This window comes from Rana temporaria, chromosome 4, assembly GCF_905171775.1.
Source record: "Rana temporaria chromosome 4, aRanTem1.1, whole genome shotgun sequence".
In the NCBI taxonomy this organism is placed as follows: Eukaryota; Metazoa; Chordata; class Amphibia; order Anura; family Ranidae; genus Rana; species Rana temporaria.
Window position 1 is genome coordinate 60,855,710 of NC_053492.1, and position 72,089 is coordinate 60,927,798.

The following is a 72,089-nucleotide window of genomic DNA, read 5'->3' on the forward strand; positions in this document are numbered from 1 at the left end:
GGGAGGGGGGTAAATGTCTTGCACTGGTCATAGTAACTCATGTATGAATGTCCTGCACTGGTCACGATCACTGATGAATGAATTTACTGGTCACAGATGAATTAATTTACTTTTTATTCTCATGCGTGATTATGTAGACAAGGCCGGGGGCCCCAGTGCACTGTATTGCCCAGGGGCCTATAATGCTCTTAAGATGGCACTGACTTGACTTGCCCCCTGTGTTGCAATGCCTGCCTGTGTAAATGTATGTTGCTATGCCTATGCCGATGCCGATTCAGCCGGCGTGGCGACGGCTCCTCCCACAGGTGCGTGGCGTGCAGTGGCTGAGACGAGAGAGAGTACGCTGCCAGTGCCTGCCCTGGCCCTATTGCTGAAGAACCACAGGTAACAGCAGTGCCACATAAACTGTTAATTTTTACTGATGCCATGTGGGTTAATTTTTACTTATGCCATATGGGTTCATTTTTACTGATGCCATGTGGGTTCATTTTTACTGATGCCATGTGGGTTGGTTTTTACTAATGTCTAGTGTTGCTCACGAATATTCGCATTGCGAATATTCGACTCGAATATAGCATATTCGAGAAATCGCGCTATATTTCGAATTTCGCAGTGAATATTCGCAATTCCGAATATTCGCATTTTTTCAATTTGATTTTTAAAACAGATCACATCCTATCGACGTCTAAAAGCATTGCTGGTATGATTAGAGACCCTGGGCCGAGTAGCTAAGCTGAGGCGATCCTTTTATGTTGCCAAATTGAAAAAAAAAATGCGAAAAATGCGAATGCGAAAATGATTGCGAATTTTCGATAACTGTGGTAGGAGAACTCTGATTGTCTCTGATGCAAAAGGGGGGGGGGCTTTGTGTATGTGTATGTTATGAATATTTGTATGTTTGATATTATTATTTTTTGTAAGAAGGAAAAAATTGCGCATACCTTAAAAAAGGGGAGAATACAGCAGCAACTCAAAAATGTTATACAACATAAATTAATACAAGACAGAAAATGGAGTCGCTCTACAAGAATAAAAAATATGTCAAGTGACAAGACATGTGGGCAAATTATAAAATAAGCAAGCGCAAATAACTTGTGAAATACACAGTGAAACAAATATATAAAAAAATATAGTCCCAATAATAGAAAAATAATCTTTCATAAAAATGTCTTTGATATGTGAAGTGAAAAAAAGTCCAAAGCATGCAGCATGAATGTGTTCAATCTTCAAGGTGTTTGATTGACAAATGGCTGTGACAGATGGATAGAGTAAAGAATCACCACCAATGCAAAACACTTTTTATTTTCTATTGCAAAATATCAAGAATATTCTGAGCCAATCAGAGTGCTCCTTCCGCATTTGCCGAATATTCGCAATTATTTTGTATTGTAAAATATCAAGAATATTCTGAGCCAATCAGAGTGCTCCTTCTGCATTTGCCGAATATTCGCAATTATTTTGTATTGTAAAATATCAAGAATATTCTGAGCCAATCAGAGTGCTCCTTCCGCATTTGCCGAATATTCGCAATTATTTTGTATTGTAAAATATCACGAATATTCTGAGCCAATCAGAGTGCTCCTACAGCATTTCTCGAAATTGCGCAATAAATATCGCATTCGCATGTTGCGATATTTCGATAAAATATCACGAATATTCTGAGCCAATCAGAGCGCTCCTCCAGCATTTCTCGAAATTGCGCAATAAATATCGCATTCGCATGTTGCGATATTTCGATAAAATATCACGAATATTCTGAGCCAATCAGAGTGCTCCTACCGCAGTTATCAAAAAATCGCAATTATTTTCGCATTCGCAATAGCGAAAAATCGCAATCATTTACTTTCGATAAAATATCATTGGTTTTTACTAATGCTATATGTCGGTTTATTTTTACTAATGCTATATGTCGGTTTATTTTTACTAATGCTATGATGGTTTATTTTTTTATTGCTGGATATTTCTCTTCGCATTACCCTCTCTGGATTGCTTTAATAGTTTGATTTATTGGCTTGAGATACGAATATACCTGGCGAGTAAAAATGCTGTCCCCCCCAGATTTTTAAGGGTTCCTACACCCATGATTCACATACAATGAATCCGGCCCTGAAGTGGAAAAATGTAGCTGACCCCTGCCTTAATGCATACTATGCATTAAGGTGAAAAACCTTCTGTGCTGCAGAATCACCCCAGCCCCTTTTATTCTTACCTGAGCCTGATCCAATCCAGTAAATGTGCACAAGAGCAGCGTCTCTCGCCGCTGTCTCCCTTCTCCATGGGCAGATGGATAGCAGCTCTCGGTGCTGTCAATCAAATGCTGTGCAGAGCGAGTGGGGCTGAGCCACCTGCTCTGTATCAATAGAGACAGACAGGGCATCTCAGGAGCGAGCATGCATTAAGAGCGTTTTTTCAGGGAGGGACTTGCCAAAGAGGAGGAGCCTGGAGCACAGGTGGGGGGACCCCAAAAAAAAAGGATTGGGGGTTACTCTGTACAAAACCATTGCACAGAGCAGGTAAATATAACATATTTTATATTCTAAAGTGGTAGTAAAGCCTGCTTTGTAATTTTTACCTACAGGTAAGCCTATAATAAGGATTACCTGTAGGTAAAATGAATATCTTCTAAACATGCACCGTTTAGAAGATTTTCACACTGGATGCAGCCAATGACATCAACAGAGCATGTCATTTGAAGGTCCTGCATACTGTGCCGACATGCATGCGAGGGAGTGATGTCATTGTGGCTCCGGCCACTCACACAGCAGGAGTCAGTGAACCCAGAAAGGGAAGCTGGGGGAAGATGGAAGCCCTGTCAGTGGTGACAGCGTACCACTGGAGGACTTTGTTCTGAAGTAAATATTTTATCATGTACTTATATGCGAAGCATACTAAGCACATTCTGCAATTGTGTTACAGGGGAAAGCTTTTTTTTTTTATTACTGCAGCAGATTACAACTGATTTAATTTAAAGAAATATGAAGTTTTATTGTCACTTTACTTCTATTTAGCTTTTCTTTGAGAGTTCAGCTTATCATTTTGTACCTTTTAATTGTATCGCATTCCAGGCAAATATTGGGTGAAGCTACTTAAATTTTTCTTGCTATTGTGTATCACTGTACATTGGTGCAATATGAGAAATTGTATTCAGGGTATTATTTAGGGTAACAGAAATTAAACAGAAATTAAACTTTATGTATGAAATATCCCAAAATATATGTTTGGAGAATTTTTTTTTTTTTTTAACCAGAAAAAGTCAAGTTTATTGAGATGTGCTTAAGGTGTACAGGTTATACATTACAGAAGTTACATTTCCTCCTGTTTTACAACTTATGCATTCAAAATTCAAGGCCATCCGCATTGGCATTACGTTCCGGGTAAGTACACATAACTTTATTACAGTCTGCATATCCGTATCTTACATGAGGTATTCCATATCACATTTACATACATTCAGAAGTCATTCTCTTTCCCTCCGCCCGCTGACTTCCCCTTATCCCTCATGGATTATACGGTACATGTTTCCCCATCTTCCAGCCATCGGTCCCAAACATTAGAACATTTTTGTGGGCGGCCCCTATGTTTATATATCATTTTCCTATAAGGCAGTACAGCATTTATTTATTTCTTCCAGTCCCGTAAGGATGGGGCCGTCGCTCGTAGCCATGCCTTGGCTACCACTTTTCTTGCAACAAACAGTGACTCTTGTATAAATATGGTCTGGTATTTGTCAACCTCAACATCTGGTATTAGACCCAGTAGGCACAGTCTTGGGTCCATTCCCACTGGTGATCCCATATTGTCATGCAGGAATTGCGTCACTTGTAACCAATAAGCCTGTATGTCGGAGCACTGCCATAGCAAATGGTAGAAGGTGCCTTCCATCAATAGACACATGGGGCATAGTGGGCTTCTTGTGGGTTGGAACTTTGTCAATCTCAGTGGTGTCAGGTATGCTCGGTGGATTATATATAATTGTGTCAATCTGTCGGAAAGCTTGGGGGATGCGGTCTTCACGCCCTCCGGAATTTCCCCCCAATCCTCTGTCTCAATAGGGCCCACGTCCTGCTCCCACTGTATTCTCGCTGTCTGGACTATCTTGTTTACCCTACGTTGTCTAATAGTATAGTATAAGTTGGATATGAGTTTGGTCGAGTCGGCTCCGAATATGACATCCAGCACCGGCGGAACGCTCAGGTCCACCGCCACTGATGCCATTTGTTTTCTGAGTGCGTGTCTGAGCTGTAGATATCTGAATAGAAATTGTTGTGGGAGGGAGAATTCCCTTCTCATCACCGAGAAGGGCTTGACTCCACTTTCTGTTAGGATCTGAGAGAGGTACAGTACCCCGTACGAGGCCCAGATCTGTGAGTCTGGTACTGAAGTCAGTTCGGGCATGCCTCCATTAACCCATAGAGGCGTGTGCGAGTGAATATGTGACCTTTCTTGCTTTTTAAGGGCTATGTCCCATATCTTTTGATGATGTATTAGCATGCCTGCTCCAAACTGCGGTGTCTTACACCCTCCCTGTCCCCTCCTGAATACCGCCTGGCAGGGAGTGTGAAACACACTTCCCGGCCTGTTGCAGACCATCGATCCATATTTCCTCGACTCAGTTTTATTATAATGATATAGATGGGACAGTTGTGCCGCTATATAGTAATCCTGAATATCTGGTAGGGAGCATCCCCCCTCCAGCGTGGGATTCTTAAGTACAGACCATGCCAGCTTGTGCCTGCCCGATCCCCATACAAAGGAATTTAGTATTGCCTCCATCTGTTTGAATATCTTCAGAGGGATATATAAGGGAGCATGCCATATCATGTATAAGATTTTGGGTAGTAGAATCATCTTAACTAGATTGATTCTTCCCATGACCCCCAGAGGTAGTCTCGCCCAGGCCTGGGTTCTAGATTTAATAATTGCAAATAGAGGGTCTATATTAAGGGGCACATAGTCTTGTAAATTCTTAGTGACCATAACTCCAAGATATTTAACCTCCGCTACCCTTTGCAGCGGCAATTCCGATTGAGTCCTCGATGGAGGGAACTGATCTAGTGGGAGGATCTTAGATTTATCCCAGTTTATTTTGAGCCCCGAGAATCTTCCTATTTCCTCTATGATATTTAGTGCCGCCGCTAGTGATGGGCCCTGGTCAGCTAAATAAAGAACCGTATCATCTGCATACAGTCCTATCTTTTCCCATGTGTCGCCTTTTCTAAATCCAATCACCTCCGGGCTCATCCGTATGGCAATAGCCAGGGGTTCCGCTGCCAGGGCATATAACAGTGGAGACAGGGGTCAGCCCTGCCTCGTGCCGCTTTCCAGGGAAATCTGTTCCGATAGCCAACCATTGACATAAATTCTAGCCTTGGGGGTCTGGTATAAAAGCTGCACCCATTTGATAGTCACGGGGGATCCGTGACTATCGAGCCGTCCGGCTCCGTCAGAGATACCACCACCGGAGGCCTGTCCTCCATATGCGCCAGATATGCCAGCATCTTCCCAGCTTTTTCTCCATGTTCATAAACTCTAGTCTTGCCAAAAAACACCCGCTGTTTAGCTTTTTCCATAAGTAATTGTGATACCACCCTGGATTGCATCTTGACCTTAGTGAGGTTTTCTAGAGATGGCTGTACATTGTAGGCCCCCTCCATTTCCCACAGCACATTCTCAGACATGGTAACCACTGCCCTCGAGGAGGTTTTAAGCCTATTTATTCTATTGTCTAGAATCCCACGTGCGTGAATTTTGAATGTGTCCCAGTGCCCGTTAATCCAGGTTGCGTCTCGCCCTTCCGAGAAAAAGAATGTCATCTCCCTAGTCACACTGTCGTGGTCTGTTAGGGCCGTCAGCCAGTAAGGATTCAGTCTCCATATCCTCTCGGGCGCCACCCCCAGCAGGGACATCTGTACCCAGCACGGGGAGTGGTCCGAGAGGGCACGAGGGGCAAAGCCTGCTCCCACCACTCTCGGCATCAGCGGTTTCGACATAAGGACATAGTCTATACGTGACATGGTAGCCTAACTCGCCGAATGACATGAATACGCCCTGATCTCCGGGTTTCTCTGTCTCCAAACGTCTACCAAGGCAAATTCCTGGAAAAGTCTGCTTAGCCTGGTCTGTCTAGCAGCTCCCACCCCTCCATCCACACCAACCGGACGATCCATATATGGATCCATGGTCATATTGAAATCCCCCATCCACACAGCCGGAACATTCTGGTGCCTATGTTTGGAGAATTTAAACGAAAACGAGAATGTTAAATGTTAAATCCTACAAAAAATTTTTTTCACACTTTGGCCTGCTTTTTCCCTCCCACCCAGAACACACTTAAATACACTCACTTTCACAATTATAAAAAAGTCACATTATATATCAGTGTACCACATAACATTGCAATATGGAGAGCCTATGGGGGGTCTTGTATTATTTTCACCAAAGATTTACACATTTTTCCAATTGAATCTTGGGGGAAAATGTGTGAAAGATGGAGGACTCTTGTGTGATTACATTGATAAATAGTCTTTTGCTTATTTTTACTCATTAGTACAATGATCCACACTCCAAGTTCATTAGACTATCAAGTCATCGTCTTTTATGTGAGTATAAACTTCCAGATGCTTCAGTTGAATCTTGAGTCGAGTAGAGATGTTAGACGGCTGAAACAAAACAAATGTTCAAGCTGAAAACATGTAATCAAAGAGGGCCTATCATATGACAAAATAACTGTGTGAGAAGTTGCTCTTCTAAGGCCGCGTACACACGATAGGATCGCCAGAGGACAACGGTCTGAAGGACCGTTTTCATCAGTCCAAACCGATCGTGTGTAGGCACCATAGGTTATTTAACCTTCGGTCAAAAAAATGAGAACTTGCTTTAAAATTTAACCGATGGACGCCTAACCGATAGGTCAAAACCGATCGTTAGTATGCAAAAGCATCGGTTAAAAACCCGCGCATGCTCTGAATCAAGTCGACGCATGCTTGGAAGCATTGAACTTCGTTTTTTTCAGCACGTCGTTGTGTTTTACGTCACCGTGTTCTGACACGATCGGTTATTTAACCGATGGTGTGTAGGCGCGCCGGACCATCAGTCAGCTTCATAGGTTAACTGATGACAACGATCCTTCGGACCGTTCTCATCGGATGGACTGATCGAGTGTACGAGGCTTTAGTGTCCTCAGACACATTTTGGTTCTGGAGTGGATAAGCCTTCAGTACAAGGGGCTTCACTTTTCTGGATAGTTGGCCTAGGAACCATCTGAGACTTCACACTAATGCCGCGTAAACAGGATCAGAATTTCGGACATTTTCTGGCGCAATTTTCGACAGCAAAAATTTGAGAGCTGGTTCTCGAATTTTCCGACAACAATATCCGTTCTTGTAAATTTTGAGCGTGTGTGGACAATTCCACGCATGCTCTGAATCAAGTACGAGACGGAAGCGCTCTGTCTGGTAAAACTAGTTGAGATGGCACATTTGTCACGCTGTAATGGACTGAAAAGCACAAGGCTGAAAAGCGTGAATCGTCTCTCACCAAACTTCTACTAACTCCCCTTTTAATAGTGCCGTCGTACGTGTTGTACGTGACCGCGTTCTTGGCGAACAAAATTTCCGACAACATTTGTGCGACTGTGTGTAAGCAAGACAAGTTTAAGTCAACATCCATCGGAAAAAAAAATCCACGGTTTTGTTGTCGGAATATCCGATCGTGTGTACGCGGCATAAGGATGAACAAAATGTACCTGGATTTGATTGGAGGTGGGTGCGGTGAACAATACTGAAGTTCTGGTGCCAAATTCAAAGTCAATTGAAGTTAAAGGGACAGGGGGTGGACATGACTATATTTGGTCACTATGATTGATGTAGACCTGCTGGATAACATAATTGACAATGCATTTGATTATTTATTTTTGGGATGTACCTGGGGGAGCCTCCGTATTATTAAATAAGAACTTTCAGATTCCGATAAGCACCCTACCTGCAGACCACCACAATCACTGTGCCAGGGTTGTGGGGAAGAGGCCCTTGTCCTCATCAACATGGGCATATGGCCTAGGAATCCCCAGCTGACAAGTGAATAGGGATGAGTCATCAGGTGGCTGCCAGCCTATTAACAGCTAGCCTGAGGAGAAGCTGTCACATTTAGCAATGTTGCACTTTCTGCTGCCGCTGAAGCTTTGCCAAACCTCCAGACAGGAAAAATTTGATCTAAACCAAATTTTCTTTAACTACTTGCCGACCAGCCGTTGCAGTTCTACGGCGGCAGGTCGGCTCCCCTGCGTGAGAGCCCGTAGCTCTACGTTGGCTCTCGAAGCGGCCACTAGGGGCGCGTGCGCGCGCCCCCCGCTCGTCCCTGACTCCCGTGCGCGTGCTCCCGGTCCTGTCAGGGGAGAAATGCCTGACCGTCTGTTCATACAATGTATGAACAGCGATCAGTCATTTCCCCTAGTGAGGCCACCCCCCCTACAGTTAGAACACACCCAGGGAACATACTTAACCCCTTCCCCGCCCCCTAGTGTTAACCCCTTCCCTGCCAGTGGCATTTTTATAGTAATCCAATGCATTTTTATAGCACTGATCGCTATAAAAATGCCAATGGTCCCAAAAATGTGTCCAAAGTGTCCGAAGTGTCCGCCATAATGTCGCAGTACCGAAAACAAATCGCTGATCGCCGCCATTACTAGTAAAAAAAAATATTAATAAAAATGCCATAAAACTACCCCCTGTTTTGTAAACGCTATAACTTTTGCGCAAACCAATCAATAAACGTTTATTGCGATTTTTTACGAAAAATATGTAGAAGAATACGTATCGGCCTAAACTGAGGATAAAAAATGTTTTTTTATATATTTTTGGGGGATATTTATTATAGCAAAAAGAAAAAAATATTCAATTTTGTTTGGGAGCCATGTCGCACGACCGCGCAATTGTCAGTTAAAGCAACGCAGTGCCAAATCTCAAAAAGTGCTATGGTCTTTGACCAGCAATATGGTCCGGGGGTTAAGTGGGTAAAGGATAACCCAAGAACAGAAATATACTGTATTTATTGCCGTATAACACTCACTTTTTTACCCTGAAAATAGAGGCTACACTGTGCCTGTGTGTTATACGCAGGGGGCTGTGGAAAATTCCCTCTTAAAGTTAGGGTGCGTGTTATACGCCTGTGCGTGTTATACGCCGATAAATACGGTAATTCATTGCAGCCTACCAGTCCTTTGATGTGGTGGGAATATTCGTTTCCTTTTTGCAGGCTGAGAGCATTTTTTAGAATGTACAGAAACCTATTGATCTTGCCAGAAATGCATTTTTTTGTCACTTCTTGTGAACTGTACAGGAAGCAAAACAATCTTGGCTTTCTTTTGTAAACTGCTAATCCTGTCATTCTCTATGTAATGTAGATGAACAAATGCAGACATGTTTGAAGTTCAACCTGGGTGACAACCATGGCTCCCTTCATAGATAAAATGAGGAGTGAGCGTAGCCACACTAGGACAGGAAGTGAGTTATTCTCAGCATTACCAGGTGAAAATACAGAAAAGAAAAGACTGCAAAAAAAAAAAAGAAAAGAAAACAAACGCAGGCACCAAACCTAAGGACTGGAAAGTTGCAATATATTATATTTTAGTTTTTTGAGTTTAGGTATGATTTGAAGATAGTGGCCCGGATTCACAAAGACTTACGCCGTCGTAAGTCCAAATGAGCGCCGCCGTTTCTATGCGCTGATTCTTTAAATGAGATACGCCTGAATTTTGCCAAGATACGACCGACGTAAGTCTCCTACGCCGTCGTATCTTGGGTACATATTTACGCTGGCCGCTAGGGGCGCTTCCATTGATTTACGCGTTGAATATGCAAATGAGCTAGATACGCTGATTCACAAACGTACTTGCGCCTGTCGCAGTAAGCTACGCCGTTTACGTAAGGCGTACGTCCGGCATAAAGATAAACCACCAAATAGCTGGTCTAAGTCGTGTAGGGTATGGACGTCGGAACTGCCGTCGGAATTTACGTTGTTTACATAAGTTGTACGTGAATGGGGCTGGGCGTAGGTTACGTTCATGTCGAAAGCATTGAGCCGACGTATCTTAGGGAGTATTTGCGACGTGATTCTGAGAATGCGTGCGCATGTGCCGTTCGTTCGGCCATGCATTCACATGGGGTCACGCTTTATTATATTACACGCCCACTGCCTTGCTACTTTGAATTAGGCGGGCTTACGCCGGCCCATTTACGCTACGCCGACGTAACTTAGGGAGCAAGTGCTTTGTGAATACTGTACTTGCCTTTCTATTTTACGTCGGCGTAGTGAATATGAGCTGCGCTACGCCCGCTTAAACATACGCCGCTCTACCTGAATCTGGCCCAGTGTTCCCATCTGAGAACTTTTACCCCAAAATGTCATGTGAACAAAAATATTAAAAACCAAAAAAAAAAAAAACGAATCTGCCAGCTCACTATTGATGTTTTCACCCTTTTCCTCCAAGGTCTCATGGAATCTTGGGAAGACATTTTTTTGGGGAGGGGTCCACTTTAAGTCCAAAGGACACAGAGGCTGATTTACTAAAATGGGAGAGTGGTGCAAAATCTGGTACAGTTGTGCATGGTAACCAATCAGCTTCTAGCTTTGGCTTGTTCAATTAAGCTTTGACAAAAAACCTGGAAGCTGATTGGTTTCTATGCAGAGCTTCACCAGATATTGCACTCTCCAGTTTTAGTATATCTACCCCACAGAGACAAAGCTAAGTATTAAAATAATATGTGAAAAAAGGTGAAATTCGGCTGTAAATTTTCCCATACACACCTATTTTGCCATAATAATTTTTCTTGACGGGGTATTTCCTTTTCTTCGGCTTTGATGTTCCTGATGAATATGTAGATGATGTCTGTGAAGGTAAAGTAGCTTAGCAGAAATCTAAATGCAATTCTGAAGACTTAAATTTGAACTACGGGATACATACAAGAATCATGTGTATCCTTAAAGCGGGAGTTCACCCTAAAAAAAATGTTTAACCTAATGCCGGGTACAGACGAGCAAACATGTACGATGAAACCGGTCCGTCGGACCGTTTTCACCGTACATGTCTGCCCGGGGATTTCTGTATGGTGGCTGTACTCACCATCATACAGAAATCCGCGCGTAAACAATACGCGGGGCGTGTCCGCGCCGTCGCGGCGACGATGACGCGGCGACGTGGGCGGGCCTGCCAGTTAAATGCTTCCATGCATGCATCAAAGTCATTCGACGCATGCGAGGGATGGCGGGCGCTCGAACATGTACGGTAGGTCTGTACAGACGACCGAACATGTCCGAGGGGACAGGATTCCAGCGGGCTGTTTTAAAACAAATACAAAAAGTGGGGGTAGTGGCGCTGTCTGTGTGTTCCCTGTGTGACCAGGGTGTGATCTGGCTAATGAGCCTATGAATAGTCCTACCGCTAAATGGCGGGGATCATAAAGTGAAAATGAAGTGGATAAACGAAAAAAATATATTGAATAAAATGTAGTATAGTGATACTAAGTGTCCACTAGATGGCAATAATATAAATGCCTTAAATCAGGGGTGTCCAAACTTTTTTCAAAGAGGGCCAGATTTGATGAAGTGAACATGAGTGAGGGCCGACGACTATTTTGCCTAAAATTCTTTGAACCATTAAAATTCTGTCTAAGTGTGTTCGTCTGGGCACTAATACACGGCCCAACAAGAATTCTCTTGCTTTTGTGGCTGTGTGTGGTGAAGAGATGAGCTTGGGCGTGTTATTTGGATATACCGTATATATTTTATTTGTGGCCCCAACGAATCCCAGAGCGCTGCTTAGGACTAAGGATGAGCTTGGGCGTGTTACTTGGATATACCGTATTTATCGGCGTATAACACGCACAGGCTTACCATTGCCATGAATGCAGCCTCACCATTGCCTTGGATGCAGCCTCACCATTGCCATGGATGCAGCCTCACCATTGCAACCAATGCAGCCTCACATGTGCCATCAGTGCAGCCTGAACGATGTCCATCTGCAGCCTCGGAGGGCAGAGGGAGAGGGCGGGACGAGTGCCGACAGATTACAAACAGGAGAATGTCTTGTTTACCCTGTGGCCTCTTTAATACAAAGTCCTGCCTCCTATGATAGACAGAACAGTCGTCCAATGACATCCCAGGAGATGGGACTTCCAATAGAGACGCTGCTGCGTAAACAGGAGGTTCTCTTCATGTAATCTGACGGTGCTCGTCCTGCCCCCTCCCTGTCCCCTTCCAAGGCAGCGCCAATACAGTCTATATCTTTTGTGGCCCTGGGGGCCACAAACAATATATATATATATATATATATATATATATATATATATATATATATATATATATATATATATATATATCCAAATCCCCAGGGGGGCCATATTAAATCAACAGGGGGGCCGCATTTGGCCCCCGGGCCTGACTTTGGACATGGCTGCCTTAAATTAACTGTGATAACCAAAATGTTAGTGCAAGTGCACTAAAGAGTGTGGCCAGCTAACTAGTAGCAAGACATGAAAAATAACAATAAATAATTAATTATATTCACACGCCAGTGTGTGAGGTGAATGATTGTAAACAATGCAAAAATAGTATCAGTGTACATATATCATCCACAACTAGCAGCAATGGTTGCCAGTGGGCAAATATGATATACTTAATGAATGTGAACAATAATGTGAAAAATAAATAAATGTGGAAAACATCTATAAACAAATGGATCAGAAAAGTCCTTCCAGCTTGTTGCAATAAATAAATGACAACAAATAATCAGTTCATTCGATGAGTGTCATCTTAGTGACTTAGATCCCCACGCTGTGCTGAAAGTTCCCGCCCACCCTCCTTTGGTTACAGGCTTGTTGGTATATAAAGACAGCAGTTTATCTTTGCCCCGCTGTGGAATTTAAAGGGAACGTCAGGAAAATCCAGTGCCTGGAGATCTGAGCTGTGGAACACCTGGTGGAGATCCTACCTACGCTTTTTACCCCTGTAGGGTTGCATAACTCTGGTGAGTGGGGACACATAAGGGGGAGCACCGGAGCCACAGCGACTGCACCTGAAGTATTATGTTTGTTCACCAAGCAAGTCACTAAGATGACACTCATCGAATGAACTGATTATTTGTTGTCATTTATTTATTGCAACAAGCTGGAAGGACTTCTCTGATCCATTTGTTTATAGATGTTTTCCACATTTATTTATTTTTCACATTATTGTTCACATTCATTAAGTATATCATATTTGCCCACTGGCAACCATTGCTGCTAGTTGTGGATGATATATGTACACTGATACTATTTTTGCATTGTTTACAATCATTCACCTCACACACTGGCGTGTGAATATAATTAATTAGTGGGAATGCTTTCATAAGCATTCCCAGTATTGATATTCGTTTTTTATTATTCTTAATTTTAATTTTATTCCGTACGTTTTTTGGCTCTGCGTAACTCCTGCATACTTTCAGCTATTGAGACCATTCAACTTTTAAAATGTTCATCTCGTTCAGCTAACGATGGGACTTCTTCAAGTTTTTTTGTACTATTTATACTTTTTAAAATATTAAGCTTTTAGACACTTTTTTTTAACATTGAAGTCAATGAGAACATCCTTTTTCCTGCTTCAAAACACACGTTCTGCCAAAAGTTTCAGCTCCTTCATACTTTCACTTACAGACACCAAACAAACTTTAAAGCGGTCACAAAATATTCAGCTATCCAAACATGACTTTTTAGATTGATATCTTTTACGGTTTTTGTGAAAACGCAATTTACGTTTAGTGATTTTTTTATCGGTTATAATGTAATCCTATGGAGCAGGTTTAGAGTGTGTCATGTGACCTTTAGAGTGGAGATCATCCACAAAAAATATTATATTTAAAAAAAGGGGGAACAAATTGCTCTCACGCCCACAAGATCTACTTGTCATACACAATTTATATATCAAAACGTAGGTATGCTTGTCTGGTTTCAGGCAATGTGATCAGTTTTGTGATACGTATTTTAGTTTTAGTTCCAGGAGCTTCTAAAGGACAAGAGACATGTTAAAAAGTCTAAAAAATGTTTCTGCAAAACACACAACGACGCTCTTTTCTAAATCGCTGACATGGCCACATTTTTAAGTTTATCAACATAAATTTCATATCGATGCGTTCACAAGGGCCGTGTCTTTCAAACGGTGAAGTCGCTGTATCGATCGCATATACGGTTGTGGATTTATTAACTTTTGTTTGAAGGCGTAATTCATGTATTGGTCTGTGAATTAAAAGGCGTTTGTAATGGCATTTCTTTCCATAAATAGCTTTCCTTACCTCAGTGCAATATTCCTCCTCACTGACCTGGGGGAGGGGGGGAAACCTCCTGAGGGGGGAGGGGCGACCAGGAAGTCAGGATACTCTCTACTTTGCAGATAGAGAAAGGAGCTGTGTGTCCTAAAGATAGTGTAGTGGTTATGGTGAATGGCTTTGGTGCGGGCTCAGCAATTCAGCATTCCCACTCGCATTTTCCTCAGGGAATGCATTTTCTAGTTATTTATTGTTATTTTTCATGTCTTGCTACTAGTTAGCTGGCCACACTCTTTAGTGCACTTGCACTAACATTTTGGTTATCACAGTTAATTTAAGGCATTTATATTATTGCCATCTAGTGGACACTTAGTATCACTATACTACATTTTATTCAATATATTTTTTTCGTTTATCCACTTCATTTTCACTTTATGATCCCCGCCATTTAGCGGTAGGACTATTCATAGGCTCATTAGCCAGATCACACCCTGGTCACACAGGGAACACACAGACAGCGCCACTACCCCCACTTTTTGTATTTGTTTCATTTATGTTTTCCTTGGAAAACATGTTCTAGGGGGGGGGGCAGCAGTTTGTTGTTTACATTTACCTTCCATATACCTACCTAACATACGCGCAGGTTTTGTCTTTCTCTTTTTTCTTGTTTTAAAACAAGCCCGGAAATATTTGCCCGCTGGGAAAAGGCCCGGCGGGCAAATGTTTGCTGGAATCCTGCCCGCTCGGGCCTACCCACGACCGAACATGTATGCTGAAACTGGTCTGCGGACCAGTTTCAGCAGACATGTTCGGTCGTCTGTACGGGGCCTTAGATTGATGCTCATTTAGTCAAGGGGAATCGGCTAGTTTTTTTAAAATCAAAGCAGTACTTACCGTTTTAGAGAGCGATCTTCTCCGCCGCTTCCGGGTACAGTATGGGCTGCGGGACTGGGCGTTCCTTTTTGATTGACAGTCTTCCGACAGGCTTCCGACGGTCGCATCTATCACGTCACGAGTAGCCGAAAGAAGCCGAACGCCGGTGCGGCTCTATACGGCGCCTGCGCACCGACGTTCGGCTACTTTCGAAAAATCGTGACGCGATAGATGTGACCGTCGGAAGCCTGTCGGAAGACTGTCAATCAAGAAGGAACGCCCAGTCCCGCAGCCCATACCCGGAAGCGGCGGAGAAGATCGCTCTCTAAAACGGTAAGTACAGCTTCGATTTTAAAAAAACTAGCCGATTCCCCTAGGCAAAATGAGCATCCATCTAAGGTTAAAAGTTGTAATTTCCGGGTGAACCTCCACTTGGTGTGTTTTGTACATTTCTTGCAGATCAGTGATGATGTCACCATTATTTTTAAAAGGTAATAACTGCGTTCACCAAGGTATTTGCTAAACACAGGATAGATTTAAATTCTCTGTGGTTATTAAAGGATAAGTTCACCTTTTCGGGCAGAATTAATAAATAGAAGCGTTTTCCAATGCAATTTCTAGCCCAGCTATCCCAATGTGCTTTTCTCTCACTTGCCTTATCCACAGGAGGTTTAGAATCTTGTCAGTTTATTTGATTTTTTTAAATGATTTTCAGATTCCATCACGTCCTGTCGCTTGTCTCTCTGCATTCACTTCTTGTAGGTCATCTTCCAGAAGCCTTCACTTCCTTTTTGCATCAGATAAGTGGGCGTGATAGGGTGTGTCCACCACTCTGAACCACACCCCCTATATTAGAATACCACCTTCCACCCACTTTCTATACAATCTGATTGTACAATCGTCTTTAGACCTCCCATCCTACAAGGGCTTGTCTAATTTGATACAAACTGAATGTCAAATCACATGTCAAATCGATGGCTATTGCCAGCAATGGCACTGACCGAATCGATGTGGTGATGACTTTGCGGCGCCGCACCGATTCCCAAAAGTAGTTTCTGTACTACTTTTGGCGACTTTGGGTGTGGTTTCAATAGACATCAGTGCAGGAACCCGCACAGATGTCTCTGAAATCGCCCCCAAAGTCGGACTGACATGTGGGTATGAAATCGTGCGAGTTCAGCCGAACTTGCACAATCTTAATACCACAGCAGTTTGAACCTAGGCTAAGACATACAGCAAGGGCTAAGGTAAGGCCTTGTTCTCAAAATCAAAGAAAGCTTTTAATTTTAGGCAACCGAGGTACATTAAATGTATGTTAGTACATCGGGGACCTGGAATTTAGAAAAAAGGTGAACTTCGCCTTTAAGGTACATATTTAATTGAAACAGGATCACACAGCAATAAAAAACCCGAAAGGTGTTTTAATCCCACTCCACTCTATCCAAAACTTTAAAAATAAATAAAAAAATTGCCTTTAGTTATATTTTCATGTTCAGTTCCAATATGTAGTATGTGGTACACTCACCTGCCCCTTGGATGTGAATGTTCTCAAGTAGGAGGAAGTTATGCTGGTTCTTACCGCCTTCTGCATCTAAGAACAAACTTAGAATAAATATACATCCAGAGCAGTAAAGATACAATCTGATTCATTACTGATCTCATCAGAGATAGAGGAACTTAAAATGCTATAAAAATCTACAATGAAGGTCATATTGCTGGACAATGGTGGTGCGTCCATAGAAGGCTCAGGAGTGCCACCCCCTTTCTCCTGCACTGCTCTATCACCAATAGATAGCTTCATGCATGCGTCATGATTAGAACCGTGGGTCTAATAGGCTTCCAAATTGGTAAACAGTAGGCGCAATGCTGTGCGTTCGCTGTTTACACAGTGTTGTGTTAACTGCTTGCCGACCAGCCGCCGCAGTTATACGGCGGCAGGTCCGCTCTGCTGGGCGAGAGCACATAGCTACACGTCACCTCGCCCAGCAGCCAATAGGGGCACGCGTGCGCCGCCGGAGGCACGCACGTGCGCCCCCCGCTCGCCCCCGACTCCCGTGCGCGTGCCCGGTGGCGCGATCGCCGCCGGACACCCACGATCGCTCGTTACAGAGCGGGGACCGGGAGCTGTGTGTATAAACACACAGCTCCCCTCCTGTCAGGAGAGAAATGCCTGACCGTCTGTTCATACAATGTATGAACAGCGATCAGCCATTTCCCCTAGTGAGTCCACCCCCCCTACAGTTAGAACACACCCAGGGAACATACTTAACCCCTTCCCCGCCCCTTAGTGTTAACCCCTTCCCTGCCAGTGGCATTTTTATAGTAATCCAATGCATTTTTATAGCACTGGTCGCTATAAAAATGCCAATGGTCCCAAAAATGTGTCCGCCATAATGTCACAGTACCGAAAAAAAAATCGCCGGTCGCCGCCATTACTACTAAAAAAAATATTAATAAAAATGCCATAAAACTACCCCCTATTTTGTAAACGCTATAACTTTTACGCAAACCAATCAATAAACGCTAATTGCGATTTTTTTTAACGAAAAAAATGTAGAAGAATACGTATCGGCCTAAACTGAGGAAAAAATAAAATTTTTGCTTGGGTCTGGTTACCCTGTCACCTGATTGGCTGAAGCGACAGGCGCTTTGATTGGTTGCCTATCAGGCATCCAATCATAGCACAGATAACGGGAAGAGGACAGGAGAAGACATGGAGGACTCGGGCGGGGGGCACACTGGCAGCATTTGATGGGGCACAGTAGCGGCAATTGATTGGACACACTGGCAGAAATTGATGGGGCTCACTGGCGGCAATTCATGGGGCACACTGGCAGCAATTGATGGGCACACTGGCTGGGTTAACACTGATACAACACGACAGTGATCCGACTTTCATCCTACTTGTGCTCTGCGACATTAGTCCTACATCGGTCTTACATTGGTCCGACATCCATCCGACTTTCATGAACAGGATACTACTTTGATCCGACTTTGTGATAGTCTGACTTGTTCTTTGACCAATCAAAACAATCCCAGTGTGAGATAAATTCCTTTTCCTGCTGCTGTAATCACAATGTTGGATGCCACAAGTCGGATGGTTAGGACAAGGCTCCTACTTTGATCCGACTTCAATGATATTCAATGGGCTGAAGTAGAATCAAAGTTGGACCAAAGTAGTGCAGGAACTTTTTTCAAAGTCGGACCGACTTGTGTCGGACCAGTTAAGACGGCTCTCTTAGGGAAACATTGATTTTCATACGTCATGTAACATTAGCTCCTAATGTCGGAGCGTTTGTCGTACTAGTGTAAACCCGGCCTCAAGGTGTGTCAGCCAGGGAGTATCTGAAGGGCAGCTAAAATCAGCCAGATCCAGTGGTATTCATTTGACTTCTAAGGTCAGAATTACATTTGATGCTGATGGCATATCTCATCATATTCCTTATAATAAGTTTCTACTTACCTTGTTGTCCATCATAACAGTGGATATCAATATGAACAAACCCTGGATAAAAAAATAAAAAAGCATATGTTAGAGTTCTAGGTTATTATATTCATGTACAGTTGAGTGTTTTTTTAAGGATAGCAATCACATGCAGCCATTTATTATTACATAGTTTTTTGGATCCTTTTTAAATCATAATGATAACAGAAAGCACCCAAATGGCCCTGATCAAAAGTTTACATACCCTGCGCCGTTCGTTCGGCGCTTCATTTACATGGGGTCACGATTCATTTTAATACAACACGCCCACTACCTGCCTACTTTGAATTACGTGGGCTTGCGCTGGCCCATTTACGCTACGCCACCGTAACTTAGGGAGCAAGTGCTTTGTGAATACTGTAATTGCCTCTCTATGTTACGTCGTCGCAGCGCATATGAGCTGCGCTAAGCCCGCTTAAACATACGCCACTCTATGTGAATCTGGCTAAATAGCTTTCACACAAACCAATTAATATACACTTATTGGGATTTTTTATTTATTTTTTTTACCAAAGACATGTAGCAGAATACCTTTTTGCATGAAATTTTTGATGAAATTTGCAATTATTGGATATTTTTTATAACAGAAAGTAGAAAATATTGTATTGTTTTTTATATCGCCAAAAAATTAAAAAAAAACAGTGTTGTTCAAATTCCACCAAAAGAAAGCTCTATTTGTGTGAAAAAAATTATATACATTTTGTTTAGGTACAGTATTACATGACCGCGCAATTGCCAATCAAAGTAGCGCAGTACAGTTTTACAAACAATAGCCTGTCAGGAAGGGAATAAAACCTTCGGGCTTTTGCCTGGCCAAATCACATCGGAATTTCGACGGAATTCCATCGGAAAATTATAGAACATGTTCTATATCTAAACTCCGATGGAATTTATCGGAATTTCCATGGACTTTTTCCATTGTATTTTCCGATCGTGTGTAGCGCCATCTGAGTTTTTTCATCGGAAATTCCGATAAATTCCATCGGAGTTTAGATATAGAACATGTTCTATATTTTTCCGATGGAATTCCGTCGGAATTCCGATGTGATTTGGCCAGGCAAAAGCCTGATCGTGTGTACATGGCATAAGACCTTGTTTAAATGGAGGCAACAGGTGTTCTGTGCAATACCGTGCAGGCAGTCCCATTCATGTTAATTGGGATGCAGTGACTGCAAGACACATACACTGCGGGTGCATGGCTCTGAATGCATACTGTCTGCGTTTAGGGCCATGCACTCGCACGGATATGAGTTTGGGAGCAGTGTCTGTGCAGCTGCGTCACAATTGACAGCTTCTCCACAGACTGGTTTCAAAGAAACCGATATTCTAACAACCACAATTTGGCTAAGGTCACATACAGTATATACAGGTGGGAACATATGCATAATCGCACTTGTTCCTGAAACCCATGCAAAATGCATAGCTCCCAAGAAACGAAAAAAGTATGAAAAAAGAAAATCCAAAAACGAAGGGGGTGGGTAGTGCTTATGTTTCCAAACCCACCTCGTACATTGGTGACATTCCTAGTACAAAGGTAGCCTTTTAGACGATAAAGTCTATATTGTCAGCTGGGTGCAGATGATGCCTGCCATGATGTGTGCTATAGATTGTTATTGGTGCATTATACTAGGTTTACACTATTGTGGGTGGTGTGGCTCACGTTTGCGCAGGCACACCTGCCTACTGAAAACACAGGGCAAAAGTCCCTGACCCTTTTTTGAAAACACAGCCACAGGGAACTGCATGGTGCCTTGGCACCATGTGGTTTCATGCACCCAAAAAATCTGCCGTGTTTAACAATGTGTGGGGGTGCCATTAAGAATTATCTGATTATCTGAGGCATCATCTGATGTTTTTTCACCTTAATGCATAGAATGCATTAAGGTGAAAAAAAAATTACCTTTAAAACCCCTTTAATGTAAGCTGAGTTCAGCCTTATTTCTAAAAATGAGAAAATCACAGTTTTAATACTTTTTATTATTTGAGTGCCTGTCACATGACTTCAATCCCTCTCCCTTCTGAGTCTAAGAACAACCAATGGGCAGGGTTACTAGTGACATTACTTTCAGAAGTGTGATACTTCCTGTGTAGCCAGTGGGTGTGTACAGCATGGGAGGAACTGATCATAGGTTCCCTGCTCTGTGCTTTCTCATGAAAAAGGATACTTTATGCATCTTCATTCGTGAAAAAATGAATAAAGAGAACCATTCACACATGACACATGAGGGCTGGGAGGTCCAGTACACATATACAGTATAGCTGTGCAGGGCTTTGAATCAAGACAGGAGAAGGGACACAAGGGGAACTGGCAGTGTAGCTAGAAGTGCTCTGGAATCTCAGCTCACAGTCTACAATGAAAATTGTACCTTAACTTTACATGATTCCAACTTGTATTGTGAGTGTAACGTATGACAAGCAGAAAACTCCACATGATTCTGCCTTGTATTGTGAGTGTAATACACGACAAGCAGAAAACTCCACATGATTCCACCTTGTACTGTGAGTGTAATACACGAAAAGCAGAAAACTTCACATGATTCTGCCTTGTATTGTGAGTGTAATACATGACAAGCAGAAAACTCCACATGTTTCCACCTTGTACTGTGAGTGTAATACATGACAAGCAGAAAACTCCACATGATTCCACCTTGTACTGTGAGTGTAATACACGAAAAGCAGAAAACTTCACATGATTCTGCCTTGTACTGTGAGTGTAATACACGACAAGCAGAAAACTCCACATGTTTCCACCTTGTACTGTGAGTGTAATACACGAAAAGCAGAAAACTTCACATGATTCTGCCTTGTACTGTGAGTGTAATACACGACAAGCATAAAACTCCACATGATTCCACCTTGTACGGTGAGTTTATTACACGACAAGCGTAAAACTCCACATGATTCTGCCTTGTACTTTGAGTGTAATTCATAACAAGCAGAAAACTCCACATGATTCCGCTGAGGGAAAAAAGACAAAAAAAAGAAAAGTAATGCAGCCACCACATCTAATGATTGGTAAGCTGCAATATATTACATTTTTGGGTTTAATACCTCTTCAAAATATACTATGTACTTTAATACACTTACCTGACATGAGTTGAGCGTGGCAAATATTCCATTGACCACTCTGTTGTCGGGATTAATTACAACTCCCAGCCCAAATCCCCAGGTAGTTCCGAGAAGTGGAGTAAGGATGGCAATGGTTTTAACAATCAAAATCAAAATTTTCCTGTCTTCTTTTCCTGATTGTTCACCAACCGTAGGCCTATTTTCTATGAAGATGACTAGCACTGGGATCAATATGTCAACAAACACAATGGTTAAAGCTGGCACCACAAAGGCAAGGAACGATCTGGAGTCACTGTAGTCAAGCCAGCAAAATTTCTTGCTTATAAATTTTCCACTGGGTTCCGTTGAAGCCACGGTGACAATGGTTATAAGGAGTGGACATCCATAACCCAGGAGTAAAGCTATGATCTTCATGGTTCTCTTACTCCTTCTTAGGCTATGCATGTAGAAGACAGTGACATATAAAACAAAGAGTCCTGTGGTCAGCATCCAGAAAAACAAAGACAAGTAGAAGAAGAAGCTAAAGAAGGCAGCGGCTTTGCAGGCAGCTGATCTTGTATTCTGCTCTAGTGTCGCTCCAATGATAAGCCAGATATCAGCTACCAGAAGCGTAACTGCAATATTTACCAGGCAGACGTGACGTATGTAGGAGGTGTTGTTTTTGATACCTGAGGCCAACACTAAGGCCTCGATGAGCAGAGTAATCACCAAACATGCGAGAGATATTCCGACTCCAATGTAAGTAATAATTGCTAAAAACTGATCTGTAATTGATGATCCCATAAGAACTGAGAAAGATGTCAAGTGGTTACATGAGCATAATATCACATTGTCTATTCTAATGGGGATGCAACCTCTGCTATTCCAAATTTTCTGATCCAAGTCATACCAGACGCAGTCTGGTTTCTCTAGTGATGTTTTACTCTCAGTAAAGTTCATATTTATTTTAAATATACTGCTATCAATGTTATCACTGGAGTTCTTACCAATGATTGTTGACATAACCAACCCGTTGACCACCCCCTGTGTGGTTTTTGGCAAAATATTCTTCATCGTACTATAAGCAATGGTAACTATTTTGGTAGAGTTGCCCGTTAATGCGCCCCCCTCGATAAACACATTTCCAGTTAAATTTTGCAAGGAGAAATTCTTATTGTAGCTATCATCTTTGCTCACAACTTTTCCATAAAGCTGAATATTGTTGAGGGAATCATTTTTAAAATCGATTGTGCCATTGAAGTTCAGATTTTCTGCAAATTTCTCAACAGAATTCAGAATAGTTACACTTTCGTTAGCATTACTGCTCCAAGCGCTGGATTTGGTGACCACGACATCAACTGTTTTTATAAAGTTCTAGGAGAAGAAAAGTTTGGTGTAATTATTTTGTTAAGACTAGTTAACCATAAAAGCTTCAAATTACTAAAAAAGATTTAATAAGTTACATTCATATAAAAACATTGTCAATTAAACTGTGAGATACGTGAATGTTTATCTAAAATAGAAAGGAGGATATGTAGTTTGTTTGAGGAGATGTAGCATAAATATATATTTATTCCTATGGTTGTACCTTCACAAAGCCCTCAGTTCTCCAGTGGAAGCAAATTGAGCTTTGTAATTTATTGAACAACCCAATTGCAAACATACAGTATCTTCAAAAAGTTATATACTCAATAGACTGTTTTAAGTACAGTTAAAGAGGTTCTAAACCTTCCTGTTTTTTCACCTTAATGCATCCTATGCATTAAGGCGAAAAAACATCTGATAGTTGCCGGCCCCCCAGCCCCTCCGTTTACTTACCTGAGCCCTCAAAAATCCAGCGTCGAGAACGCGCTTGATCTCAGCCCGGTCTTCTCGGCTCTTCATTGGATAGATTGATAGCAGCGTAGCCATTGGCTCCCGCTGCTGTCAATCAAATCCAATGACACAGGCACCAGGGGGCAGGGCCGAGTCCGGCATTCGTGTCTATGGACTCTATTCGTGTCTATGGTGCTCTCAGGCAAGGTAACCCCCTTGAGAAAGCGCTTCCCATAGGGGGTTATCTGATGCGGGGAGGAGCCGAGACAGCCCCTGAAGGACCCCAGAAGACGAGGTTTCGGGGCCACTCTGTACAAAACGAGCTGCACAGTGGAGGTAAGTATGACATGTTTGTTATTTAAAAAAATAAATAAATAAACCTTTACAATCACTTTAACTGTAATTCTTCTTGTATTTCAGCAGAAAGAAAAACTGCAGGTGCAGCGCAGAATGACGGTTACCAAAATAGCAAGTAGACATGTGCACACTGAAATATTTAGTTTCGGAATTTCGTTTTTGTCCAAAAAATGTATCAATTTAGTTAATTTGTTTTTATCTATTTAGTTTTTCGTTAGAAATTGCATTCGTCCGAAAATCTGAATGAATTAAGGTTGATTCTGTCATTGAAGTCTTATGGTGTCTGTCGAATGTTCAAAGAAGATTCAACGGAGCAGCAAAACTGTACGACGCTGCAAATCGTACATTTCCCGTCGAATGTTCTGCCTACAAGCTAGCTATAGTAGAATTCTAATGTTGTATGACTAGAAATAATTATATTTATTAATTATTATTACTAGTCAACCAACATTAGAATTTTTCTATAGCCTATGGGCCGAGCATTTGACCGGAAATGTACGATTGCAGCTTCGTACAGTTTAGCTGCTCCGTCGAATCTTCTTAGAACTTTTAACAGACACCATAAGCCTTCAATGACAGATTCGACGTTTGTATGTTTTTTGATGCTTTGTCGAATCTTCGTCGTTCATGTTGAATTGTCAAGTTAGTTCTAGCTATTTTACTGCTCCTCCTCTTTGGTTACAATCAGCCAATAACATTCATCATCATCATTATTTTTATTTTACTTCCCCCACCCAATTCCAGCAGTAATCTTTTCTCTCTATAATGTTGAATCTTTTCTCTCTATAATGTCAAATCTTTTCTCTCCATGTAGAATAATCTTGGCCTAATAGAGTTAAGGTTAGGCACATTCGACCACAGGTTTGATGGACACAGATTGTTACTGTATTGTCAGCGTCATGTCGGATCTTTCAGTTTTCGTATTCTGCGCATTCGTTTTCGTTTGTTAAAACGAAAATACCTAAAAAACGAAAATGCATTCTGACTAAAACAAATGCACATGTCTAATAGCAAGCAATTGTGCTACAAGCATGAAAATGACTTGCTAAGCTATTGCTAGACTTGCCAAGCTTCACAAGTTTGTTGCACAATTGCAACAAGTTTGCATTGCATTACTCTAGATCAGGGGTCTCTAAAACATTTCAAACAAAGGGCCAGTTTATTGTTCAGCCTTTAGGAAGGCCGGATTGTGGCCAGCCCCGGCCCAGCATTGGTGAGAATAAATATGGCCTCATAGTTTTCGATCAGTAGGATAACGAGTAGTGCCCCTATTAGTAGGAGTAATTGTATCTCATTATTGGTATCAGTGGAAGAAAAAGTGCCCCCTTGTTGGAGTCACTGGTAAGAATAGTGCCTCATATCAGTGGAAGGAATAAAGCCCTGAGGGCCGGATAAAGGCTAGCAAAGGGCCGCATCTGGCCCTTGGGCCGCAGTTTGGAGACCCCTGCTCTAGATCCACTTTCTTTGCAAACATTCTGCAAGTCTGCTGCAAGTTCTGGTTCAGTTATGTTGTACAATCGTCATCCCACCACAAGGATCACTGTGGCTGAATTCTCAGGCTGTAGACTTGCAGAGCTCACCGCTGCAACTTTGCTCTTGACAGAGACTTGCCATGCAAATTTGCTACAAATTGGAAAACTGTCAACTAGAACTTGTGCTTCAAGTGCTCTGCAAGTGTACAACTTGCCAGTGAAAATGTGCAGCAAGTTCACAGACTCACAATTCAACATGGCCATAAAATGTGTTACAAGTTATCCTTGCTATCTGGATAAGAGGTTGCTGTTCACAGGATATTTAGCTGCAGCTCTGCTTGCTTAACTGCTCTATCCACCGTATATAAAAAGAAAGGCTTTGACTAAGCCAGTGGGAGGACAAAACGCATCAGATGGGTGAAGCTTGGGAGGAGACAAGCTAAAGCCGTTCTTCTACATATGGTGATCAGGCTGGCAATTGGTGCAGTGCTTCCCATTCTCTTTGATAATGAGTTTCTTTTATATTTGGCTGATAGACAGGCATACCTGCATCATGACAGGCTCCACTGTTACGTTTGCTTTCGAAACTTCAGATATGATCTTCACCATGTACTGTAAAGTTTTGGAGGAGTCCGCAATGTTTTGTTTCTCACTGGTGGCTGTGGCAGTGATATTTTCAAGCAATACCGGCAAAGCTTGCTGCACCTCTGGACCGTCTATTACGTTCTATGTTAAAGTGATGGACAGAGGAAAGAAAAAGTTGCTCAATTAGTTATCTTATACACTTCTTTTTGTGCTATCTTTTTTTCACATACTCTACACTTCAATAGATTCCAAGTTAAAGTGGAAATTAGTATTAGAATTTCTTCCAGGTTTTGACTGATGATAACCAGTTAATAGCCAACTCTTAACCAGTTCCGCTGTATACTACGACCAGAGAAATTTTTACATTTTTAGCCATTAGTTACGGTAAAGAAGTAATAAATATTGTATATAAAAGGGGAGGAGAAGGAAAACGTGGAGGGAAAGGGATAGGACGTGTGTAAAATTAAATAACAAAGTAGCCTTGGGACTATAAGTGAGACAGTGGTTAGTAAGCTAAGCCATAGTCTCTAGCCCTATTACTTGTAGGAAGAAGGGGAGCATCAGTGGGGAAAGGAAAAAGGGGGGAAGGAAGGGAGAAATAGGGAAAGGCGGGGAAATAGGAATAGGAAATAATAAATATTGTTTTCTCAGCACAAACAGCCTTAACCTTAACCTGGGCAATACAGTCTTGAAAAATTATTTTATTTTTCCATGTGATCAATGGAAAAGTTCTAACAAAACAATAAATGTGCTTTTTTCAAATGTGACCAAAATTAGTTCAAAAACAAGCTTTCTTTTAGATACAAAACATACTAATGTATAGTGACACTTGAATTTTGTTTCTATTTACAAAGCAACGAAATTACATATGAAATGAAAATGAAAATAGATTTATAGCACCAATCAATGGCCCAGATTCTCAAAGGGCTTACGACGGCGCAACTCCATGTACGCCGTCGTAAGTCCTAATCTGGGCCGTCGTATCTATGCGACTGATTCTTAGAATCAGTTACGCATAGATAACCATTAGATCCGACAGGCGTAAGGCTCTTACGCTGTCGTATTTTAAATGCAATTTTTTTTTTGGCCGCTAGGTGTCGCCTCCGTCGTTTTCCCCGTCGAGTATGCAAATTAGCTAGATACGCAAATTCCCAAACGTACGCGCGGCTGACGCAGTAAAGTTACGACGTTTACGTTAGGCTTGTCCCGGCGTAAAGTTGCCCCTGGTATATGAGGCACAATCAATGTTAAGTATGGCCGTCGTTCCCGTGTCAAAATTTATAAATTTACGTTGTTTGCGTAAGTTGTCCGTGAATGGGGCTGGACGCCATTTACGTTCACGTCGAAACCAATTACGTCCTTGCGACTTCATTTGGAGCAATGCACCCTGGGATATTTTATGGACGGCGCATGCGCCGTACGTTCGGCGTGGGAACGCGCTTTATTTAAATGCTACACACCCCCTACCCGCCTAATTTGAATTAGGCGGGCTTGCTCCAAGTGATTTACGCTACGCTGCCGCAACTTTACACGCAAGTGCTTTGTGAATAAAGCACTTGCATGAAAAACTTGCGGCGGCGTAACGTAAATGACATACAGTACGCTGCCGCAGAGAATCTGGGCTAATGTGTCTCACAGATCCATTATAGTGTATCAAAGGTATTCTTTGATATTCTGGTACAATCATTTTTTAATCGAAGAACAAAGACATAACAAAGTACAAGCTTCGCAAGTAAAAAGTATTATTTGATATTCAAAAGTAGCTGTCAAGTTTATTTCAAAACTTTTGAAAGTATTTTATTTTAGTGCAAATTTCTCCAACATTTGGTGTTGTACAAGTGTTGTAATCCATGTATAAAAACTGAAGTATGTGTAATGCCACGTACACACGACCGTTTTTAATGTCATTGAAAAAAAACAAAGTTTTTCTCGACGTGATTCTTGTCAAGCTTGCCTTGCATACACACGATCGTGAAAAAAAAAATGAGCAAAGCGCGGTGACGTACAACACATACAACGGCACTATAAAAGGGAAGTTCCATTCAGATGGCACCACCCTTTGGGCTGCTTTTGCTAATTTTGTGTTAGTAAAAGTTTGGTGAGAGACGATTCGCGCTTTTCAGTCTTTGTGCTTTTCAGTCTGTTACAGCGTGACGAATGTGCTATCTCCATTACAAATGTTAGTTTTACCAGAACGAATGCTCCCGTCTCATAACTTGCTTCTGAGCATGTGTGTTTTTTTCCTGACGTTAAAGCCTACACACAATCGTTTTTCACGACGTGAAAAACGACGAGTGTTCTAAATATTTAATGCCCATTTTTCACGACGAGAAAAATGCTCTGGAGCCTACACACAATCGTTTTTAATGACCAATTTAAAAAAAATGCATTTTTCTCGTCATGAAAAACGGTCGTGTGTATGCGGCATAAGTCTCTACTCTACTAAAATAAATGCTCTTTATTGCAAGAGGCTGTTTACATTAACAAGAAAGTGTGCAGTTTGCAGCCCAGAGTGCAGTGATTTATTTTTACATTACAGACTTCTTTACTCGAGTGCAATGTGTCAGACCGGCACCAGAGGATTTTGCAGTGGAGCGCACATTTTTTGAAAATAAGTCATGTTGTCTCATCAACCCCATTGTATCATCAATCCAATGTTACCTGAACATTCACCAGCTGCTGGAGAATTACTGCAGAGTAGCAGCCGTTTACTGGCGGGGACCAATTCCCATCTTCACATTTGTAATCAATTGTGCCCAGCATAGCTGGGTTAATCCTCACACATGGCACATTATATGTAGAACCACTGGGAGATATAGGAAGTCCCTGGGATGTGTCTGCCTTGCAGTTTCCTAATTTTTCTGCGGATTACAGAAATGGAAATGTGCTCATTATTAGGATAAAAAAAATACATGAGATTGTAAAAAGTATTGGCACACCTGCCTTTACCCACACATAAACTTTAATGGCATCCCAGTCTTAGTCCGTAGGGTTCAATATTGAGTTGCCCCACCCTTTGCAGCTATAACAGCTTCAACTCTTCTGGGAAGGCTGTCCACAAGGTTTAGGAGTGTGTCTATGGGAATGTTTGACCATTCTTCCAGAAGTGCGTTTGTGAGATCAGGCACTGATGTGGACAACGAGGCCTGGCTCTCAGTTTCCGCTCTAATTCATCCCAAAGGTGTTCTATCGGGTTGAGGTCAGGACTCTGTGAAGGCCAGTCAAGTTCCTCCACCCTAAACTCGCTCATCCATGTCTTTATGGACCTTGTTCTGTGCACTGGCGCGCAGTCATGTTGGAACAGGAAGGGGCCATCCCCAAACTGTTTCCACAAAGTTGGGAGCATAAAATTGCCCAAAATGTCTTGGTATGTTGATGGCTTGAGTGTTCCCTTCACTGGAACTAATTAGCCAAACCCAACCCCTGAAAAACAACCCCACATCATAATCCCCACTCCACCAAATGATTTGGACCAGTGCACAAAGCAAGGTCCATAAAGATATGGATGAGCGAGTTTGGGGTGTAGGAACTTGACTGGCCTGCACAGAATCATGTCCTCAACCTGATAGAACACCTTTGGGATGAATTACCTCACTCATTGTGAGTAACCTCACAAATGCGCTTCTGGAAGAATGGTCAAACATTCCCATAGACACACTCCTAAACCTTGTGGGACAGCCTTCCCAGAAGAGTTGAAGCTGCTATAGCTGCAAAAAGTGGGCCAACTCAATATTGAACCCTACGGACTAAGACTTGGATGCCATTAAAGTTCATGTGCAAGTAAAGGCAGGTCTCAATACTTTTGGTAATATAGTGTACATTGTACCATATTATAGAGCCAATGAATTCCATTCATTAAGTAGGTCTAAAGCCCTGTACACTCGCTTTTGAAGCAATTGTACAATAATCTGATCGTTAGTACACAGCTTTCATCCAAAATTTCCCTTGTGCAGCCCGATTAATTTTGAATGGGCTGAAATCCCACTGCACCAAAAGTAGTGAATGCACTACATTTTGAAAAGTGCAGCAACTTTTGTACCATGCGATCCGGTGTGAGCAAACACAGTGCATTTGCAACCTGCGTTTGGGGTGCTGTTAACTCACACTGAGCCCTGCAGCAGATTGCAAAAGCACTGCAATCATTTCAGTGTGAACAGGCTCTTAAACCTTTAGGCCCCTTTCACACTGGGGCGGGGGCGGCGTCGGCGGTAAGGCGCAGCTATTTTTAATACCACTGCAAAGTGCCTCTGCGTTGCCCCATTGATTTCAAAGGGCAGGATCGGTGGAGGAGCGGTATACACACTGCTCCTTCACCGCTCCAAAGATGCTGCTAGCAGTTTTTTTTTTACCATCCTGCTAGCGTCCTGCTAGCCCTGGGGGCTTTCACACTTAAGAGACAGCAGCCGCTGTTTCAGGTTGATTTGCAGGCGCTATTTTTAGCATTTTAGTGCCTGCAATGTGACCCAGTGTGAAAGGGGTCTTAATAAAAATAGTAAAATATAAAGATCCTCTCTCTTGATTTGGGCAAAACAGTAAAACAGATTGTGCCCTGCACTTACGCCATCTATGGCGCGGGCAGTGCTTCCCTACGGGTGATAGACGGCGGCTTCCCCTGCGTCTACTCTTCAGAATCACGGCGGCCCTGCCTCTCTTTCCTCCTCCTCCTAGCCCAATAGGATTGCTTCTCCTTTCGGCCAATAAGGAAAGGGATCTCAGGACCCGCTTCCTGATTGGCCAGGAGGAGAATCAGTGTGATAAAAGCGAATATTCATTCGCTTTTATCACACAACTGGGAGCCCACACTTTTTTAAGACCTATTAGAGTGTGACTCAAATTACGTTCTTCATAAAAAAAAAAAAAAAACCTGTTAGAATTCATGCGTTCAGCGCCCCACATGTAGATTAGAAGGCCGGATGCATGGATAGGAGGACGGCGCCCCTGTTCCCTGCATTATGGACTGCCACTGCCCATCAATATGCCTGATCCAGGATCATAGATACTATGGCACCCCATAATAGAGCCCTTAAGGTGTAGGGGGTGTGTTGTGTTACACTATGTGATTTATTATCATTTATCTGTGTTCATACATAGTAGGTGTTTGTGATATTGTGTTTTTAGCATGACGGCATTGCGCTGATTCTCGGCGACATGGTGCCGAGATCTCGCCGACATCTCACACTCACTGGAATAGTGACAGCACATTCCAACGTGTGCGTCATAGAAGCGACGGGAGATCCGACTTGGATTCCCACCAATTCTACACGTGTGCGGTGTTTGTTATGAATCCTGAGGGGGAAGTCCCCGCCGGATTTTAAATAAAAATCCGGCATGGGTTCCCCCCTCAGGAGCATACGGGGCCCTTAGGTCTGTTATGGGTTGTAAGGAGAGCCCCCCCTACGCCGAAGAAACGGCGTAGGGGGTCCCCCTACAATCCATACCAGACCCGTATCCAAAGCACGCTACCCGGCCGGTCAGGAAAGGAGTGGAGACGAGCGAGCGCCCCCCCTCCTGAGCCGTACCAGGCTGCATGCCCTCAACATGGGGGGGTTGGGTGCTCTAGGGCAGGGGGGCGCACTGCGGCCCCCCCACCCCAGAGCACCCTGTCCCCATGTTGATGAGGACAGGGCCCCTTCCCGACAACCCTGGCCGTTGGTTGTCGGGGTATGCGGGCGGGAGGCTTATCGGAATCTGGGAGCCCCCTTTAATAAGGGGGCCCCCAGATACCGGCCCCCCACCCTAAGTGAATGGATATGGGGTACATCGTACCCCTACCCATTCACCTGGAGAAAAAGTGGTAAAAACACAAATAAAAAACACAGGGTATTAAAATATTTTATTAGTCTGCTCCGGAGGCTCCCCCTGTCTTCTTTAGCTCTTTTACCAGGGGGAGCTTCTTCTTCCGATTTCAGGGGGTCTTCTCCTGCTCTCCGGGGTCTTCACCGCTCTTCTGTGACGTCTTCTCCGCTCCGGGGGGTCTTCTTCTATGTTCGCCGCTCTCCGCTCTTGACTCGGCGCACCCCGGTTCTTCCTCCCGCTGTCCGGTGCCTTCTCCTTCTTCCGCTGTTCTGTGACGACTTCTACTTCTCCCTTCAGGCCGCTGTGCTGTGACGTCTTCTCTTCTCCCGATGTTGACACGCCGGCTCTTCTCGCTGAAATGGCAGGTGCGCTGCTTTCATCGGACCTATATAGGCCTCACAGTCCCATCATGCTCTGTACCTACCCATGTGATACCTACCCACGTGGGTAGGTATCACATGGGTAGGTACAGAGCATGATGGGACTGTGAGGCCTATATAGGTCCGATGAAAGCAGCGCACCTGCCATTTCAGCGAGAAGAGCCGGCGTGTCAACATCTGGAGAAGTGAAGAAGATGACGTCACAGCCCGGAAGAAGAAGAATACGTCACAGCACGGAAGAAGAAGATAGACGTTCAGCACTGAAGGAGAAGGCACCGGACAGCTGGAGGAAGAACCGGGGTGCACCGAGTCAAGAGCGGAGAGCGGCGAACATAGAAGGAGACCCCCGGAGAGTTGAGAAGACCCCCCGGATAGCGGAGAAGACCCGTCGGGATAGCGGAAGAATAAGCCCCCCCGCCGAAGACGCCGGAGGAAACCCGCCGGGGGTGGGGGCTTTTTTAAAAGCGACCCCCCCGGCAGTGGAAGAGAACCAGACGGCGGCCCCCACCCACCCGAAGACGTCAAAGAAGAAGCTCCCCCTGGTAGAAGAGCTAATAAAGAAGACAGGGGGAGCCTCCGGAGCAGAAAAATAAATTATTTTAAAAACCCTTTTGTGGTGTGTTTATTAACTTTGACATTTTTCCTACAGGTGAATGGTTAGGGGTACGATGTACCCCATATCCATTCACTTAGGGTGGGGGGCCGGTATCTGGGGGCCCCCTTATTAAAGGGGGCTCCCAGATTCCGATAAGCCTCCCGCCCGCATACCCCGACAACCAACAGCCTGGGTTGTCGGGAAGGGGCCCTGTCCTCATCAACATGGGGACAGGGTGCTCTGAGGTGGGGGGGCCGCAGTGCGCCCCCCTGCCCCAGAGCACCCAACCCCCCCATGTTGAGGGCATGCAGCCTGGTACGGCTCAGGAGGGGGGGGGCGCTCGCTCGTCCCCACTCCTTTCCTGGCCGGCCAGGTAGCGTGCTTTGGATACGGGTCTGGTATGGATTGTAGGGGGACCCCCTACGCCGTTTTTTTCGGCGTAGAGGGGGCTCTCCTTACAACCCATAACAGACCTAAGGGCCCGGTATGCTCCTGAGGGGGGAACCCATGCCGGATTTTTATTTAAAATCCGGCGGGGACTTCCCCCTCAGGATTCATAACAAACGCCGCACACGTGTAGAATTGGCGGGAATCCAAGTCGGATCTCCCGTCGCTTCTATGACGGCTTTGTCTCTATCGCGGCAAGCCAGCTCGGCGCTGGCTCCCGCGATGGGGCTCGTAGGTGCTCAATCTCGCCGAGAAAGGGAGCGAGATTGACACAATATCGCGTACACCTACTGTAACTTGGTTTATCATTTCTGAACTCTCTCTCTCCCACTGTACTTTGTATATCCCCTCCATGTCCTTCTCTCTGGTATCATTCCTCAGCATTCCACCATGCTGTAAACATCTTTCCATGTGGCTAACAACATCAACGTTTTTCTACCTACGAGTATCCTTCATTAAACATTTGAAAGGCTTCATTGTCTGTCTCCTCAACAGTGAGTTTATTCATCGAGTTAAACAGTCTGAATTGATGCAAGGGAGAAATTAGATTACCAGGTCCTGTAAGCCCTATATGAAGCTGGAGATAACCTTTTGGTCTTGTAGTTGAGTCAGAACAGGGTGTCTCTGCACTACCTGTCAGTGTGGTACAAACATGTTAATCCTTTAATTCTATAATCATTTTCACTTTTAGGGCCTGTTCACACTGCTCTGGATAGCTGTAGCACCCTAAGCCAAAGTGGCCAAAGTGTGCGGCAGTTGTCCATTCTGGCTGCAATGAGTCGTGGTAGGGGGTGGTGCGATGTACTCTCACAGTTCCCTTTTTTTGTGCCAAATTTATCTGAATTGCACAAAAGTGACAGTTCATTCATGTCACTGTACAGCAGCATTGTGTGTTGCGCTGCTGTACAGTGGCATGCAATCCTGCCCTGTGTGCAGTGATAACATGCAGCATGTCTGCATTTTATTTCAGGTCACTGCAATGTGAATTAGACACATATAGTCAGATTCAGGTACGCCGGTGCATCTTTCTGGCGGCGTAGTGTTTACGTATTTACGCTACGCCGCCGTAAGTAAGTGAGGCAAGTGCTGTATTCACAAAGCACTTGCCTCCTAAGTTACGGCGGCGTAGCGTAAATGGGGCCGGCGTAAGCGCGCCTAATTCAAATGAGGATGGGGGGCGTGTTTTATGGAAATTACTCGTGACCCGACGTGATTGACGTTTTTTACGAACGGCGCATGCGCCGTCCGTGTACATATCCCAGTGTGCATTGCTCCAAAGTACGCCGCAAGGACGCATTGGTTTAGACGTGAACGGAAATTACATCCAGCCCCATTCACGGACGACTTACGCAAACGACGTAACATTTTCAAATTTCGATGCGGGAACGACGGCCATACTTAACATTGGCTACGCCACCTAGGGGGCAGCTTTATCTTTACGCGGTGTATCTCTTATGGAAACGGCATATCTTTACTGCGACGGGCGCACGTACGGTCGTGAAACGGCGTATCTAGTTATTTACATATTCTACGCCGAACTCAACGGAAGCGCCACCTAGCGGCCAGCCTAAAAATTACACTTTAAGATACAACGGCGTAGGAGACTTACGCCGCTCGTATCTTAGCCTAATTTAAGCGTATCTGGTTTCCAGAATACGCTTAAATTTAGGGCGGCGCAGATTCAGAGTTACGTCGGCGTATCTACTGATACGCCGGCGTAAATCTTTCTGAATCCAGCTAATAGAAAACAATTGTTTTCTGTGTGTCCTAGCGATGACTTGCATTCATCCAGTGCAGTAAAACAGGTCACCGCACTATGATGTACGTTTAATAAACCGTGATAAGCGGAGATCATGATGATCACGGCTGATCACTGCTTATCACAGAGCATTGCCGGTTTAATAAACTGTGATAAGGAGCAGAGAACACATTCTTCACTTCACATCACATCACATGGATGTTTTGTCACAAACGGCCAGTTTAATAACCCGTGATATGAAGATTTCACAGCTCTTCACCTGAAATATCTCCCTTTCAGATTCACCAGCTCAGAGGTGGAGAATCTGGGAGAGAAGCTGGTGTGATAAGAGGAAGAAGGCTTATTTCTTCCTAATATCAGCACCAGTGGGTTAAAAATGAATATTACAACAATATACACATGTATATAGATATCGTGTATATGTGTGTGTATATATATATATATATATATATATATATATATATATATATATATATATAGTGTGTGTGTGTGTGTGTGTGTGTAATATATATATACACACATACAGGGCCAGATCCACAAAAACGGGCGTATATTTAGGCGAGCATAGCGCATCTCATATGCGCTACGCCGCCGTAAATCAGAGTGGCTCCTAGGGTATCCACAAAGAACTTGCTCCCATATGCGGGCCGGCGTAACGTAAATCTGCCGGCGTAAGCCCGCGTGATTCAAAGCAGGCTTGGAGTGGGCGTGTTGTATGGTAATCTGGTATGACCCCACGTAATTGACACTTTTTACGAACGGCACATGCGCCGTCCGTGGACGTATCCTAGTGCGCATGCGCAAAATCACGTCGCAAATAGTCAATGCTTTCAACGTGAACGTAACTTGCGCAAAGCCCTATTCGCGAACGATTTACGCAAACGACGGAAAAAATTTGACGCTGTCCCAACGTCCATACCTAACATTGCGTACACCTCATAGAGGCAGGGGTAACGTTACGCCGAAAAAAGCCTTAAAAAAAAATGCGCCGGGCGGACGTACGTTTGAGAATCGGCGTATCTAGCTAATTTGCATACTCTACGCGGAAATCAACAGAAGCACCACCTAGCGGCCAGCGTAAATATGCACCTAAGATCCGACGGCGTACTAAGACGTACGTCAGTCGGATCTAGCCCACATTCAGGCGTATCTTGTTTTGTGGATACAAAACAAAGATACGACGACGCATCGTAGAACTTACGCGGCGTATCAATAGATACGCCGCCGTAAGTTCTTTGTGGATCTGGCCCACAGTATCTATATAACACGTGTGTATATATATATATATATATATGTATATATATATATATATACACACACATATATACAGTATTTATATATGTATACACACACACACATATATATATATATTCATGTATTTGTGTATATATACTGTATATGTATACATATATATAAATCCGGTATATATGTGTGTGTGTATATATAAATAATGTGTTATCACATGTCTGAAAACATTAATTACATGTTCTTTTAAACTTTAGTTTCACTTTTTGAACTCGGCTGCACCATAATCTCACAATATCTCACAAGATTACAGGCAGTCCACCCACTTTTACACAGATCTCGGCTGTTTTCAGAGAAAACACTTCACCTCTGTTCACCATCTGAGAACTGAAGTTCTCAGTTTATTAAACCGGCTGCAGAGGAGATAATTCTCCTCCTGAGAACTGCCGTGAACAGCCGTGAACTGAACTGAGAAAAAACTTCACTGTTTATTAAACGGACACCTATGTGTGAACAATCCCTAAGTTTATGTTATATAACAAAGGATTGGACAAATTTGTCCACACAACAAATACAACATTTCCCAGTATAGTATATTTGCTTCATAGCCACCTTTCTCTTGCCCTTAGGACTTAGCTGCCATTTGTCTTACCTTGAACATAGCGGACAGTCATGTTATCGCTTGTAACACTGTGACCCAGATTATTTGAGACCACACAGTTGACAGTAGTTAGTTGGGTAGTATGACAATCTACAGTTATGTTGGTGAAATAACAATCTGAATTTGAATCTGCAAGTAAACATACAGTGTAAGAATATTAGGCACTTCTATGCAAAAGTGAATTAACACAAAGGAGCAAAATTTATATTTTATGGAAACCAAAGTGTGATGTTAACACAGGAGCAGTTCTGACATTTTCATGGAAGGGTGCTGACAACAGTCACTATTTTTACACTTGGTTTAAAGCGGTGGTTCCCCCTTAAAAACAACTTTTTTTTATTCCACTGCCCCCCCACATTCCATCACGATTAAGGCTCTTATTATTTTTTTCCTGCTGTACATACCTTAGTACAGCATATTCACCCGTGCATCCGGGTTGCGAGTCCCGCGGGAGTGGGCGTTCCTCACATGCTGTTGATTGACGTTTTGCCCAAAAACGAGCTCTCCCCCCGTCGCGTAAGCCGCGTCACGATTGGCGAAAGGAGCCGAGCGGCGATGCGCATGCGCAGTATAGCGCCGACTTGCCGTTCGGCTCCTTTCGCCAACCGTGACGCGGCTTACGCGACAGGGGGGAGCTCGTTTTTGGGCAAAACGTCAATCAACAGCATGTGAGGAACGCCCACTCCCGCGGGACTCGCAACCCGGATGCACGGGTGAATATGCTGTACTAAGGTATGTACAGCAGGAAAAAAATAATAAGAGCCTTAATCGTGATGGAATGTGGGGGGGGCAGTGGAATAAGAAAAAGTCGTTTTTAAGGGGGAACCACCGCTTTAAAGTGCATGTTCAGCCAGATGTTTTCCCTTAGTTTTGGATAGGGTGGAGAAGGATTAGCAGGTTTTACTGCTATGTTGAGATAGATTTACCCTTACTCCCTATAGTATTCTGGTGACAACAGACAGGGAGTAAGGGTAGCTCTCCAGCAATACAGAGGGAAGTAAAAATCCTGTTCTTTAGTAAAGTAAGAGAAAACTAGAACCCCTCCCATGGGGCGTGCCCATGACACCCTGTACTCACAGTATGTCCTTCCAGACCAAGTAATACTATATGATATTCCGTGTGGAGGACATCTTGTGGCAAAAAATAGATTAATGCTATTTTCCCAAGAGACATTCACTTTCACTACCTGTCCCTCTGACAACATTTTAATAGAAAGTAAGAGAAACTCTCCAAAAGCAACACAGACAGAAGTAAAATGATTTTCTTAAAGCGGGGGTTCACCCCCAAAAAAAATGTAACATTACATTCAGCCGAGTTGTCATAATGACAATCGGCTGTTTTTTTTTTATTTTGTTGCCGTACATACCGTATTTTCACCGCTGCTTCCGGGTATGTAATCTGCGGAACTGGGCGTTCCTAATTGATTGACATCCTTCCCACCGGTGCATACAGCGCGTCACGAGTTGCCGAAAGAAGCCGGACTGCGAGTCGGCTCTATACGGCGCCTGCACACCGACGTTCGGCTTCTTTCGGCAACTCGTGACACGCTGTATGCGCCGGTCGGAAGGATGTCAATCAATTAGGAACGCCCAGTCCCGCAGATTACATACCCGGAAGCGGTGGTGAAAATACGGTATGTACGGCAATGAGATGAAAAAAAACTGCCTAATGTCATTATGACAACTCGGCTGAATGTAATGTTAAAAATTTTTTTTGGGGTGAACCCCCGCTTTAAGTAGATGATGACAAGAACCCTTTCAAATAATTTACAGTTCTTGTCTTCATTGCAGTTTTTCCATCACTTCCTGCCTAGTAAACCCATTGCCAGCAGGGCAGGAAAGGAAACATCTATCTAACAAAGCCCGGGATAGTGGTCAAATTCTGGTTGGGTTCTAAGCCTACCCCACTCTATCCAAAACTAGGAAATACATTTTTGTCTTTACATAAAGACATGCCCATTGCCCCTACTAGAACTCCTGTGTTGCCCCTTCTCGAACTCCTGTGTTGCCCCTTCTAGAACTCCTGTGTTGCCCCTACTAGAACTCCTGTGTTGCCCCTACTAGAACTCCTGTGTTGCCCCTACTAGAACTCCTGTGTTGCCCCTACTAGAACTCCTGTGTTGCCCCTACTAGAACTCCTGTGTTGCCCCTACTAGAACTCCTGTGTCGCCCCTTTTCTAGAACTCCTATGTTCCCCCTTTACTAGAACTCCTGTGTTGCCCCTTCTAGAACTCCTGTGTTGCCCCTTCTAGAACTCCTGTGTTGCCCCTACTAGAACTCCTGTGTTGCCCCTACTAGAACTCCTGTGTTGCCCCTACTAGAACTCCTGTGTTGCCCCTACTAGAACTCCTGTGTTGCCCCTTCTAGAACTCCTGTGTTGCCCCTACTGACTCCTGTGTTTCCCCTTTTCTAGAACTCCTGTGTTGCCCCTACTAGAACTCCTGTGTTGCCCCTACTAGAACTCCTGTGTTGCCCCTTCTAGAACTCCTGTGTTTCCCCTACTAACTCCTGTGTTTCCCCTTTTCTAGAACTCCTGTGTTGCCCCTACTAGAACTCATGTGTTCCCCCTTTTCTAGAACTCCTGTGTTGCGCCTACTAGAACTCATGTGTTGCCCCTACTAGAACTCCTTTGTTGCCCCTTCTAGAACTCCTGTGCCACTACCAAAACTCCTGTGTTATTCTGAAAAAAAAAACTTCCACTGCAGCTGTTTACTAAACAAAGAACGACAGATGCAGCTCATCCTTAACTATTTCTGTAAGGCCCCGTACACACGACCAGTTTCCTCGGCAGAATTCAGCTTCCGACCGAGTTTCTGGCTGAATTCTGCCGAGGAAACTGGTCGTGTGTACACTTTCGGCCGAGGAAGCCGACGAGGAGCTCGGCGAGGAAATAGAGAACATGTTCTCTATTTCCTCGTTGTTCTATGGGAGCTCTCGTCCCTCCAAGCTCCTCGGCGGCTTCAGGGCTGAACTGGCCGAGGAACTCGATGTGTTTGGCACGTCGAGTTCCTCGGCCGTGTGTACGAGGCCTGAGTCTCGTCAATGCTGGTCACACAATAAGCCATCACATCTCCAGTCTTGAAAGAGGGCCCTATAAAACCCTAGATGCTTACTGCATGGCCAGTGTTGAAAATGATTGCTATAAAAATGCCATGGCTCAGTGCAAGCTGCCGCTGTCTTCCTGTAGTGAGCAAGCAGCTGGGGTGGGGGTGTTAAAGTGTAAGTCCACCCTAAAACTAAAATCCCTGCATCTACAGACATCCACAATCTAACACTAATCTATCTAACCCTGTAAAGAAGAAATCAGTATACATACCTTTTTTTATGCCGATCCGACCCTGTCTCCAGCAGCGGAAGCTCTGCAGAGGACACAGCTGACAGCTGCTGTAAAATGAATGGGGATTGACATCACCCATAGATTTACTATGGGGCTTCCGTTGTCGGACGTGCCCTCTGAACCCACCTTCACAGCAAAGCCGTGACTGACAGCTCAGCTCGGGTCAGATCGGCTGCAGAAAAGGTATGTATACTGATTTCTTCTTTACAGCATTAGGTGGGTTTGTGTTAGATCGTGGCTGTTGTAGATGCAGGGATTTTAGTTTTAGGGTGGACTTCTACTTTAAGTTATGATAAAGCTCCGGAGAGCTAGGCAGGCCAGGTTAGTGTAATTTTTATTGGAAGTACAGTTTTGCTTAAAAAAAAAAAAAAAAACAGTATATAACCAAAAAAAAAAAAGTAAAAACACAGAAAATCAAGTATTTTAAGTGCATACTTCAAGTGTTTTACATCTATAGAGTATTTGTTATTTATCTAAAACGTGCCTTTGAACTTGCTAGAAAATTTGACTTTGCTCTCTGCAAAGATTATGTACAGAACAGTGATGATGGCACTGTAAGGGCTTACATATGGAGCACACAAAGTGGATTTATGTCCTTTGTGGCTATTGAGGAATATATATGAATTAAAGTTTTTATGCTTTAAAAGTTCAGCTTTAAACGTTTTTCATTGGTTATGTTTGTTCATTTTTTTTTAGTGTTGCATTTCAAAGTTGCAACAAATAAGTGATTTATGCAATTGGTAAAAAATAGATTTGCAAACTGTATACCAGAAATTGTATTTTTACGGTCATTATAAACAGAACACTAAGGCCCCTTTCACATGGGACGGATCAGTAATGATCCGCCCCGTGAACCTCCGCTTGCTCAGCGGGGATTGCTCCGTTGATCCCCGCTGAGCCGGCGGATGACTGGGTGGTCCCCGCACACTGTGCAGGGACCGCCCTGTCTTTTCTCCACTCTCCCCTATGGGGGGATCGGATGAACACGGACCGTATGTCCGTGTTCACCCGATCCGATCCGCCAGATGGATGGAAATGTAGGTTTTTCCTCCGTCACACTTTTGCGGATCGGAGCGGGTCGGATGTCAGCTGGCATGTCACTGCTGACATCCGCGGCTCCATAGAGGAGCACGGAGCTCCCGTTCAGGTCCGCAAAAAAAACCTGTCACGGGCCACCCTTGTGAAAGAGCCCTAACACATAGATGTCTATTTATATATAATAAAAACTGTTGATGGAAAAGTATGACAAGCATTCACCCAACTGGGATGAATTCTGGCTGCATTTACAGTGCCTTGAAAAAGTATTCATACCCCCTGAAATTTTCCACATTTTGTCATGTTACAATCAAAAACGTAAATATTAATAACATAATATATTTTATTGGGATTTTATGTGATAGACCAACACAAAGTGGCACAAAATCATGAAGTGGAAGGAAAATGATAAATGGTTTTCAATTTGTTTTACAAATAAATATGTGAAAAGTGTGGCATACATTTGTATTCAGCCCCCCTGAGTCAATTCTCTGTAGAACCACCTTTCACTACAATTACAGCTGCAAGTCTCTTCGAGCTTTGCACATCTAGAGAGTGACAGTTTTGCCAATTCTTCTTTGCAAAATAGCTCAAGCTCTGTCAGATTGGATGGAGAGTGTCTGTGAACAACAACTTTCAAGTCTTGCCACAGATTCTCAATTAGATTTAGATCTGGACTTTGACTGGGCCATTCTAACACATGAATATTCTTTGATCTAAACCATTCCATTGTAGCTCTGGCTGTATGTTCCGGGTCGTTGTCCTGCTGGAAGGTGAACCTCCACCCCAGTCTCAAGTCTTTTGCAGACTCTAACAGGTTTTCTTCTAAGATTGCCCTGTATTTTGCTACATCCACCTTCCCATCAACTCTGACCAGCTTCCCTGTCCCTGCTGAAGAAACAGATCCCAACAACATGATGCTGCCACCACCATGTTTCACATTGGGGATGGTGCGTTCAGGTTGATATGCAGTGTTAGTTTTCGGCCACACATAGCAATTTGCTTTAAAGAGGAAGTAAACCCTGATGGGTGTTACTTCCTCTTTGTTTCCCTGCAAAGGTAAAGCATAATGGGCTACTATGCATCGCATAGTAGCTCCTTATGTGACACTTACCTGCAGGAGAAGCCTGCGGTGTCCCCGTCTTCCTCGCTGGCAACGAGCGTCCATTCTTCACCCCTCTTCCTTCCGAGGCTGCGAACTGCGGCTCTGTGACTGGCCAGAGTCACGTGTCGTCACTCCCGCGCATACGCTTGGGAGCCGCCTTTAACGGCATGACCCAAGCTAGAAGTGGCACAGTGTGCCCTTTCTAACTCCGGCACATGCGCAGAAGAAATCGCCGTACAGCGATTTGCAAATATCTCCAAGACCGTGCAGGTCTGGGAGATATTTCAAGCACCTACAGGTAAGCCTTAATCTAGGCTTACATGTAGGTTAAAGTGGTTGTAAAGGGTTTACAACCACTTTAAGGCCAAAAAGTTAAATTTTGGTCTCATCTAACCAGAGCACCTTCTTCCACGTGTTTGTTGTGTCCCCCACATGGCTTCTCACAGACTGCAAATGGGACTTCTTATGGCTCAACAATGAGCTTTCTTCTTACAACTCTTCCATAAAGGCCAGATTTGTGGAGGGCACGACTATTAGTTGTTGTGTGGACGGATTCTCCCATCTGAGCTGTGGATCTCTGCAGCTCCTCCAGAGTTACCATGGGCTTCTTGGCTGCTTCTTTGATGAATGCTCTCCTTGCCCGGCCTGTCAGTTTAGATGGACAGCCATGTAGGTTTGCAGTTGTGCCATACTCTTTCCATTTTAGGCTGATGGATTGAACAGTGCTCAATAAGATGTTCAATTCTCGGGAATATATTTTTATAACCTAACCCTGCTTTAAACTTTTTAACAACTTTATCCCTGACCTGTCTGGTGTGTTCCTTGGCCTTTGTGATGCTGTTTGTTTACTAAGGTTCTCTAACAAACCTCTGCAGGCTTCACAGAACAGCTGTATTTATACTGAGATTAAATTTCACACAGGTGGACTTTATTTACTAATTAGGTGAATTCTGAAGGAATTTGGTGCCACTAGATTTTAGATGTATTTGTATTCAGCCGCCTATACTCTGATAGCCCTAGTATCAGAGTATAGGCAGCTGAATACAAATGCATACCACACTTTTCACATATTTATTTGTAAAACATTTGTAATACCATTTATCATTTTCCTTCCACTTCACAATTATGTGCCACTTTGTATTGGTCTATCACATAAAATTCCAAAAAAATACATTTATATTTTTGGTTGTAACCTGACAAAATGTGGAGAATTTTAAGGGGTATGAATATTTTTTTAAGGCACTGTAGCTTAACCAGTAGCTGACCAGCCGCCGTCGTTATACTATGGCAGGTTGGCTCTCCTGGGCAAATCGCCGTAGCTGTAAACAGCTACAGCAGGCGTGCTCACCCGCTGCACAGCCGAGGACCTGATGCGCTTGGCCAGCGGGCGCGATGTCCACCGGCCATGCGTGATCGTGGGCACGAGAGCCACACACAAATCCCTGTTCTGACAGGAGAGGAGGGACAGATCGTCTGTTCCTACTAGCTACTAGGAACAGAGATATGGTTCCTCCTCTAGTCAGTCACATCCCCATACAGTAAGAAACACTCACGAGGGAACACATTTAACCCCTTGATCGCCCCCTAGTGTTAACCCCTTCCCTACCAGTGACATTTACACAGCAATCAGTGCATTTTTATAGCACTGATCGCTGTATAAATGTCAATGGTCCCAAAAATGTGTTAGAAGTGTCCGTTCTGTCCGCTGCAATGTCACAGTCCCGCTAAAAATCGCAGATCGCTGCCATTACTAGTAAAAATAAATAAATTATAATAACAATGCCATAAATCTATCCCCTATTTTGTAAACGCTATAACTTTTGCACAAACCAATCAATATACGCTTATTGTGATTTGTCATACCAAAAATATGTAGAAGAATATATATCGGCCTAAACTGAGGAAGAATTTTTTTTTTTATATATATATATATTTTTCGAGCATATTTATTATAGCAAAAAGTAAAAAATATAATTTTTTTTTCAAAAATGAGAAAATTCCAACAAAAGAAAACTCTATTTGTGGGCAAAAATAAGGACGTCAATTTTGTTTGGGTGCATCGTCGCACGACCGTGCAATTGTCAGTTAAAGCGACGCACTGCCGTATTTCAAAAAATGGCCATTAAGGGTTCAAATTCTTTCGGGGCTGAAGTGGTTAATACTGTGTAAACTATAATTGTCTACTCCATAATGCGGATTTTTTTCTGAAATATTTGTGTCAAGAAAATTACTGCATTATGGCCATTAGGTGGAGCTGACAATGCCAGGAATAAACATGTGGTCAGAAGTTGTAGTGGGGTGGGTGAATGCTTGTCACATTTGTCAACAATTTTTTTTTTTATAAATAGACCCCTATTTGTATGAATTCTAACACTGGACAAATAAGTACGAAAGGCAAATCCGCTTTGCACTACAAGTGCAAAGTGCACATGAAATTGCACTAAAAGTGCACTTGGAAGTGCAGTCGCTGTAAATCTGAGGGGCAGATCTGAAATGAGGGGAAGCTCTGCTGATTTTATCATCCAATCATGTGCAAGCTAAAATGCTGTTTTTCATTTTCCTTGCATGTCCCCCTTGGATCTACAGCGGTTGCACTTCCAAGTGCACTTCCAGTGCAATTTCAAGTGCACTTTGCACTTGTGCAAAGTGGATTTGCCTTTGTGTTCTTTATTTATATAGATTTCATAGAAAATAAAAACTATGTATTGTTTCATTATCTTAAAGTAGAATTTTAGGATATACTTAAATAATAAAACTGTTTGCCCCAACCAGGGGAGAGGAGGGAGCGCCGACACTGGAGGGCCCATTGAAGCCTATGGGTGATGTCACTGCACCAGGCATTAGCAGCCATTGTCGAGTCTTATTCCCTGCCGCCGACATTGACTGACACAGGGGAGATTACATGACTGGACAGGAGAGGGCTGAACATGGGTAAGTGTGAAGATCTTTCTTACACAGGTCAGTCAGAATAGGTGGAGAGAGAGGAGGAAACCCACGTGCCGCACATCCACACAGGTGTTCGGTATGGTAGTGTTCAGTAGTGAAATGACAACCTCAGCCTGGGCTCCCCATAATTAAGCTCTGAGGGGCGGAGCGAAACACGCTGGAGACATGGCCTGGCGGGAGCCCAGGTTGAGATTGTTATTTAACTACGGAATACCTGCGAGGATGTGTGACACCGGGGATTTCTTCCTCTCTCTCTCCAACTACTACAGGAGCCGGGACGGGCTCCACTCCTCCGTCAGCAATCCCGCAACATTCTCCATACCACTCCCCAAACCAGCTGAGCCTGAGCGGCACACTACTCCGTCCAAGGGTCATAGTCAGAATAGGTGTTAACATTAGTTAGCAGTGGCGGTGCGCCCCCCCTCTCCTGGCACCGCTCTATTAACATAAATCTATCTATGGTTGCTGCTGACACCCCCTATTCAGGTGCCCGGCCCATTTTTGGGCGCAGGGCACCTGAATTACAGTGGCAGGGGTGTTTTTTGGAAGCACCTGATTAGAGCAATAGGCTTTAATAGGCACCCAAAATGGTGATTAGCAGGCGCCATGCTGGGCGTTTGCCGATCACTCAGCTGTGTGTTAGCAAAGCAAAGGAATTCTCTTTGCTAACACTGAACCGCCTCTCAGCCAATCAGGTTGCCGGGACTGTTACCGGTCACCTGATTGGTTGAAACGTCAGGCGCTGTGATTAGACACCTGAGAGAGGACGGAAGAAGACATGGAGGACGTGCAGGAGACCGCCACTGACCTGCTGCGAGACAGCTATGTGTCGGGCAGAATCTGATGAGAGAGGCCCGGAGCAAAGACAGAACCTGCAATAGGCGCAGGGCCGGCCATGACAGGGTTAACAAAACCCTGCTCTGGTTTGGTGGGAGTGGTTAGCAGGGAAGCAGAGCTAGGGGGGAGGAGAGGTGATAAATTCCTCCCCACGCTTCCCGGGTTAACACACGTGGAGAGAAGTTTCCCACCCACCCTCCCTATGTTGGTTATGTTAGGGGGGGTAATTGGTTTACTGGGATAGTAACGGTAAGTTATACGGTGTTTGTGGGCTTGTGGTGCTTTCCTTGTTTTTGTCTCTCCCACACAGGTGCGAACTTACGATGTCGTGGCGGCGGGTGTTTTGGACTTTGCAGGAGAAGAAATTACCCTAAAGTGGATGCCATTACCCAGAGGTGGTATGGGTTCTGAAGGGGCGGTTAGTCCAGTCTACCAAGGTGTAGCTGGAAAGTTGGTTAATGGGGGGCACTGCGGTCAGTTGTCGGCTTGAGGCCTAAGACCAGAGTTAGGTACCGCAGTGCTCAAAAGGTTTAAAATGGTTACAAGTGGTGTTAATGTACCTGCAAAGTCCAGAACCAGTAGTGTTAAAATTGTATCTTAGGTATACATATGTTTATGTGTGGAAAATGTTATTTAATGCTATTTAATATTTAAAAAGGTTATTTAAAATAAATGGAGGCTGCTACGGACAGTTTTTTACTGCAAAGATTACAGTAGGGGTCTCAGTTATTTATTAGCCACTTGCTTACTGGGCACATAAACCCCCTTCGTTTCCAGGCAAAATTTCAGCTTCCGGCACTGCGTCGCTTTAACTGACAATTGCGCGGTCGTGCGACGTGGCTCCCGAACAAAATTGGCGTCCTTTTTTCCCCACAAATAGAGCTTTATTTTGGTGGTATTTGATCACCTCTGCGGTTTTTATTTTTTGCGCTATAAACAAAAAAAGAGCGACAATTTAAAAAAAAATATTTTTTTTTCACTTGTTGCTATAATAAATATCCCAATTTTTTTTAAAAAAAAATATTTTTTTTCTCAGTTAAGGCCGATACGTATTTTTCGACGTATTTTTGTAAAAAAAAAAAAATAATCGCAATAAGCGACTGGTTTGCGCAAAAGTTATAGTGCCTACGAAATGGGGGATAGATTTATGTTTTTTTTTTTGTTTTTTTTTACTAGTAATGACGGCGATTTGCGATTTTTTTTGTCAGTGCTGTGATATTGCGACGGACGTATCGGACACTTTTGACACAATTTTGGGACCATTCACATTTATACAGCGATCAGTGCTATAAAAATGCACTAATTACTGTATAAATGTGACTGGCAGTGAATGGGGTTAACACTAGGGGGTGAGGAAGGGGTTAAATGTATTCCCTTATTGTGTTCTTACTGTGTGGGGGGAGGGGACTGACTGGGGGAGGTGACCGATGCTGTGTCTCTATGTAAAGAGACACAGCATCGGTCTCCTCTCTCCCTCACAGCACGTGGAGCTCTGTGTTTACACACAGAGCTCCACGTCCTGCTGTGTTTACCGACGATCGCGAGTGCCTGGCGGACATCGCGGCCGCCAGGCACTCGCATCGGCTCCCGAGCGATGCGCCGGGCACGTTGTTTCCCCGCTGCGCACCCCCAGCGGCGCGCACGGGGAACAACAACAGCAGGACGTCCATAGACGTCCACCCGGCAGTTGAGAGCCGCGCTGTGGACGTCTTTCGACCATAGCGCGGATCTCAACTGGTTAAAGGTAAAGGTTGAGTAAAAAAATGTGGGTCTTAGAAGATAAGGGTAATTTATGTTATACTATAGTCATGGCACAGTAGCTGCAACTGATGGGCACAGTAGCGGCAATTAATGGGCACAGTAGCGGCAATTGATGGGCACACTGACAGCATTTGATGGGGCACAGTAGTGGCGATTGATGGTCACACTGGCATCATTTGATGGGGCACACTGGCGGCAACGAAGGTCACAGTGTCAGCAATTGATGGGTACAGTGGCTGTGTTTGATGGGCACACTGGAAACATCTGATGGGGCACAGTAGTGGCAATTGATGGGCACACTGGCAGCATCTGATGGGGCACAGTAGTGGCAATTGATGGGGCACACTGGCAGCATTTGATGGGGCACAGTAGCGGCAATTGATGGGCACACTGGCAGCATTTGATGGGGCACAGTAGCGGCAATTGATGGGAACACTGCCAGCATTTTATGGGGCACAGTAGCGGCAATTGATGGGCACACTGGCAGCATTTGATGGGGCACAGTAGCGGCGATTGATGGTCACACTGGCATCATTTGATGGGGCACACTGGCGGCAACGAAGGTCACAGTGTCAGCAATTGATGGGTACAGTGGCTGTGTTTGATGGCACAGTGGGGGCAATTTATGGGTACAGTTGCTGCGTTTGATGGCACAGTGGTGGCAATTTATGGGTTCAATGGCTACATTTGATGGTACAGTGGTGGCATTTATGGGTACAGTGGCTGCGTTTGATGGCACAGTAGCTGCGTTTTGCACAGTAGCTGCATTTGATGGGCACTGTTAGGTATATGCTTGTTTACTGAAAAACATGTCCCTCACATCGGTATGACATTTTACTTACCACGTGTGGCCGGGGGTGCATTTAAGAAGGTTATATGATAACTAGAGAAACAAGGGTCAGTTACACAGCAGAATATTTGTGCCTGTGTACCACAGCTTGTTATAACGGGTGTCAAAGTGTAAACAGATATCACTTCTTTTCTAGGCAAAGGTTCAATATCCACCGTGACGCTGGCAGATGTGGAAAGGCTCCTCTGATAGACAATACAAAAGTAGGTGCCTGTAGATAGCAAAACAGAAAACAGGTCAGGTTTGTACCTCACATGTCCCACAACAGATATAGCGGAGAATTTTGTAAAGCATTCACAACACTTTCTGGTGGTAGGGTCCCTTCACAACAACCTGCACCTAATTCAGGCAAGCTTTGTGACAGCATTGTTCAGGTTTCCGACACATGTGACATATTCAGATAGTTCTTAGTACCGTCACTTTAAGAACCCGTCTCTATGACTTCAACATATTCAAAAAGAGTTATCATCAGTTCTCTAATTAGGAAACTGGCGGTAATTAACCACTTCCATACCGGGCCTATTTTGGCACTTCTCTCCTACATGCAAAAATCATCATTTTTTTGCTAGAAATATAACTTATAATAATATAATAATATATAACACTATATATTTTTTTTTAGCAGACACCCTAGGGAATAAAATGATTCATTGCAACTTTTTATCTCGCACGGTATTTGCACAATAATTTTTCAAACGCCTTTTTTTGGGGAAAAAAACTGTTTCATGAATTAAAAAATAACAAAACAGTAAAGTTAGCCCAATTTTTTTTGTATAATGTGAAAGATGAAGTTACGCCAAGTAAATAGATACCTAACACCCCGTATGCCCCATACCCGTTACTTCGTCCTTTAAGTACCTGGGAGTACAGATCACGGCTAAACCACGGGATTTCATACATCTAAATATCTCTCCCTTACTTCTGAAATTTAGAGACAAAGTTAAGACTTGGAAGGCCCTATTCTTGTCGGTTGCCGGCAGGGTGAATCTTAATAAGATGATACTCATGCCGCAACTGTTGTACTTTCTACACAACACCCCTATGGTTATACCCCTGAAGGTTTTTCATACCGTAAATAGTATTTTCCGAGATCTCATATGGAAAGATAGGACGCCTAGGATTAAACTGGAACACCTGCAGAGACCTAAAGATGGCGGGGGATTGGCGCTGCCAAACCCCTGGCTGTACTATTTGGCGGCTCAGATGCAGCAACTGGTTGGCATGTTTCGGCCGGCGGTGAGATCCTCGGCTCAGAAGCTTATGGAGCACACCGTGGGCGGAAGGCCGATCCCTGAGGCATTGGAGGCGCAAGCCTTTGCTAAACCGCACAAGAAGCTCCCCACTTTTAGCTTAATTCAGAAGGTATGGAATAAGGTCAAATACGTGCAAAATGCAGAGGGTTACACGAAATACAGCCCTATATGGCAGAACGACACATACACTGAATTGGCCAAGTTACAGTCCGGGGCCAGGTGGAAACAGTATGGGATCACGCACCTCACACACATATTCAGTAACGGGGTGCTCCGCTCGTTCTCTGCACTGCAGGGGGCGTTTGGCTTGCCCCAGACTATGCACTTCTCCTATCTGCAGTTGAGGCACGCAGTGGCGGCACAGGGTCGCTCCTCTGAGTGGTGCCTGTCGCCGACCCCTGCTTTTGATCTTCTGGGGATGCTGGGACGTCAAAAGGCTTTATTTCCCAGTGCTACGCCATTCTGCTACAGTACGTGATGAAGCAGCATCCCCTGAGGATACGGGAAAGGTGGGAGGCGGATGCGGGCGAACTGGATGGGGAACAATGGGAGGAAATCTTTCAGGCAGTGGGTAAATGCTCGCTGAATGTTTCACAGAGGCTCACACAACTGTATATTTTGCTGCGCACTTATTATACCCCACACAGGCTCCATAAGATGAATCCTCAGCTTGATCCAACCTGTACCAGGTGCAAAAGAGACCATGGTGATCTGATCCATATGCTGTGGAGATGCCCAAAGCTCCACACGTATTGGGCGGGAGTTGTGAGTACAGTAAATTCGACTTTTGGCGTGGCTCTTCCACAGGACCCGAGGGCTTGTCTCTTGGGGGCTCTGGAGGAGTACGAATGGGAGGAAGCGGACAGAGAGGCGATACACAGGGTTCTGTTCCAAGCAAGGAAACTCATTATGGTTCACTGGAGGGCTGAGGCCCCTCCGACTCTGGCTGAATGGATTAATAATATTGGGCTGGTGCTGAGGATGGAGAAAGTGGTGTATCAACACAGGGGTAGTACCCACAAATTTGAGAAATTGTGGGCAAAGTGGTTGGATGTACCAGGTCTAGCCCCGGTAGACCTTGTGATGGATAGACTTCTGGGCATCAATGTGGGGTGAGATGGGGACGGTGATACTTTGCGGGATGGTGTTTGAAACGGTTTGGGGGGAGGGGGCTATACCTCCTACCTATAAATACTCACTGAGTACGGGATGTCCTAACCTATGCTGTTATCTTGTCCCCGCAATGTTAAGGGGACCTTGTATAATTTGTACCTCTGCAAACTAAATAAATTTTGTTGGATCAAAAAAAAAAATAGATACCTAACATGTCATGCTTTAAAATTGCACACACTCATGGAATGGCGCCAAACTTCAGTACATAAAAATCTCCATATTTATTTTTACAAGTTACCAATTTAGAGTTACAGAGGAGGTCTATTGCTATAATTGTTGCTGGCGCTCTAACGCACGCGGGGATACCACACATGTGTGGTTTGAATGGCGTTTACATATGTGGGCGGGACTTACGTGTGTGTTCACTACTGAGCGTGAGCTACTGGGGATAGGGGCGTTTAAATTTTTTTTTTTTATTATTTTCTTTTTTATTTTACTTAATTTATTTTATTTTTACACTTCTTTTTAAATGTTTTCTTTTTTTTATCACTTTTATTCCTATTACAAGGAATGTAAACATTCCTTGTATTAGGAATGGTTTGTGACAGGTCCTCTTTATGGAGAGATGCGGGTTCAATAAGACCCCACATCTCTCCTCCAGGCTGGAAAGCATTAAATCGTGAAAAAATTCACAGATCTAATGCTTTCAGCCACGATTGCGGCTGTGTTTACATTCCGGTACCCGGGAGTGATGTCATAAACATCGCGCCCGGGCCTCCGACGATCATAGAGATGACTGGTGACCATCTGGTCACCAGTCATCTCTATGCCTCCCATCCCGCGCCAACAGATCGTTTCTCTGGGTCTCCGATGGCAAGGGAGAACCCGGAGAAGCACCGGATGGCGGCGGGAGGGGGGACGTCCCATCCCGCCGCCTATAAGAACGATCAAGCGGCGGAACTGCCGCTATGATATGATCGTTCTTATGGTGCACAGGATTGCCGGCTGAAGAGATGGATATCTGAATGATGCCTGTAGCTGCAGGCATCTTTCAGATATCCCCACTGAAAGTCCAGGACGTCATATGACGTCCTTGGACGGGAAGTGGTTAAAGGGTTAGTTCAGCTATACAAAAAAACTTCCCATGCAGATAAAGGGCTTCTGTAGATAAAACCAAACTGTGCAGCTTTGACAGAAGTTGAAAAATGCCCTTGCTATAGGTTTAGGCAATTTATGTACCTCATGAAGCCTGAATGGAGAACTCTTAAGCCCTGTACACACGATCGGTCCATCTGATGAGAACCGTCTGATGGACCGTTTTCATCGGTTAACCGATGAAGCTGACTGATGGTCAGTCGTGCCTAAACACCATCGTTTAAAAAAACGATCGTGTCAGAACGCGGTGACGTAAAACACAACGACGTGCTGAAAAAAACGAAGTTCAATGCTTCCAAGCATGCGTCGACTTGATTCTGAGCATGCATGGATTTTTAACCGATGGTTGTGCCTACTAACAATCTTTTTTTTTCTAACGGTTAGGTATCCATCGGTTACATTTAAAACAAGATTGCTTTTTTTTAACCTATCGATAAATAACCAATGGGGCCCACACACGATCGGTTTGGTCCGATGAAAACGGTCCATCAAACCGTTCTCATCGGTTTGACCGATCGTGTGTACACAGCATAAGGGCATTGCTAAGGATGCTGCTAAGATATACTTAGCTGTTAGGCCCCTTTCACACTGGGGCGGGAGGCGCGGTGACGCTATTGGTACCGTCGGAATAGCAGCAGTAATTTTACCCTCCCAAGCGGCAGAAAAGGGGTTAATACTGCCGGCAAGCCGGCGGTATAGCCGCGGTGCCCCATTGCTTTCAATGGGAATGAGCGGTGGTGGAGCAGTAAACACACCGCTCCTTCACCGCTCCAAAGATGCGGCTAGCAGGACTTTTGGAGCGGTCCTGCTAGCGCACCGCTCCAGTGTGAAAGCCCTCGGGCTTTCACACTGGAGAAACAGCAGCCACTGTTTCAGGGCGGTTTGCAGACGCTATTTTTAGCACAATAGCATCTGCAAAATGGCTAGGGATCAATTGATTTCATCCCAAGTCTGGAATTGTTGCACTTCTCTCTTCTGTTGCTAGGTGGCCAGGTACCGGACGACATTATATAAGACAAGGGCATGGCAAGGACAAATTAGGAGTATATGGGTGTAACGGCTACCCATGTAGTGAGAGGGTCTCAGCCGTTGGAGACGTCCTTTTCCCTGGCAAGCTGCGATATGCAGGTACCGCCGGTATATCCCATCGAACGCCCTTTCAAGAAACGAGACGGACTACATTTGCAGAGTCAAGCAGGACTGACTTTTAATGCCACATTTTTCTTCCTTATATCTGGTTACAAACTGTACATAAACAAATGACACTCCCCCCCACCCAGGGGGGGCTTCAATACACATACTTTAAAATAATGACATTCCCTTGAGCCAATCAGTCGCTAGCCGTTTTGGCTCCTAAACTTAGCTTGATCAGACAATAGAATTCAATTAACCTTTAAAACAATTATCACTCACACATAATCCCCATCAGCATACACCTCCCAGGGGGCTGTTATCTACACAAAAGAGAGTTCTCATTAGCTATGCAAAGGGTACATTAGCATTCAGCAGTGAAAGAGACCCTTGTCCAATTAACCCTTTGAGCTCAGAATACATGTATATATGTGGTACATCCAATTGTGACAAGCCATGCAGTTCCTTGTAGTCCTCCCTGCATGAAGACTATCGATGTCCCGGCAGCATGCATAGGTCCGTTACACTACTCCCCTTTTGTGGAACACTCCGGCAGACCCGGATTGATCCTTTTCGGATGAACTTGGGGATGTCCGGTCTGCTGTTAGGGTAAAAGTTCCGTTTGCCTGGACAGTCCGTCGGCCTTCCCGTTGACTTACCAGGTCGGTAGCTGATGGTGAGGGTGAATAATAGAATTCAGTTCTGGAACAGTCACTTGCTTTGCTCTCTCAATGGCTCCCAAAACCTGTTGCTGATGCTCTTGGGACAGATACGGCACCACCTGGATGCAAATCCCATTTAATCTTTTGACAATTTCCGCCTGTTTGTGCACTTCAATGTTCAAGCCACGGGACATCTCATAATACATGACATAGTGTCGTTGCATCTCTGATTTCTCACTGGCCAACTTGTCACATTCCCATTTTAGACTGTGATATTGTGCCGGATCTACAGTACATGTCGGGGAAGGTAGTCTTACCCGGTTCTCAGCAGCAAGCGGGTTGATTCCAGCAACGCGGGTGGTCACGGGACAAGCAGCAGCAGGTGTAGGTAAATAAGCCGAAGTCAGAGGGCCAATGTCGTTGCCCAGCACCACCTCGGCAGGTAGGTTGTCCATGATACCAACTGTGGTCTTTCCTGACCCGGCTCCCCAGTCTAAGTACACCCGGGCGGTGGGTACGCGAAATACAGCACCCCCTGCGACCCGGATGGCAACTGTGCGAGTGGACACGTTCTCTGGCTTTACCAGATGATTTTGAATCAGAGTGATAGTAGTCCCGGAATCTCTTAGGCCTTGTGCTACTTGTCCATTCACTCGTACCTCCTGACAGTGATGCTGACGGTTATCCGGAGAGGCAGCTTGTATTGGGTCTGCCTCATACCAAATTCCCAGACATTCCTCAGGGCCCCCCTCGGTCTCCAGGCAGTGGGCCACAGAGGGACGTGATGGAGTGACCTCTGTGTTGGGTGTTGTGCGTCTCCAATTGTTATTTGTAGCTCTCAAAGGGCAATAACGAGCAATATGTCCCGTGTCGCTGCAGTGATGGCACGTCACCCTAGGCGAATCCCGGGGGTAGTTGCTAGGCCCCTGAGGACGTGGTGGGACTGGAGCCCGAACCTCTGGGCGTGGGGTGACTGTTGGAGTACGCGGTTCTACCTTCTGAGCCAGCCGCATAGTACCCTGGCTTACTTTCCTTGTCTTCGCGTACTCATCTGCTAGCCGAGCCGCCTCGTTTAAGTTAGCGGGACGGCGATCTCGTACCCAGTCTTGTATGTCTGCGGCCAGGTCTTGGAAGAAATGTTCCATTAGGAACAGCTGCAATACTTCCTCCCCGGTGTTGGCCTTGCACCCTTGGACCCAAAGGGATGCCACCCTTTGTAACTGGTTGGCCCATTCCATGTGGGAGTCCACAGCCATCTTCTTGGACTCCCGGAAGCGCCGGCGGTAGGCTTCTGGAGTTACGGCGTATCGGGTTAGCAGCACCTTTTTAACCACTTAAGCCCCGGACCAATATGCAGCCTAAAGACCAAAGGTGTTTTTACAGTTCGGGACTGCGTCGCTTTAACAGACAATTGCGCGGTCGTGCGACGTGGCTCCCAAACAAAATTGGCGTCCTTTTTTCCCCACAAATAGAGCTTTCTTTTGGTGGTATTTGATCACATCTGCGGTTTTTAGTTTTTGCGCTATAAACAAAAATAGAGCGACAATTTTGAAAAAAAAGCAATATTTTTTACTTTTTGCTGTAATAAATATCCCCCAAAAACATATATAAAAACATTTTTTTTCCTCAGTTTAGGCCGATACGTATTCTTCTACCTATTTTTAGTAAAAAAAATCGCAATAAGCGTTTATCGATTGGTTTGCGCAAAATTTATAGTGTTTACAAAATAGGGGATAGTTTTATTGCATTTTTATTTTTTATTTTTTTTTTACTACTAATGGCGGCGATCAGCAATTTTTTTCGTGACTGCGACATTATGGCGGACACTTCGGACAATTTTGACACATTTTTGGGACCATTGTCATTTTCACAGCAAAAAATGCATTTAAATTGCATTCTTTATTGTGAAAATGACAGTTGCAGTTTGGGAGTTAACCACAGGGGGCGCTGTAGGAGTTAGGGTGCACCTAGTATGTGTTTACAACTGTTTGGGGGTGTGGCTGTAGGAATGACGTCATCGATCGTGTCTTCCCTATAAAGGGAATGACGCGATCGATGCGCCGCCATAGTGAAGGACGGGGAAGCCGTGTTTACACACGGCTCTCCTCGTTCTTCAGCTCCGGGGAGCGATCGCGACGGAGCGGCTATAAACAAATAGCCGCGCCGTGGTCCCGGATCGCTCCCCGAGCGGACCCGACCACCGCATGTAGCGGGGGGGGTCCCGATCGGACCCCCCACCCGCTAATAGGCGAGGACGTACCCATACGCCCATGTGCCTGTACGTGCCATATTGTGGACGTATATGTACATGCGGTGGTCCTTAAGTGGTTAACTTGCTGGTATTGTAAAATATCCTCTGGAGCGAGAGCCCGAAAGGCTTCATTGGCTTTGCCTGACAATTTCCCCGACAAAATAGTGACCCATTGGTCTGGTGGTACCTGGTGTAGTGAGCACTGCCTCTCAAAGTCCGCCAAATATCCATCTATTTCCTCCTCACTTTCTACAAAAGCTTTAAATGCAGTGAACGGTATTTTCTTTCCTGTAGCAGCAGGTGGGGGGGTAGGAACTGCAGGTGTAATGGGCTGTCTCGCTCTTACCAGTTCCAGTTCTTGTCCCCTCTTCGTTTGTATCTCCTCCCTTGCTTCCCAGAACAGCTGGTTTATTAGTTCCACAGACGTTTCTGGATACAAGGATAATATCCGCTGTACAATCCCAGTAATTACATCTTCTTTGCTGACAGGTGCAAGGGGCTCAGTTCCTTCCATGGATCCATCCATTTCGTCCAGCCCCAGCAGTTCAACTATCAGCTCCCTCCGTGGTCTGTTGCTGGCGCTCCTACCACGACTCTCCAATAGATCTTTTAGTGTGGATCTTTTCAGCCTGGCGTACTGCGACTCCATTCAGCACTTGCTCTTTGGATAAAAGGACCATCCCACCGCTGCCAACCAATGTAACGGCTACCCATGTAGTGAGAGGGTCTCAGCCGTTGGAGACGTCCTTTTCCCTGGCAAGCTGCGATATGCAGGTACCGCCGGTATATCCCATCGAACTCCCTTTCAAGAAACGAGACGAACTACGTTTGCAGAGTCAAGCAGGACTGACTTTTAATGCCACATTTTTCTTCCTTATATCTGGTTACAAACTGTACAGAAACAAATGACACCCCCCCCCCACCCAGGGGGGGCTTCAATACACATACTTTAAAATAATGACATTCCCTTGAGCCAATCAGTCGCTAGCCGTTTTGGCTCCTAAACTTAGCTTGATCAGACAATAGAATTCAATTAACCTTTAAAACAATTATCACTCACACATAATCCCCATCAGCATACACCTCCCAGGGGGCTGTTACCTACACAAAAGAGAGTTCTCATTAGCTATGCAAAGGGTACATTAGCATTCAGCAGTGAAAGAGACCCTTGTCCAATTAACCCTTTGAGCTCAGAATACAATGTGGTACATCCAATTGTGACAAGCCATGCAGTTCCTTGTAGTCCTCCCTGCATGAAGACTATCGATGTCCCGGCAGCATGCATAGGTCCGTTACAATGGGGTATCCCAGCCAATGAGCAGGGGATTTCTTAAATCCCTTGGCCTGCTGGGAGAACCTATTTGGGTGGAGTCAGGTGATCTGTGTTCTGTGCCACCTGGACGGCTGTCTGGGTGGACATTTGTTGTACTGCCCTGGGCTTCTAGGCCAGAGACTGAGGCCTATCCTGGGGACATCTGGCTTGATAGGCTGTCTGAGGGCCTATCCAGAAGCAAAGAGCAGCGCAGGGTTGGGATTGCGGCGTGCAGTCCAACCAGAAGTGACGGTTCTGGCGGGCGGAGAACCGGTCATGGTCGTTAGTAAAGGGAAGCTGTCGCCACTAAGGGACCAACCACCTTATTATCAGGGATCACAGTGAATAGCTGAAGCAAGTACTGGAGCAGTATTATCACCAACCGGGGATGATGAAGAATTGGGAAACTTCAGGAGGTGTGAAGCCAGGGACCCAGCCAGCGGAGGTGATGCTTGCAGAGCAGCCTTGTGTGCCAAGCCAGGGGCCGAGCAGGCCAGTGGGGTGAAGCCTAAGGAGTATCTGTGAGTGCCAAGCTAGGGACCCTGCAGGAAAACAGGGTGATGCTTGAGGATGATACTCAGTGAAAAGGATGGAAGAGCTCAGGAGATCCAGTGGCAGTGGTTCAGCAAGTCTACCTGTAGTGAGAGAGACTGGGAGCTCAGTGGAGTGAAGAGCTACAAAAAGTGATTGTAGAGGAAGTACAGAAGTTTGTTACAACTTGTGTTAGAAACTGTTATAAGACTGTTGCCGTAGAAGACAGGGCCGTAAAACCACTAGGCAAACTAGGCAGCTGCCTAGGGCGCCCATGAATCTACCTTGCATTACACCCACTGTGCCTTGTAACCCACTCTACACAGAAGGATGTCAGTTGTCCCTAAATCTGGAGGTAACTATTAGTCCTAAAGAGGCTTGGGACTTTGCAACACCTATAGCAAGGGCATTATACAACTTTGGTTGTTTTTATCTACTGAGGTTCCTTATCTGCATAGGCAGTTTTTTGGTGAAGGGTGACAGCCTCCCTCACAGTAGGGTGACCAGACATCCCCAGTAACAAAAAGAAAATTATCGCGCTAAATGTGAACAGTGAACATAAGCAGCAACTAACGCGTGAAATACACATAAAATAATAATGAAAAGAGATATAGCTGCGCTGAATAATAAAGGTGAAAAATACTATTGGGAGTAGTATAACATGTATAAATATGTATGAAAATAACAAACAACAAATATGTTAATGACAGATGTGTGAAAAAAATGTCAAAAACTATATTTGCAATAAGGCCACAAAAAAATAAGTGATACTGATGAAAATCCAGTACCGAAAGTGAAAAACACCATAAAAAAAAGCGCGCTTACCGAATGGCAAGCAAAGATAGCTTGCGGCTGAAACCCCAGCCCGGGCCTTAAAACCGTAGATTGCGGTAACCGCCAATGGTAATCAAAGGAAACCCCAGATGACTGATGTCACCCAAACAGATGAGGTAACGGAAAGGAATAAAGACTCACCATAGTGAAGTTCCGTAAATAAATACATTTAATAAAGGTAAAAAACTTACAAGCACAGAAGTGTATGCAGCATGTAAAAGAAGCCGGCCGGCTAAACGAACACCCGTCAGCTCGGACTGTAACGCAATGATGTCAGGATGTCATCGTCACACAAATGACATCGTCTGGTGCCCCAGACGATGTCATTTGTGTGACGAAACACGCCCCGGGAGGAGGAGACCTGCTGACGTCATCGCGTTACAGTTCGAGCGGACGGGCGTTCGCTTAGCCGGCCAGCTTCTTTTACATGCTGCATACACTTCTGTGCTTGTAAGTTTTTTACCTTTATTAAATGTATTTATTTACGGAACTTCACTATGGTGAGTCTTTATTCCTTTCTGGTACCTCATCTGTTTTGCAGCTACACGTGACTCCCCACCGCTCTGCTACTCTAATCTAGGGCTATAGCGGGAGGGGCCAAGCGACCACATGACCTCCCTGGCTGACGTCAGAGGGAAATCTTGGCCCCTCCGACTGTAGCCCTGGATCAGAGTAGCAGATCGGCCGGGAGTCACATGACCGGCCTGAATGAAGCTTCAAAAAAGGTATTTAGAGGCTTTGATTATTAACCACTTAAGGACCGCCTAACGCCGACATACGTCGGCAGGATGGCACGGCTGGGCACAGGCATGTACCTGTACATCGCCTTTAAGAGGCCAGCCGGCGGCGCACTCGCGGCCCGGTCCGGAGCTCCGTGACCACGCCCGCGGGACCCGCGGATCCGATCGCCACTGTGTCCCGTGATCGGGTCACAGGAGCTGAAGAACGGGGAGAAGTGTGTGTAAACAAACCTTCCCCGTTCTTCTGTGTGGCACTGTTCCCTGTTATAGGAAACGATTATCAGTGATGTCACACCTACAGCCATGCCCCGCTACAGTAAGAATCACTCCCTTAGGGCACACTTAAACGTAAAGTTTAGTGAATTGACCCCCAGTCATAAACAGGAAAAAAATAACTTTTGTTTGTATATGAAAGGATGACTGAAGGGAACAAAGCTCTGCCTTATTCAATAAGCATGAAAAGTCTCTATGGTTTTAATAAATCAACCCTAATGAGTACATTGCATTTGACCGGCTAATAAAATATGAAATGTACTTCTTATGGTAACCAACATAAATCGTCATTTTTACTCACCAGACCAGGCTGTCGTTGCCTTACTTGTAGATAATTGTTTGCTATTTAATACAATATTAGTGAGGGTGCCTTTTGCCCAGGCTATAGTACTGCTTTCAGGGTTGGTATTACAAACTATTCCCAGACTTTCGCCTGCTGATATTTTATATGATGATGATGGGATACTGATGCTGGCTGTGGGAAACAGAAAAAACTGTTATATAATAAAGAAAGGTTTAAGGTCATCCTGTGTCATGATTAAAGTATATTCTAAAGCCATGAACAAAATGTAAGATATTGCTGCTTGACAGTCCTTAGATGTGGTGTCTATATTCGTTTTTTTAGGCCAAGTACATTTTCTGCAAGTAAAGACATTTCATTTTGATCCTGCCAAAAATCCGATGTGCACTGCTAGTAATGTCCTGTGTTCTGAATTGAACAGCTTTCCCAGTTTTCTTTCCTGGACTTTAAAACACCTACTCTGTTGATATAGAAATGAAGAGAGGGGAGGTGTTTGCAGTCCAAACTAGGGGAGCATCCTAGAATAACAAGACTGCTTCTCCATAGATAAAGTACGTGGCATGAGCATTGTCACCCTAAGACAGGAAGTGTGTAACCGGCTGGAACACTGGGTGAAAAAAAAGTCCCCTTTCACACAAAGGGTCAGGTCTGTCTGCCTGTTAGCAGTGGCCACTGGTGTGTCTTTTTTGGCCATGCCATCAAACGCAGCCACTGTGCCATGCCATCAAACGCATCCACTGTGCCATCAATTGTCGCCACTGTGCCAATTGTCACCACTGTGCCCTTTAATTGTCGCCACTGTGCCCATTGTCGCCACTGTGCACATTGATGTCACTGTGCCCTTTAATTGTCGCCACTGTGCCCATTCATGCCGCTGTGCCAATTGTCCCCACTGTGCCCATTGTCCCCACTGTGCCTATTGTCGCCACTGTGCCCATTGATGTCACTGTGCCCTTCATCGCCGATGTGCCCTGTAAAATGCCCCTTCCCCCCTGCCTGGCACTTACCTTTACTGGAGTCCGCCATCCACGTCCCTTGATATCTTCTCCCGCCCTTGATGGCGCTTCAGCCAATCAGGTTACCGGTAGCCAGAACCGGTCAACCTGATTGGCTGAGACGCCTGTCAGGCCCCGTACACACGTCCGAGAAACTCGACGGGCAAAACACATAGTTTTCCCCGTCGAGTTCCTTGTTCGGCTGTCAGAAAACTCGTCGAGCTAAATGTTCCCATTGCCCAACGAGGAAATAGAGAACATGCTCTCTTTTTGGCTTGACGAGTTTCCCGACGGGTTTCTCGGCGAAAAGTGTACACACGACCAGTTTTCTCGGCAGAATTCGTCTCCCATCGAGTTTCTTGCTGAATTCTGCTGAGAAAACCGGCCGTGTGTACGAGGCCTCAGTCTTATCCAAGGAACGCACCCCCGTACATTCCCTGGATAAGCTTCCGGATACTGAGGGCTGTACTCGGAAAGCCTATCAGAGCTGCTGGCTCTGATAGGCACTTCCGTACAGCCAACCAGCTGCCGTTATTCAGGTGGCCGGCGAAAAATATTTCGACCGTTTTCGAAATTCGTTCGTTTTCGACCGAATTTCGAAAAATCCGGTCGAATTCGAAAATATTTCAACCGGATTCGAAAACAAATAGTCTCTTTTCGAATAGAACTTGTTTTCGAATTCGATTCGAAAAGATTTTTTTTCGAATTCCGATCGATTTTTTTATTTTTTTTCGAATTCCGTCCGTGGGTTTTCGATTCGGAATCGAAAACGTTCGTTCGGACTCGGTAAATTCATTAATATTGCAATTCGGGAATTCGTATGCATCCGAATGTCCGAATAATGAAAAATTTGTCCGAATTTCGATTCGGAACGAAACGAAATGCACATGCCTAACTGCAGGTGGTGGAAGTAGATTTGACTGCAGGGCATGGAAGTAGATTTGACTGCAATGGGTGGAAATAGAGTTTACTGCAGGGGGGTGGGCGTTTAATTTGGTTTCAATGGATGGTAGTACATTTGGATGCAGGGAATGGAGGTTTATTTAGTTTCCAGGTAAGTAGTAGTAGATGGAGGTAGACTTGGCTACAGGAGATGGAGGTAGATTTGGCTACATGAGATACTTTCTGGATAAGTTGTATGGGCATATAACTAGTTATTTGGTGAAATGCTTCCAATATTGCTTTTTTTTCTTTTTTACTAAAGCTGACATATCAAACACATGGCTTTCTTTATATACAAGGGTTAGCATTGGAGTTTCTCTATTCCTCAGTATCTAACGTCAAGTTGCCAAGTAATGAGGGACAATTTTTTGGCACCCATTGTTAAAAGGAGCTTCCCTAACTTTTAGGAATCATATAAAAGCCTATTGTACGCTTAAAAAACACCTTTATCTTGTCTTTTCTAGATTTGAGCGGACACCTGGATGTTAGGGTTCGACGGGTTTGGCCAAACTTCGGAAAAAAGTCCGGGTTCGGGACCCGAACTTGACCCCGGACCCAAACCCCATTGAAGTCAATGGGGACCCGAACTTTTCAGTACACAAATGTCTCTAAAACACTAAGGCAGTGGTTCTCAACCTGGGGGTCGGGACCCCCGCAGGGGTCAAATGATGATTTGCCAGGGGTCACCAAATCCTGGGCTGTTCCTGAAGCCTGCACTGTTCTCCCAGGAAGGGAGATAATAAGAGGGGGAGGAACAAAGAAAAAGGAAGGGAAAGGTAAAAAATAGAGAGCAAGAAAGACAGTTAGAGGGAAAGATGGGGGGAAAAAAACAAGGAACTAGGATAGAGAGAGATAAAAGGGAAAGAAAGGAGAACAAAGAGAGTGGTACATCCTAAAATGTACCATAAGGGGTTTTATTACTGTACAAGTAGAAAGGAGCACTAAATGTCTGTGGGTTGGGGGTGCAAATTACTTGTCTTGCCTTGGGTGCTTTCAACCCACGCTATGAAAATAATTTTACTGTTAGGGGTCCCCACAACTTGGGAAATTTTATCAAGGGGTCACGGCACTAGAAGGTTGAGAACCACTGCACTAAGGGAAAGGGCTAGAGGGCTGCAAATGGCAGCAAAATGTTGGTAAGAGCATGGCAAGTACTCTGAAAATAAATGTGGATAGGGAAATAACTTAAAATAACATAAAAACAAAAAAAATAATAATCTTGACCTAGGAGGACGAGGTCCATATGGAGTAGGAGGTTGAGGTGGCGGTGGATGTGGCGGTGTAGGTGAAAGCGGCGGTGGAGGAGGACGAGGTAGCCAACACAGCAGGTTTTGGTTTTTAATTTATTTATTTTTTAAATTAGGGTACACCCCAAAAGAGTGAGAAAGATCTAGGGTTGCCACCTCATCCCTTTAAACCTGAACACATAGTAATTACACAGGTTCTGGGGCTAATCTAATGTCGATAAGGCACCAAGTGAGTTTAATTAGCAGCACCTTAATCAGCCAGAGAACCTGTGTAATTAATATGTTTTCGCTTTTAAAGGGATGAGGTGGCAACCCTAGAAAGATCAGAAAAACAAGAATGGCTGGGTAAGGCCGGCCTGGTGTCTATTCTGCACAAGGTACGGACAAGTCCTGTGGGATCCATGCCTGGTTCATTTTAAAGAACAGTAGCTAAAGTGTTTATCTCACACTTACAGATATGGAGGAAACAGGCAAACACTGGAGGAAACACTGCAAAATATATTTGTTTGCCCTAAATGGATGTTTTTTGAATAGTACAATATAATAAAAGTATCTTGCAGAGTATCTTACAGTAACATATGCAGTGCTGGTGTAATTCGATTTTAGAAACAGGACAGACTCCTATATATTTCTATTCCCTACAAGCACAAACAGGAACCTTCCCCTAACCTATCTTGCAGAGTATCTCACAGTAAATGTAATTTATGCAGTGCTGGTGTAATTAGATTTTAGAAACAGGACAGACTCCTATATATTTCTATTGCCTACAAGCACAGACAGTAACCTTCCCCTAACCTATCTTGCAGAGTATCTCACAGTAAATGTAATATACTGTATGCAGTGCTGGTGTAATTAGATTTTAGAAACAGGACAGACTCCTACATATTTCTACTCCCTACAAGCACAAACAGCAACCTTCCCCTAACCTATCTTGCAGAGTATCTCACAGTAAATGTAATATATGCAGTGCTGGTGTAATTCGATTTTAGAAACAGGACAGACTCCTATATATTTCTATTCCCTACAAGCACAAACAGGAACCTTCCCCTAACCTATCTTGCAGAGTATCTCATAGTGACATATGCAGTGCTGGTGTTTCTGAAGCAGGACAAGGCAGTCTGACTCCTATCTAAATCTCTCCCTACAAATTCAATTGGGAACCTTTCCCTAACCTATCTTGCAGAGTATCTCAGAGTAACATATGCAGTGCTGGTGATTCTGGACAAGACAGTCTGACTCCTATCTAAATCTCTCCCTGAGAGCAGCATCAGCAGCAGCAGCCTTTCCCTAACCTAACTAAAGCAGAGTGCAGAGTGACAAGCTGTGCTGTGTGCCTCTAGCTTATATAGAGGCTGGGTCACATGCTGGGTCACATGCTGCACTGGCCAATCACAGCCATGGCATTAGTAGGCATGGCTGTGATGGCTTCTTAGTCACAGTACTAAAACAAATGGCGATTGGCTGCCCTGCAGCCCGCCGTAACATTGCCGAACACCGGACCCGAACCCGAACTTTCAACAAATTGTTCGGGTTCGGGTCCGGGCACAAAAAACCCCAAAGTCCGTACCGAGTTCGGGTTCGCTCAACCCTAGTCTTTTCTATTGACTCCAGTGCAAATTGCTGATATGGCAAAATGTCCAGATTTCCCCCAAAATATTAGTAAAGCAAAAATTGTAGGAAATCTGCTGGGGGTGCAAGGTCCAAGAACTTCAAACTCTTCGTCTGGATGCATTTATAGAAATACAAAACATCATACCTCTTTGAATGTAGTTCACTTGTATCATCTTTGAATAGGTTGCCCCTTCACTCCGGGTAAAATTACAGTTGTAACTAATAACAGTGGGACAAGACTGCTTGATGTTGGGGGTCAGAGTGTATATGCTACAACTTCCATTGCTTGTTGTGATCCCTGAAATTCCTGTTGAGAATTATATAATGCGTATATATGAGTCACAGTTTATTACACACTTTTAGTAAAAGGACAGCAAAAGAATTTCATGGAGAATTAACTAAGGGCAAATTGACAAAAAAAGCTAGTCTAAAGCTAGAAGCAGCGGATTTTGCAAACTCCAAGCGGGCTTCTATGTGTTTTGCACTGTGGAGAGGCTTCTGTCTAGCCACTCTGCCATAAAGCCCAGATTGGTGGAGGGCTGCAGTGATGGTTGTCCTTCTGGATGTTTGTCTCCAGAGATCACACAGGATCTCTGGAGCTCAGTCAGAGTGACCATTGGGTTCTTGGTCACATCTCTCACTAAAGCCCTTCTCCTCCACATGATGAGTTTAGCCAGGAAACCAGCTCTTGGAAGAATCCTGGTTGTATCAAACTTACTCCATTTGAGAAATATGAAGGCCACTGTGCTCTTGGGAACCTTCAGTTTTTTTGTAGCCTGCCCCAGATCTGTGCCTTGCAGTAATCCTGTCTCTGAGCTCTGCAGGCAGGCAGTTCCTTTGACCTTGTGGCTTTTGTTCTGAAACAGTGTGTATTGTCAGCTGTGAGGCCTTTTATAGAGAGGTGTGTGCCTTTTCAAATCATGTCCAATCAATTTAATTTACCACAAGTGGACTCCATTCAAGGTGTAGAAACATCTCAGCAATGATCAAGAGAAATGGGAGGTACCCTGAGCAAATTTCAAGTGTTGTTGGAAAGGGTCTGAATACTTATGCAAATGTGATATTTCAACTTTTTATTTTTTATAAATTCACAGACATGTCTAAAATTCTGTTTTTGCTTTGTTATTATGGGGTACTAAGTGTAGAATAATGAGATTTTTTTTTATTTAAACAACTGTAGTATCAGACTGCAACAGAACAAAAGTGAAAAAGTGAACGGATTCTGAAAACTTTCTGAATGCACTGTATATACAGTATATAATAATATGTATATATTGGATCCTAGCAGACTTGGTCACTGACTAGAACTGTAGCAGATCAAGCCACTCTACACCAGTGATGGAATTTAATGCCCAAGAAGGAAGCCTCACAACTCCCACTTGAAAATGTACAATGACAGTAAAAATGTTAAATCCATATGCAGACAGGCTACAGGAGGTGGGTGCTGGGAACTCATTGGGAGGAAGTCCATGGGATTCCCAGTAATTAAAGACTCTGGTGCATATATCAACCAAGGTATTCACTCAGAAGTAATACAAATGAGGAGAGACACACTACAAGTGAGCACACGGACAAATAGCCCCTCCAAGGATAAAAGGGGTGACGGCATTCCATCGATAAAATGGATAAACATTGTTTATTGAAGTCTTCAAAGCATAAAGAATAGAAACATCACAGCTTCAAACCAGAGCACAGTTTACGCATTTCACACAGTATGTGCTTACTCATAATTTGAGTAATAGAATGAGTAAGCCCATTTTGTTTGAAACGTGTGAACTGTCCTCTGGTTTGGAGCTGTGATGTCTCTATCTTTTATGCTTTGAAGACTTCAGTAAATGTTGTTTATCCATCTCATTGAGTGTGTGGTCAGACCTTGTATCCTTGTCTTCCAATTCATCCAAAAGTAAGACATTAGTTAAAGACGGGCCTGTTTAAATGGGCATTTCTTTGGAGACCTTAGGTTGATCAGGGTTCTCCTAATGCTAGAAACACCATTCGAAGATTTGTATCTTGCAATCATATCCCTCTTAAGCACCTCTTCTACAGGGAGAATTAATGTTTGTAGTCATTCCTTATAACTGAGGTGTTTGGTCCTTTCATTAGCTTTGCTGCCCTTATCTGGACTCCGTCCAATTCAAGGACATCCTTCCTGCAGATTGGTGACTAAAACTGGATGGCATACTAAAGATGTAGCTGAACTAGAGTTTTGGAAAGTGGTAGAATTATAATTTTATCTCTTGATGAAATTCCCTTTTTAATGCATGCTAATAGTCTGCTGGCCTTTCTTGGCATTGCATGCTATTACTGAGTCTGTCATCTCTTAGGATCCTCAGCTCCTTTTCCATCCTCAATTCCAAAGAGGTTCTCACTCTAGTGAGTAACTTGCATTCAAATTTTCAGCTCCCTAGTGCATTATTTTGCATTTTTTAATAATAAACCTCATTTGCCATCTAGCTTCTAGCTGTCCACCCCTATTTTATTTGCTATATTCTGTTGCAACATTATTGCCCTGCTTAGTTTTGTATCATCAGCAAACACTGAGATTTAACTATTTATTCTGACCTCTATATCATTTAAGTTAAACAGAATTGGTCCCAGGACAGAGCCCTGGGGTACCCCACTTAAAACTCTAGACCATTCAGAAAATTTGACATGACAGACAGGTAGGTAAAATACATGTTTACAAGCACATAACACTTTTAATCCATAAATGAAAAACACTGCGTGAATATCTTATAAGAAGTAGACAGGCAAGATATAGCATATGCAAAGAAGAATTAAAAGAAAATAATCTTCAATCTAATGGCAAATGAAGTGTATGAAATTACGGTAAAACCTTGTTTTGCGAGTGTAGCACCTGTGTACTTTTCAGTACAGGTGCTATGTCAAATTTAGTTGGGGGATGAGAGAGTTACCTTGCTTTCATCCGTGTCGATCTGTTAAATTGGGTTTCTGTCAGTCCTGGACTGTCCTGTGGTGTCAGAGTGTGAGAGGGATAAAAAATAAAAAAATAAATAAAAAAATTAAAACGCCCCTGTCCCCGGTAGCTCGCGCTCAGAAGCGAACGCACACGTAAGTCCCGCCCGCGTATGTAAACGTCGTTCAAACCACACATGTGAGGTGTCGCCGTGTGCGTTAGAGTGTGTGCAACAATTCTAGCACCTCCTCTGTAACTCTAAACTGGTAACCTGTAAAAAATTTAAAGCGTCGCCTATGGAGATTTTTAAGTAACAAAGTTTGGCGCCATTCCATGAGTATGCACAATTTTTTTTTTTAATACAAACGCTTTTATTAGAAGGAAATAAAAAGTAAGCATGTACAGAGAACAATATCATATAGACACCAACTCAGGACAGGTCACCATATCACTAATACAGAGATCAAACCTTACACCCTACAAACTAAATCAGGTTTACAGATATCAAAGATATCCTGAAGTGTAGGACAAACAAGGCAGTCAGTTATCATAGGATGGATAAAAGAGGACCTGCCACGGAAACAGGGTACCTCGACACATAGAAACCTGTCTTGCAATGATAAAAAACAAAAAAGGAAAATCAGGAAAAATAACTAGATACATAAGTAACATAATAAGTAGTAAAAGATATAGAAAACACAAAAATGAAAACAAAAAAAAGGAAGCAGGATGCGTGTGACCTCCAATTCAGTACGTAACCAGATAGTGAATTCAAGGGGAAGAGGCAGGAAAAAAAAAGAAAGAGAAAAAAAAAAAAAAAAAGGCCCGACCCACCAACCAGCATTTAAGGAGGCCAGGAGTTCCACTTCAGGTCATACACCAGCATAGTATCCATGATGGTATGATAAATCTTTTCCATGACCTGAATAGCTGCCATACGCCTGAGTACCTGATCCCAAGAGACCCCGGGGGTGCGCCACAACAAAGCGATGGACCACTGGACTGCGCCAAAAAGCGTATGCACCAACCTCTGTTCAGGGGGAGTGGAGCCAGGAATGTCAGCAAAAAACAGGCACATCTGATACGTTAGCACTACATTAACCCCCGTAATAGCGACCACCCTATCGGTGACCTTCCGCCAGAGCTCTCCCAGGGCCGCGCAGCTCCAAAAAATGTGCAAATGAGTGCCCTTCTCAGGGCACCCCCTGAAGCAGAGCTCAGAAACAGAAGGGAAAAATTTATTTAGTTTGGCAGGGGTATAATACCATCTGGTGTGTAACTTCACCACAGTTTCCTTCACAGCAACCGACCTAGTGCATTTGTGCATATTAGTGATCCTAGTGGCCCATTCCTCAGGAGTAGCAGTCACCCCCGTCTCCCGCTCCCAACTCAACACCGCCGAGGACTTCTCAGAGAGGCCAAGACCACTCAGATAGCTATACAAACAGGAAATGCCACCCCTATCCCTGGAGGAGGGTCCGCACAGACCCTCGAACACAGAGACAGGACCAGCTGAGGTCTCAGGGTATTCAGAGTCAAAAAAATGCCGAATTTGTAAATACTTAAAAAATTCTGATCTAGGGAGGGAGTAGGTAGATTGTAAATAAAGGAAAGAGTGGATAACTCCATCTTTTTTTAATGCGTCAAGGGTCACCAATTTCCCAGAAATCCAGAGGGCAAAAGCCCTCGGGTCGGGAAAAGCAGCCGGGAAAGAAGGGTCACCCAAAAATGAGGCCAATTTAGGGGAGGGGGGAGAGAGTGCTAACTTAGTTTTATATAGCGACCATAGACAAAATGAGTGGCCCACTACACTATTCAAAGAAGATATATCTTTAGGACGGATCTTCCTAGACCACAACAACCCCGGGAGGTAATACGGGACTATAGAGACATGTTCAAAATTGATCCAGGGAATATCTCTCCGGGAGGTGTGCCATTGTGCAATTTGTAAGAGCCTGGCAGATATATAATATAACCAGAGGTTCGGGAGGCCGAGACCGCCCGAAGCTCTAGGCCTATAGACCAATAGCTTACCCAATCTGGGCTTCTTATTGCTCCAGACAAATTTATTCACGTCACGTTGTAATAAATCAATTGTTCGGCGTGGCAAATAGTTGGGGAGGGCTCTAAATAAAAACAGAAGTTTAGGGAGGATAGACATTTTAACCGCTTGAACTCTACCTAAGAAGGAGATATGATAAGAACTCCAAATTTTGAGCAGTTGTCTGATATGGGAAAAAATAGGGGGGTAGTTGGCCAAAAACATATTATGGAGTGAAGGGGCTAATTTAATCCCTAAGTATGCTAAAGTCCGTGGGTCAATGACGAAATGAAAATTTGATTGGAGGGAGGCAATGACGTTTTGGGGAAAATTTATCGGGAGGGCGGAACATTTAGCGAGATTAACCCCTAGGCCAGAAATGTCCTGGAAGACTTTTAAAGTGGATATGAGGTTAGGGATGGTGACAATAGGGTCAGACAAAAATAAGAGGACATCATCCGCATATAAGCTTAATTTAAATTCCCGATCTCCCTTAGAGTAACCTTTGATGTTGGGGTTCAGACTGATAGAACGTGCCAGCGGTTCAATGGCCAAGGCAAATAAAAGTGGAGACAAGGGGCACCCCTGTCTCGTTCCCCTACCTAGTTCGAAATAATCTGAATTACAGCCTGGGAGTCTGACCCGGGTGCGAGGGTGATTATAAAGAGCTCCGAAGCCCTGGACAAAGGCCCCAGAAAAACCGAATTTGGCTAGAGTGAGTTCAAGATAAGACCATAGCACACTATCGAAAGCCTTATGAATATCAAGGCTAAGGAGCAATACTCTACGGGCATGTAGGTCGGCATCAGAGATGACATTAGAGGCAAGCCTAATATTATCAGTGATCTGGCGGGAAGGGATAAAGCCTGTTTGATCGGGGGAAATCAAGGAGGGAATGATGGTTGAGAGTCTATTGGCCAAAACGCGTCCGAAAATCTTTAAGTCTGTATTCATAACAGAAATCGGTCTAAAATTTTGGGGAAGGGAGTGATCCTTATTGGGTTTAGGGATCAGGGACATGTTTGCGAGCAGCATGTCATCAGGGAAGGAATTACCCTTCAGAACATAGTTAAAAAGGGCTTTAAGATGGGGGGCAAGACTATCTTTGAATTTCTTAAAGTATGGGGCTGAGAACCCGTCAGGGCCAGGGGTTTTTGAAGGTTTCAACGACTTAATGACCTCCAGGATCTCTAGTTCCGAGCAGTCAGCATTCAAGATCAACCGCTGGTCAGGGCTAAGGGTGGGAAGGGGAATATCATCTAACCAGGAATTGAGCGCAGGGTCCGGGAGTGAGGAGGGAGGGGAGAGAAGTTTCGAATAGAAATCAGAAAACATCTGCAACACCTCGGCCGGATGGGAAGTCAGATTGCCACTAGCATTTCGTAACTTATAAGTGTGGGGGGACTGAAGCGATTGATTTAGTTTCCTGGCGAACATGGTTGAGGCCGAATTACTGTGCAAAAGGAACCGAGCTTTAGACCATCTCAGGGACCGTTCAGTGTGTTCAGAAAGGATCTTATCTAGCTCAAGTCTAGTATTATTAATTTGTGAGAGAAGATCAGGGGCATGAGAGCGGGAGTGTAAATTATATAACTTATCAAGTTCAGCTGTGAGTCTAGTGATATCTAGAAGTTTTTGTTTCTTTCTCTCAGCTGCAAGTTGAATAATGTGTCCCCTCATAACCGCTTTGTGGGCAGCCCAAAGAACGGAAGGGGAAACCTCACCCGTGTCGTTGATAGAGAAGTATTCCACCATGCGTTCTGTGAGTTGTGAGACCAAGATTGGGTCTGAGAGTAACGATTCATTAAGCCTCCAACCAGCAGCAGAAGGCTTAAGACCAATATAGGAAATATCCAATGTAACCATCTGGTGGTCCGACCAAGAACACGGGTGAATAGCTGCCGCAGTAGAATTTGCTAGGAGAATTGGGGAGCAAAACAAATAGTCTAACCTGGAGTAGTTGTCATGAGGGTGAGAGTAAAAGGTATATCCTCTGGTCCCCACATTATGCGCCCTCCAGGAGTCCACAAGGTTGTACTGGTGCAACAAAGATTTTAAAGTTTTAGGGAATGCGTTAGAAGTACTACCCACCCTGCT

General features: G+C 44.3%; 1 protein-coding gene across 1 annotated transcript; it reads right to left on the minus strand.

Annotated features, from left to right (window-relative positions):
• Positions 1–6,527: 6,527 nt before the first annotated feature.
• LOC120935620 (adhesion G protein-coupled receptor F5-like) lies at positions 6,528–49,690 on the minus strand. The gene is made up of 10 exons (XM_040347671.1): positions 49,603–49,690; positions 48,766–48,894; positions 36,805–36,942; positions 28,592–28,791; positions 25,892–26,071; positions 21,741–23,075; positions 18,633–18,674; positions 16,695–16,760; positions 10,804–10,885; positions 6,528–6,659 (listed from the first exon to the last, which is right to left on the minus strand). The coding sequence occupies exons 1-10, from the start codon at positions 49,688–49,690 to the stop codon at positions 6,652–6,654; spliced, it is 2,268 nt and encodes a 755-aa protein (XP_040203605.1). The 3' UTR covers positions 6,528–6,651.
• Positions 49,691–72,089: the final 22,399 nt, after the last annotated feature.

Coding starts and splice junctions, on each gene's coding strand:
- LOC120935620 (XM_040347671.1), bottom strand. CDS start 49,690: ATGAGTATCATCTTATTAAGATTCACCCTGCCGGCAACCGACAAGAAT. Junction 26,072..28,591: donor AGCAGCTGGTGAATGTTCAG/GTAACATTGGAT, acceptor ACTTTAACATAG/AACGTAATAGACGGTCCAGA. Junction 23,076..25,891: donor TGGAGCCTGTCATGATGCAG/GTATGCCTGTCT, acceptor TTCTTCTCCTAG/AACTTTATAAAAACAGTTGA.